The sequence below is a fragment of the Budorcas taxicolor genome, chromosome 9 (genome assembly GCF_023091745.1).
Source record: "Budorcas taxicolor isolate Tak-1 chromosome 9, Takin1.1, whole genome shotgun sequence".
Taxonomy (NCBI): Eukaryota; Metazoa; Chordata; class Mammalia; order Artiodactyla; family Bovidae; genus Budorcas; species Budorcas taxicolor.
Window position 1 is genome coordinate 12,127,373 of NC_068918.1, and position 72,089 is coordinate 12,199,461.

Genomic DNA, 72,089 nt, shown 5'->3' on the forward strand with positions numbered 1-72,089 from the left:
TAATATCCTCACCTCTGTGAATTTTCCAGTTTATCTTCTATTACTAATTTCTAATTTCATACCACTGTGGCGAGAAAATATATTTGATATGATTTAAATTTTCTTAAATTTAAGACTTATTTGTTAAGACTTGTTTTGTAACCCAAGATGTGATTTATCATGGATATTTTTGGGTGTGTGCACTTGAAAACAATGTGCATTCTGCTACTGTTGAATGGAATGTCTCTATATGTCTTTTAGGGTTTTTCAGTTTATAGTGTTATTAAAGTCCATTGTTGCCTTATTGATTTTCTCTGTGGATGATCTATCTATTGTTGAAAGTGGGGTATTGAAGTACCCTACCATTATAGTATTGTTGTCAATTCCTCCCTTCAGTTCTGTGAATGTTTGTTTTAAATATTTAGATTTTCCAGTGTTGGGTATGTATATATTTATAATGGTTATATTCTGTTGTTATATTGATATTTTATAATTATACAGTAACATTCTCTCTTTACTGATTTTGAGAGAAAGTGTTTTATCTGATATAAGTTTAGCCATCCTCACTGTCTTTCATTTGCTAATTACATGGAATATCATTTTATATCCCTTCACTTTCAACCCACGTATGTCCTTAAATCTAAAGTGAGTCTTTTGGAGATAGCATAGCATCGGATTTTGTTTTTTTAATCTATTCATTCATTCTATGCTTTTTGATTGGAAAATTTAATTCATTTACATTTAAACTAATTTTATGTTAGTGAAGGACCTTTCTCATTTTGCTAATTTTTTCTTTCTGTTTTGTAGTTCTTTTGTCTCTTTTTTCTATCTTGTTTACTTACTTTGTGATTTGTTATTTTTTGTAGTAATCTATTTTGATTCCTTACTCTTTTATCTTTTTGTACCTAGTAGGTATTTCATTTTTTTATGGTTGTCATGCTGCTGCTAAGTCGCTTCAGTTGTGTCCGACTCTGTGCGACCCCGTAGACAGCAGCCCACCAGGCTCCCCCATCCCTGGGATTCTCTAGGCAAGAATAGTAGAGTGGGTTGCCATTTCCTTCTCCATGGTTGCCATAAGTTTACCTAAAACAATTCATAGGTCTATAGTGAGTTGATAGCAACTTAACTTCAATTGCTTGCAAAAACTCTACAGTTTTACTCCTTTCCCCACATTTTATGCCGTTGATGTCCTATTCTACATCTTCGTATATTGTTTATCCATTAGCATATCACTTTAGCTATAGTAATTCTAAAAGCTTTTATCTTTTAATTTTTATACTAGTGTTAAAAGTGATTTGTATACCACAATTATAGTATTAGAATATTCTGTGTTTGACTATATATTTATCTTTACTAGGAGTTTTATACTTTCATATTTTTATGTTATTACTGTCTTTCCATTTCAATTTGAAAAACTTTTAAAAATTTTTATAAGGCATGTCTAGTGATGATAGACACCCTGTTTTTGTTTCTTGAGAGTATAGCTCTACTGGATATAATATTATTTTCTTCCTTTGAGCATTTTGGCTATATCATGTCACTCCCTCCTGGACTGCAAGCTTTATTCTGAGAAGTACACTGATAACTTTCTATGTGATAAAGCTCTTTCCTCTTCCTGCTTTCAAAATTTTCTATTGGAATTTTAAGAATTAAGTTATAATGTTTCTAAGGGTAAACTTCTTTGCATTGATCTTGTGTTGGGTCTTTTGAGCTTCATGTATCTTAATGCCTATATCCTTCCCATGATTGGGGAAGTTTTCAGTCACTATTTTTTCTCTCTCTTCTTGGACTCCCATAATGCTTGATGGAGTCCCATAGGTCCCATTTTTTTTTTTCTTCACTCTTTCTTATTTTGTTTTCTTTTTGTTCTCCCAGCTGACTAATTTCAAATGACTTGTTTTTGAATGGAAACAGTGAGTAATTTATTTTCTGGGGTTTCAAAATCACTGCAGATGGTGATTGCAGCCATGAAATCAAAAGACACTTGCTCCTTGGAAGAAAAGCTATAATCAACCTAGACAGCATATTAAAAAGCAGAGACATTACTTTGCCAATAAAGGTCCAGCTAGTGAAAGCTATGGTTTTTTCAGTAGTCATGTATGGATGTGAGAGCTGGACAATAAAGAAATCTGACTGCAGAAGAATTGATTCTTTTGACCTGTGGTTTTGGAGAAGATTCTTGAGAGTCCCTTGGACTGCAAGGAGATCAAACCAGTCAATCCTAAAGGAAATCAGTCCTGAATATTCATTGGAAGGACTGATGCTGAAGCTGAAACTACAATACTTTGGCCACCTGATGTGAAAAACTGATTCATTGGAAAAGACCCTGATACTGGGAAAGATTGAAGGCAGGAGGAGAAGGGGATGATGGAGGATGAGATGGTTGGATGGCATCACCAACTCCATGGACATGAGTTGGAGTAAGCTCTGGGAGTAGATGATGGACAGGGAAGCCTGGCGTGTTGCAGTCCACGGGGTCACAAAGAGTTGGACATGACTGAATGACTGAACTGAACTGTCTTTGAATCAGCTAATCATTTCTTCTACTTGATTGAGGCTGCTGTTGAACTCTCTATATAAATTTTTCAGTCTTGTATTACATTCTTCACCTCCAGGATTCATGCTTGGTTCTTTGTTACGTTTTTTATTTTTATTTTTTTATTAAACTTCTTCTTCTGTCCTTGAAGTTTTCCTGGGTTCATTTAGCTCTCTATCTCTGTTCTCTTTCATTTTGTTGAGATTCTTTAAGCTTATCATTTTGGATTCTTTTTTAGGTAATGCATTAGTCTCCATTTGTTTGGGGTTGGTTACTGGAGCTTTATCAGTTTCTTTCATTGGTGCCATGTTTACCTGATTCTTTGTGTTCCATGTAGCTTTGTGCTGATGTCTGTGCTTTTAAAGAAGCAAACACCTATTCAAGTTTTTACAGATTGATTTCAGCATGTACATATCTTCTGTTGGATATCTGGGATTATGATATTCTCTTCAGGATCACAGTTGGAGCTGGGTCACATGGCTGCTACTGGGCCCAAAGTGAGGTCAGTGGATGGGTCTGTTACCAGGCGTGCAGATGAGTATGGCTCTTTCGGGGTCCCTAGGATGGCTCTTGATAGATCACTGGCAGGTCTCAGAGTAGGCAGGATTGACCTTTGACTACAGTTGAGAGGGGTGAGAACCAAGTCACAGGGCTGCTTCATGGTCTATGGCTTGGGTAAATGTTTGCATTCTGTCTCTAGGGGCATAAAGAGGTGTGCCTTCGACTAGGTTTTTGGTTGGGAATGTCTTGCCCAGGAATATGGCCAAGTGAGGCTGGGACTGGGTCACAGGGCTGCTTCAGGATCTACAGTTGGGGTGATGTTGGCAGCTCTACCTCCATAGGCATAGTCAGGCATGACTCCCAGCAGGTCCCTGTGTGGTTAAGACTGGCCCTAAATTTAGCTGTGAGGGGTTGGAGTTTGTTTACAGGACCACTTGAAGATCCACAGTTGGACCATGGTCTGTGGGCTTGGTGAGTCCTGGAAGGGAATGAGTGTTTATGGTGCATGGCTGAGAGAGGCTGGAACTGAGTTAGATAGACATTTCAGAATCTACAGAATTGAAGTTGAAGTGCTTACCTTGGGACATGGATGGAAAGGACTGGTGGCTAAGAGGACTTGGAGCAGGTTTATAGGACCCTTACGGTCCACAGCCAGAACCAAGACCAATGGACCTGTTGCCCAAAGCAGGCATGACTTCTGATTTTCTTGGCAGATGGTGCTGGTGGCAGTTTGGTGGCCAAAAGAGGCTGTAGTCAATTCCACATGGGGACAGGGTTGTTCTAGGACTGTATCTGTGATCAGCGTCAGCAAGCTTGCTACCTGGGCATAGGCCTACCTTTTGAAACAGCCCTTTTTGTCTTGGGTCCCATCAGTGCTTCAGACTCTCCTACCTGAATTCCAGAACTCCCCCAAAGGCACTTTTGTCCATGGGTGGTTGTCAAATTATTGTTTCTGAGGGGGAGTATGAGCAGAGGACCTCATATTTTACCATCTTGCTGATGTCCTCTCCCATTTAAACTGTATTTGAGTATATAGTTCAGTAATTATCTATATTCACATTATTGTGTAACAGATGATCGGAACTTTTTGCAAAACTGAAATAGCATAACCATTGAAGAAAAACTTCCCATTTCCATCATCCTGAGATTCCTTTAACTATTAAGTACCCCAGTAGACTTAAAATACAATTCTAATTTAATATGAAACAGCAAAGAATATATATTAAAAGCCAATAATGTTCCAGGCATTTTCTCAGCTATTTTCAGATATGTTTTCTTCTTTAGTTCTTATAAAAGTAGAGTGGAGCTGTACTTACTGTCCCTGTTTTTCAAATTTGGGAAACTTGGCTGTGTTGAGTAAACTGTTAAAGGTTTTCCATAGCAACTGATGAAGCCAATATTGATACTAAACTACACCTGTGGGAATGCAAAGTCTATGCTCTTTCTTGCCTAATATTTTACCTGCAGCCTCCTAAGATTCTGCTTATTATCATAACGTGACAAATGGGTAAATATCTCCTTAGAGGAAAGTTTTATATATACACACACAAACATATAAATGAAGTTATATCTCTAAATGAATGGAAGGATGAAAATCTTTTAGGAATTGAAGAGAGGATCTGCATATTTAAATACACATTTTACTAATTTGGTAAACACTATAGAGGTTGTATTTTAAGTGTTCAGCATTTTGGAGCTGGAAAACCCTCTGCCTCGGGGTCTGCGGCACTCTGGACCATTTCACATTCCGTTCCTGTGACTGACTGATGTGCATGACTATGACAAATGCTTGGCAGCCTTGCTGGGCGGGGCCTGTGAGTGTGAGGACTCAGACTGTCATTAAACTGGGGCCTGGTGCCAAGGACTGAGTGCATGCTGGAGACACAACTCCAAGCTCCACCACCCTATTGGCCAAGGCACAAGTGCAAACTGTACTTGTGAATTTATTATAAATTATTTTTTAATGGAACATTTTAAATCAGACAAAGAAAATGTTTTCCCTCTGGAATGGAATCCCACCCTATTGCAATCTGTGTCTGACTTGATAAATAAAGGGACAGGCTACTGAGGGAGATTACAAATGCTATCTCTCAAAGTGTTTTCAAAAGAGAATAATCATCTGTCCATGATAAACACAAGGTAGAGTTGTGTCTATGAATCTGTAAAGGCCACTGTGCTGTAAAAGAAAGATTTCACTAATAGGAAGGAGACCTAGGCTTTGGTTCTCAGATTTCCAGTAACCCTCCTTGTGACCTTAGGCAACTATCTTGAATTCTGTCACCATGTCACAACATCCAGAGAGTGGGTCCTCACCTTTAGATCTTCTGGCACCTAGGTATACTATCCTGGGTATCCAAAAGTCAACTCTAACTAATTATGATGTCTTTTAACAGTGCTGTGAAAGTCACTCAGTCATGTCTGACTCTTTGTGACCCCCAAGGACTATTCAGTCCATGGAATTTTCCAGGCCAGAATACTGGAGTGGGTAGCCATTCCCTTCTCCAGAGTATCTTCCCAACCCAGGGATCGAACCCAGGTCTCTCACGTTGCAGTTGGATTCTTTACCAGCTGAGCCACAAGGGAAGCCCAAGAATACTGGAGTGGGTAGCCTATCCCTTCTCCAGCAGGTCTTCCTGACCCAGGAATTGAACCGGGGTCTCCTGCATTGCAGGCAGATTCTTTACTGATGAGGTTGGAGTGAAATGTGTTCAGCAGAAAGCTAGAGCCATGGGAATCAACTACCTCTCTGACAGTGTTATGTAATAAGTTGAGTAAGTAAGTAGAAAAAAATTAAGCTTTTTCTGTCCATATCCACAAATCTGTTCTCTATGTCTACATCGCCATTGCTCCCCTGAGGATAGGTTCATCAGTACCATTTTATGACCCCAGGGTTGGCGGGGAAAGGACAAAGTGGGACAAATTGAGAGAGAAGCATTGAAACATATATGTTACCATATGTAAAATTAGACAGCCAGTGGGAATTTGCTGTATGATGCAGGGAGTTCAAATCTGATGCTCTGTGACAACCTAGAGGGGTGGGTTGGGCTGGGAGTTGAAAAGAAGGTCCAAGAAGAAGGGGGCATACATTTGCCTATGGCTGACTCATGTTGATATATGGCAAAAACCAGTACAATATTGTAAAGTAATTACCCTCCAATTAACAATAAACTTAAAACTTTTTTAAATGAAGCTTTTTTTTTTTTAATGATGAGATTTCTGATACTTTAATGTGCTAAAGAGCAGAGTGATTTTTCAGGAGTTAACTAGCGTTAAGTGTTTCCCAAGCATACTTGACCATGCAATCCATTTATTCAATATATCATAGTGTATCATGAAAGATTTTATGATAATCGCAGATTGCAAGCACAGTATTATAGCAGCCAACTTTGAAAATTCACTATATCTGTGCTTTATAAATGATCCTGCTTATTTTAATCTATCTAGGGAAGTATGAACATTTATTTGTTTGTTAAATCATTCAATAAGGATTATAGCACTTTTTATGTGCTAGGATGGTGCTAAGTGTTGTGAATGTGTCAATGAATAAATATATTAACAATAAAAAAATTTGTTCCCTCATGAAACTTTATATATTAGTGCCAGGGATAGATAATAAGCAAATAATAACATATAAATATGTGCTATGGAGAAAAGTAAAGATACAATTCTGGATTAAATTTAGAGATTTGTTATAAATAAGTTTCTAATATTAGAATTTAGTGGCAGTGAAACTGATTTCTGAGGCTAGATAATAAAAGACCACACTGCTTTATTTGATTCTCTTTGAACGGTCACTCTCTGGTTGCTTTCTTACAGGATGTTTCCTCTGGAAACCCCTACTCTGGATATTCCAAGTCACAAGAAGTCACATGTACGTGCTCTGATTAACAGTTACAGTTGTCTCAGTCTTTGAATCATTTCAGCCCAAGTATCCAACATGTCAGTGAAAATGCCCCCATATAACTTCAGGGCTCAGGTATGCAAGTTACTCCCTGCTATTTGGAACTTCCTAATGGATGCTCCAGAAAAAGTAAATAAGCCATCCCTACTGTGCTCTGCCAATTCCTGACGTACAGAATCCTCGAGCATGACATGGTTTTTGTTCTGTGCCATGTTGCTGTTCTTTAGTTGCTCAGTCGTGTCCGACTCTTTGTGACCCCATGGACCGCAGCACGCCAGGCTTCCCTGTCCTTCACCATTTCCTGGAACTTGCTCAAACTCATATCCATGGAGTTAGTGATGCTATCCAAACATCTCGTCCTCTATTGTCCCCTTTTCCCCCTGACTTCAGTCTTTCCCCAGATCAGGGTCTTTTCTAACGAGTCACTTCTTTGCATCAGTTGGCCAAAGTATTGGAGCTTCAGCTTCAGCATCAGTCCTTCCAATAGATATTCAGGATTTATTTCCTTTAGGATTGACTGGTTTGATCTCCTTGCAGTCCAAGGGACTCTCAAGAGTCTTCTCCAACACTGCAGTTCAAAAACATCATTCCTTTGGCGCTCAGTCTTCTTTATGGTCCAACTCTCACATCCATACATGACTATTGAAAAAAACCATGTCTTTGACTAGATGGACGTTTGTGGGCAAAGCAATGTCTCTGCTTTTGAATATGCTGTCTAGGTTTGTCATAGCTTTTCTTCCAGTGAGCAAGGATCTCTTAATTTCATGTCTGCAGTCACCATCTGCAGTGATTTTGGAGCCTAAGAAAATAAAGTCCCTCACTGTTTCCATTGTTTCTATGCCATGAAGAGTGGTTTATTTAAGAGCAGTAAAATTTGTAACAAGGGTCATATCTCTATTCCTTAAGGTCACATCTGGGAAAATGGCCATGATTTACTTTAAAAGGCACTTATATGTCACTTGTTGCCCAGTTTAAGTGGCAATTATGAGGTTAGATGTCATCTAAGAAAAGCTTAGTTGTTTTATGCCATGGCAAGGGTAACTGAAAAGTTATGCCTTGCTTTTGTGTCAACTATCAATGACTTGGGGACCCAAAACTTAAAAGTGAATCTACCTTTAAGGGCTTCTTAATAACAAGCACCAAGAGAGACTGATATAGGTTGGTGCAAAGGTAATTGTGGTTTTGCACTGTTGAACTTTGCCATTTACTATTGGAATACATTCTTAAATAAATGTGGTTATGTTATACATAATTTTAATGTACATTCATGGTTTTTGCTAATGACCTTATTACTTGCTATTTATTTTAAGCTAGGGAAATAATGTTAAACAAAAGGCAATTCTAGTGATTTTCTTATTTGAGTTCAAAATGGGTCATAAAGCAATGGAGACAAGTCAGAATCAACAGCACACTTGGCCCAGGAACCGCTAATAAATGTACAGTGCAGTGGTGGTTCAAGAAGTTTTGTAAAGGAGATGAGAGCCTTGAAGATGAAAAGTGTAGTGGGCAGCCATTGGAAGTTGACAGTGACCAATTGAGAGGATCATCAAATCAGATCCTCTTATAACTCCATGGGAAGTTGCCAAAGAACTCAACTCTAACTGTTCTATAGTCATTAGGTATTTGAAGCAGATTGGAAAGGTGAAAAAGCTTGATAAGTGGGTGCTTCATGGAGCTGACCAAAAATAAAAAATTTTGTCATTTTGAAGTGTCGTCTTCTCTTACTCTATGCAATACCAATAAACAATTTCTCTGTTAGATTGTGACTTTGACAAAAAGTGGATTTTATGCAACTGGTGATGACCAGTTTAGTGGCTGCACCAAGAAGAAGCTCCAAGGCACTTCCCAAAGCCAAACTTGTACTAAAAAAAGGTTATGGTCACTGTTTGGTGGTGGTGCTGGTCTGATCCACTACAGCTTTCTGAATCCTGACAAAACCATTACATTTGAGAAGTATGCACAGCAGATCAATGAGATGCCCCCAAAACTACAATGCTTACAGCTAGCATTGGTTAACAGAAAAAGTCCAATTCTCCAGGAAAGTGCTGACCTCATATCTCACAACCAATGCTTCAAAGGTTGAATGAATTGGGCTATGAATTTTTGCTTCATCCACCATATTCATCTGACCTCAAGCCAACTGGCTACCACTTCTTCAAGCATCTTAATAACTTTTTGCAGGGAAAATGCTTCCACAGTCAGCAGGAGGCAGAAAATGCTTTCCAAGAACTTGTTGGATGCTGAAGCATGGAGTTTATGCTACAGGAATAAACAAACATTTCTTGTTGGCAAAAATATGTTGATTGTAATGGTTTCTATTTTGATTAATAAAGCTGTATTTGAGTCTAGATTATAATGATTTAAAATTCACAGTCCAGAGCTGCAATTACTTTTGCACCAATCTTAGGTTGCCTACTTTTTAACTCACAGTGATTTAAAACATAGTATGAACTTAGATACTCACATAGGGTTCTGCCTATCATCTCTGTTCAGAAATCTCTATTCAGGAAGTTGTATTTTTCAGACACCATGAAAGTGGAATGAGAGTTGTCTGATTTAAATAGCTAATGAAATTGGACTGTGATAAACTATTCATTCCCATAAGAGGTATGGTCATCTGTACAGTACAAAATATTGAATTTAATTAACTGGCTGCTACTTCTTTACATACCAAGGAGAATCACTAAAAATTTTGTTTCACTGTTGATATTTTTTTCTGTTTTATGCTGATCCTTAAATTTTGAGAGATGCATACATTCTTAAAAATATCCTACTCACATTAGTTCTATTATCATAAGATCTTTCTTTATACCTGAAAACCCTTCTATCTCTTTAAGATGATTTTGAATATATCTTATCTCCTAGTTCATACCATTGATTCAATATTCAAATTCCCAATACTCTGGAAGCCAATTAAATCTTTTTTGAGAAGGGTGGTATATTTGTAATTACATGGAGTCTCATGAAGGTACTTTTACTAAAAGTCCAATGAAGGCAATAAGTAGGACAGAGTTTTCCAAATAAACCTGTAAAGCATTAATTTATATTTCACTTTAAAAGGGCATTAAAAAGCAGAGGCAACTCACAGAACATGAATATGATTTTTCATAATGGTGATCTTTATAATATGACTCATTCTAGTTTGAATGAAGACTTTGGAAATTATCCTTAATGGCTTTAATGGCACCTTACAGCACCCACACTTCCCTTTTTACTGACCCCTACAACCAATCCAATCAACTTTCAAAAGCTTAAGTTAAAAACTTAAATTCTTTCTCTAGCAGTGGAAATTTCCCTGCTACTAAAGTGAAAATCAATATACTTATGCAACAATTTCATGTATGAAGAGAATTCTGTAGCCTCCTATGCAGATTTTATAGTCATTATTAAGAAAGAATATGGTCTCTGAAGGATTTCAGAGTCAACAACCTGCAATTATGAGTGTGTATATATTTATTTTCAAGCAGAATCTTCACCTTTGATTATCATAAATGAACTATTGCCTCTTTTGGCTGACATCCTCAAAGAAGAACAAATAAAAATTAAAGAGAAAAAAATAGACATGTATGCACCCTGTACATCTCTCATAATCATAAAAAACCTGTTAAGAGTCAAATCCAGCAGATCATCCTGTCCATCATTTCAAATATATTGGATTATTCTTTATTCAATGTGTTTAACTGTTCAGTAATTATCCTTTTGTTGCTTCACTTAGGGGTTCATTCTACAGAATAAGAACCATTTTAATTAGGAAAAAGTAGACCTAGATTTTCAATATGAGTTTTATTGTTCTTAAAATATAGTATTTTGAACACAATGAGATTGATATAATTACACAAAATCCATGTAGCTTTTAGGAAATACAGAAAAATAGGTTTTAAGAATTTCATTCACATCAAACTTTCTTTGTTGTTTTGGTGTTTGATGAGGATGGAATGATCATAAGTCAAATTATCTATACACTGAACTTCTTTCAGGCACTCATTTTCCAGAGTTCTATTGGTTTCATTTTGAATGAGAGTTGGAGAGTTAACTTGTTTTTGGCTCCAGAGTTGAGGTCTTTTCCAGGGAGGACTGGCTATTTGTCATGGTTATCCAGATATGGGAAATATCAGGAGGAAAAAAAAAAATAAAATTGTAGTCTTAAAAAGAAAATAGTGAGGTTTCCCTGGTAATGATAGTTTCCCTGGCTCAGTGACAGAGTCTGCCTGCCAATGCAGGCGATGTGAGTTCCATCCCTGATCCAGGAGGATCCTACTTGCCGCAGAGCAGCAAAGCCCTGTGCACCACAACTGCTGAGCCTGGGCTCTAGAGCCGGAGAACTGCAGCGACGGAACCCTGTGCTGCAGCTTCTGAGGGACGGAAGCCCCTGCCCCAGAGCCCGTGCTCCGCAACAAGGGAAGCCAGCACAGTGAGAAGGCCGCGCACCACATCTGGAGAGTAGCCCCTGCTCGCCGCAACTACGGAAAAGCCCGCGGAGCAATGACAATCCAGCACAGCCAAAAATAAACAAATAAACAAAATTACTTCAAAAAGAAGAAATAGATATTAGAGCTGGAGAAGCATGATGGATGTGTCCTGAGTATGAGGAAGCACAATCTATTGGGAGATGGTTTTTGCAGTCTGAATACAAGAAAATCCAGAAAGAGATTTGGATTCCAAATTTAAAATAGGTTACAGTTGGAGGTTAGGATGAAAACTATCAACATCAGGAGGGTGTACGTGGCTTGTTTTTATACTGTGCTGCCTTTGTGGTGCTGGGGTGCGTCCATAAACTTAGAGAAAATTGTAGGATTAGATGGCTGTAAGACAAAGCTGAAAAATACCTTAGTTCCCAAAACATTTTCCTGTGAAAATTGTCTCAGTTATTTATAGTATTTCTTTAAACTTCAAGGATGCCTAATAAGGGCTTCTAATAGGTAGAAACCAATGCAGGGCCATTTTGGGGGTAAAGCTGGCCTACTGTGTTCATTTCCTCCTTTTTCAAATGGCTTTAGTGATGCAGCCCGCTCTCTTTCCTTCGTGGCTACTGCACTGTTTTCTCACTTCACTTATTAATTTTCAGCGCATATGTACTGAGAGCCTATTTTGGACAGGTACTGTGCAAGAAATGGATAAAAACAATCATGCTTTCTGTCTCTATGGAGTATAAAATTCTAGTAAGAGAGATAGACATTAAATCTGGGGATCATGTAAAAAATGCAATATTTGGTATTTCTAGGAGTTGGTTCAATGTAAACTTGTTACATTTTGGATGAATAATAGTGAGTTAGCATTTATAAAGTGCCTATTCTGTGCTAGATACTGTGTTGTTCATTACTTTACATTTGTTATGCAATTAAATTCTTACAATATTTTATGGTATTATGAGATAGGTGGTTATCATACTCATTTCCAGGTGCAGAAATCCAGACTTAAAAGAAGTTAAATAATTTTCCCAGGTGCACATGACTTGGAACAATAGCAGGCTTTAAGTTTATAGTAAGGAGAATAACAGCTCTCCCTTCTCTCTCCTCCCTTTCCCCGACCTTGCTTTCCAAGGACAAAGCTATCAGAATTGGAACAACGCTTAAGCTATAGCTGGTTAGTACCTTGGATAGCTCCCAGGGTACAGTTCCCAGATGAAGTTCAAGGCCTCCTTAGGTCTTTTATTCTCAGAGCTTTCCAACTACCTGCTAGAGTTTGCCTTCTACCTTTCACCCTTCCATATTAAATATCTCTGGATATTAAAGAGGCTCAGTCAACTTCATTTAGTAATTTACTCATCAACATTTATTTCAGAAAATGCTATAATGAAAGGGCAGAAGGTGTATATATGGAGGCAAATATGCCAGTATAGTACCTGTGATGAGGATGCTTTCTCTTCAGTTTTCTCCAGTACCCCTCTGCAACCCAACATACATATCATCCATTTGAAGAGGAAAACAGAAGTCTTTAGCTAGTAAGGTATTATACAGATATCTAATGACCCCAGAAGCTCTGACAGAGTTATAGTACCACAATTTGAACAGTTAATTGGGAGTTTAACCAACAAGGATTAAAAGCAGAAATTTAAAGTAATTTAACAACATGGGGTATAATTGGTTTCTTTTGTGCTTTGCTTAGTTCAGCCAAAGATATGATGCAATCATACATTTGCTCTAAAATACAGGTTACTTTTCTTCACAGAACTACAATGAGCAATCTAGCCATATTATATATACATATATACATATATATGTACATTTTGTTTATAAATGCTGATTCTGACCTTCTGATTACTTTTGTAGATAAAAAGGTCATTTTGTTGGTTCATCTGTGAGTAGGACTAATAAGAGAAAAATGCCAGATTCATCTTTTCTATTTTTCTGGGGAAAAAATGCTGCCACTTTTTCTTTTCATATACACATAGTAGCTGTTTTGCCTCAAAAATTTCCCCCTAATTGATTAAGTTTCTGTACATATGTTTTTCCAAACCCCCAAACAAGAAAGGATTACCAAAGAATAAAGCAAGAATAATGTGTGGACTTCAAACTCTCTCTTCTTTGAGGTCCCTGCTAAACCAGATGTGTGCTATCCATCTTTTATTCTGTTCTATAATCATATTGACAGACTCTTGTATCTGTTCCTTATCACATTCAGGAGAGAATCCAGTGAAGCAACTTTGAAATAGTGGGAAAAAATAACAAAACCAGATCAAGAATCTCATGGAACGACATTTTAAGGAAAAATTAAAATCCCACATATTTTGAGTAGTCTAAAATATCTTGATTTTAGTTTGGAACCTTTACTACAATTGGGCAATAGTACTAATAAAACCAATCTGCTTTACTTCATTTAATCCTTGCAAGAGAGAAGAAATTTTTGGTCTAATTTATAGATATGTTAACTGATGCTTATAGAATATAAATTCACTCGAAGCAGGTGAAGTTAAGTATTCTGACTTCCTTCCTGAGCTATTTCTACTTCACTAATATGTTTCATCTATAATAAAACTACATTATCTTTTTAAACATGAAATAGAATATCATAAATTAAATTATGAGGCAAAAGCAATAACCAAACCCCAAATCAGCATTAAATACTCAAGTGTTTATAGTTGATTGAATTATATGATTCTAAAAGTGCTCAGGTCTTAATATAATGTGCCACTTATTATAAAGCTAAATTTTAAAATGTAGACTTATGTGGAGAAATTCTTAATTGAATTACAGAAAAACATGTTGCCTTTATGTTAACATGAGCTACATTAAAAACATATTATTGATTAAAATATGCAGTTCTATCATAAATACAGATAATTTATAGTCAATTGTTATTAAATAAATGGAAATTTCTAACATTCTTTTAATCTTCTTTTAAAACGGTTAAAGCGAGTCTTTAGAGTGTTTTACACCATTAATTTGTTTTAGTATATCTATTCACATAAATAGTGCAAAAGCATTTGTATCTGTGAGCAGATTATAAAGCACAGCTTAGGATATGAAAGTCGGAGAAGTTCCCAAGATCACAGAATAGAAAGACCTTGAGTTCACTTGCTGTCATGGGCACACCAAAATTGCAACTATTTACAGAACAGTTACCGAAGAAAAAGACCAGAACCTACCATAACAGGTGTTTTGCAAGTAAAGATGGGCTTTCCAAGTGGCGCTAGTGGTAAAGAACCCACCTGTCAATGCAGGAGACATAAGAGATGCAGGTTCATTCCCTGGGTTGGGATGATCCCCTGGAGGAGGACGTGGCAACCCTCTCCAGTATTCATGCCTAGAGAATCCCATGGACAGAGGAGCCTGGTGGGCTACAGTCCATAGGGTCACAAAGAGTCAAACATGCCTGAAACGACTTGGCATGCACAAGTAAAGCTATAAAGAAGGAAACAAAAGGTAGGATGGGTGGAGTCACAGTATAGTCAAGACCCATAGCTCTAGGTAGAATTCCCAAATAGGAGAATAATTATAAAGGCACAGTTCTCCTAAGAGGCAAAGGGGTTTGAGCTGACATTTGGCTCCCCAGTCTGGGAGTCCTGTACTGATAAGATGAGCCCCTCAGAACATTTGGCTTTGAAAGCCAGTACAGTTTATTTTTAGGGGAGCCAGAGGGCTGTGGCTAGCAGAGACTCCTCTTGAAGAACTCACATAAAATCCTACAAGATCCAAGACCTAGGGCAAAAGCCTTAATTTGAAGGGAGCTGGGGTCAGCCATACTTCCTGATCTTAGAGGGTTTCCTAGAGAGGCAAGAGGCAACTGGAGCTCATGCTAGGGACATAGGCACTGGCAGAAGGTACTTCAGGGGGCTTGATCTACCATGAGGACACTGGTACTAGTGAGAGCTTCTTTGGAGTCCTACCTCTAGCTTATTAACCTTGGGACCCAGCCCTGCCCCCACCCACCAGCCTGCAGACACCACTGCTTGGACACCTCAGGCCAAGGAAATAATTGCATGGACACAGAGCTTTCCTCACCAGCAGACAGGCTGCATTAAAACCACTGAGCTCACAGTTGCCCCTGGACATGGCCTTACCAACCAGAGGGCTCAGGAACTGACACCACATGACAGTGTGTGGGAACTAGATCTGGGAAGCCTAGAGGCCTGTAGCCAGAGACTCAGGGACCCAGGTCTACCCACCAATGGGCAGGCACCAGCCCCAGGGCAACTACAGACCCACAACCTGTTATGGCAGGATACAGCCCACTGACCAGAAGGCCAGAACCAGCTCTGGAACTGGCAGGGCCCCAACCCATCAGTTGGCCGACACAGCCTTTGGACACTTAAGTCCATCACACAGCTCTGCCCACCAGTGGGCCAGCCATTAACCCTAGGACCTGTCTTCACCCGTTCCTGGGCAGACACCAGCCCTGAGACGTCCTGGGCTCCAATTCCACCCATCAGTGAGACAGCACAAGCCCTGGGGCTCCCCAAAGACCTGAAACTAGTTACCCCACCAATCAGTGACAGGCAGCTTCTGTGCAAGGCAGGGCCTGGCAACCAAACAGAGCAAGAGCCAGCCATGCCTACCATACTGCACACAATAGTCAACCTGCCATGGTTGAAAAGTCCATGCAGTCCAAAAAGGGGGCACCCCTGGAGCATATCACTCTGATGACCAGAGAGGATGGTGCCACTGTGACACATAAGGGGAATCCTACAAAAAAAAACCATTTCCCCAAGGTCAAGAAACAAAAGCAACTTACTAGAGACACAGAAATTAAAACAGCTTGATTGAAAAAATGAAGGGACAGAGGAACATGTTCATAATGAAGGGACAAGATAAAACCCCATAAAAGTTAGTGAAGTGAAAATAGGCAATCTACCTGAGAAAGAGTTCAAGGCAATCATGATAAAAATGATCGTAAGACTCAGAGAAAGGATGGGGAAACAGAATGAGAAGTCAGGATTACCCTTCCCACTCCACCTGGGCAGCTTGGCTGATTGGTCACGGTCATGGCTATAGTCACCAGCCAGAGTGGCTGGCTCTGCAACTTCTCAAAGGCTGGTCACAGCTCCTTTCTCTGTATCTGGCACTGGTATCTCCAGCCTACCCCAGAAGTTAAAAGTTTTTAACAGAAAGAAAACATTAACCAAATAGAGATGAAGAAAGCAGCAAGTGAAATGAAATATATACTAGATCGAGTTAAAAGTAGATTCATTGGCACAGATGGATCACTGAGCTGAAAGACAGAGTAACAGGAATCATGAAAACTCAGCAGAAAAAAGAATAAAAAGAAAGGGCAGTTTGACAGACCTCTGAGACAACATCAAGCATACTGACATTTTCATTACAGGGGTCCCAGACGGAGAAGAAAGAGCAAAAGAGACAGAGAACATATTTGAAGACTCATAGCTGAAAACTTTCCTAAGCTGGGAAAGGAAACACATATATAAGCATAGGAAGCACAACGTCTCAAACAAGGTCAACCCGTGGAGGACCACACCAAGACAAATTGTAGTTAAAATGCCAAATATTAAAGAGAATATTAAAAATAGCAACAAGTTACATATAAGGGAACTCCCAAAAGCCTATCAGCTGACTTTTCAGCAGAAACTCTGCTGGCCAAAAAGGCATGATATATTCAGACTGATGAAAAGAAAAAACCTGAAACCAAAAATATTTGGCAAGGTTCTCATTCAACTTCGATGGGGAGACCAAACATTTTGCAGATGAGCAAAAAGCTAAAAGAGGTAAGTACCACCAAAACAGTTTTATAAGAAATGTTAAAGGGACTTTAAGAGAAAAAGAAAAGGCCACAATTAGAAATGTGTAAATTATGAAAGAAAAAAGCTCATTGGTAAAGGCAAACATATAGTAAAGGCAAGAAATTAACCACATAAAAAGCTAGTAGAAAGGTTAAAAGACAAAAGTAGAGAAATTATCTGTTAAGCAGTTGAGGGATACACACAAAAATCAATATTAATAAATCATGATGTCAAATATAGTAACTGTGAGGAAAATGAAAGTGAAAGTCATTCAGTCTTGTCTGACTGTTTGTGACTCCATGGACTACAGTACATGGAAATCTCCAGGCCAGAATACTGGAGCGGGTAGCCTTTCCCTTCTCCAGAGGATCTTTCCAACCCAGGGATCAAACCCAGATCTCCTGCATTGCAGGTGGATTCTTTACCAGCTGAGCCACAAGGGAAGCCCAAGAATCCTGGAGTGGGTAGCCTATCCCTTCTCCAGGGGATCTTCCTGACACAGGAATTGAACTGGGGTCTCCTGTGTTGCTGGCAGATTCTTTGCCAGCTGAGCTACCAGGGAAGCCCAATCATGAGGCGAGGAAATTAAGAATGCAGAGCGGTTAAACTGTGTTTGAAATTGACAGCTCAGCAACTGGGACTTCCTTGGCAGTCCGTGGTTAGGACACTGTGCTTCCACTTCAGGAAACACAGGTTTGATCCTTTGTTGGAGCTAAGATCTTGCATGCTGTGCCATACATGCACAGAGAAAAAGAAAGAAAAAACAAGTTAGCAACTTAAAATAATAATAATCATATATTTATATGACTTGATTAAATTCAAAAGGTTTTGCACAGCCAAGGATACCATTGACAAAATGAAAAGAATGCTTAATGAATGGGGAAAAAATACTTGTAAATTTCATGATGTGTAAGGGATTTTCAAAATATATGAAAACCTCATATAACTCAATATAAAAAATCCAATTAAAAATGGACAAATGCACAGAAGACCTGAGTAGACAGTTTTGCAAAGATAGCAGACACAAACCTGAAACGATGCTCAACATCACTAATTATTAGAGAAATGCAAATCAAAAGAACAATAAAATATCCCCTAACACCTGTCAGAATGGCTATCACCAAAATGACCACAATAATAAATGTTGATGATAACGTGGAGAAAAGAGAACTTTGTACACTGGTGGTGGGAATGCAAATTGGTGTAGCCTCTGTGGAAAACCGTATAGAGGTTTCTCAAAAAACTAAAAATAGCACAATCATATGAACCAGCAATTCCATGGCTGGACGTATATGGGAAGAAAACGCTGATGAAAAAATACATGCACACCAATGCCATAGCAGCATTATTTACAATAGCCAATGCACGGAAGCAATCTAAGTGTCTATCAATAGATGAATGGACACATGAGATGTAATAAATACACACACAATGAAAGAATGAAATTTTGCCATTTGCAACAAAATGGATGGACCTGGAAAATATTATGTTTATATCAGAGAAAGTTTATATATACTTATATGTTATATTATATATATAAATATATATATATATATGTTTTAAGTCAGAGAAAGCCAGATGCTGTATGTTGTCACTCATATGCAGGATCTAAAAAATCAAATTAGTGAATAACACAGAAATGTAATAGATTCACAGATACAGAGAACAAATTAGTGGTTACCAGTGAGGAGAGGGTATAGGGGAGGGGCAAGAAAAGGGTAGGCAATATAGGAGTACAAACTATTATGTATAAATACATAATACAAAGATATATTGTACAGTATAAGGAGTATTGCTATTATTTTATAATAAATACAAATGGAGTATAATCTATAAACATTTGAGTCAGTATGTTTTACACCTGAAGCTAACATAATATTTCAGTGCAACAATACTAATAATTTTAATTTTAAAAGTTATAAAGTCAATGAAACATATTTCTGTGTTACCAGTTTAAGGTTGTTGCTGAAAATGATCATTGTTACTGAGCAACAGTGATTAAATAAAAGAAAGTTAGCATTGTGCATGTCAAATTTAGAACTAACACAATCTTGGTTTTGCTCACTTAATTAAATTAATCATGAGGAATATTTTTTTTTTTTGTCAATCTGAACTTATCCAAGGGTTTTCTCCACTATAAAATAGCTGTTTGAAAATATTGTATCCTAAATCATTTTTCCTAAAATATTAAGAAATATATACAATATTGTATATGTTCTGCATTAATAACCTTGTCAAATCGCAAAAGCATTCAAACACTAGAAGAGTGATTATTTTTAAAAATTGATATAGTCTCATTTTGAAAAAAGGCCAAGCAATTCATCAAAGTACAAAAAGGGAAAAGTACATTCAGAATTTCATTACCCAGATAGGATATATAATTAGTGGTGCACCATACTACATTTTTCCCTATGTGTGCATGCGTATTTTTTGTATGTATGGATAGGGTTTTGATTAAGATTGTTTTCAACTGCAAGTTACTGAAAGCTAAATCAATAGTGGTTTAAGTAAATACACCCCACATAACAAGTTAGAGGCGGTACAGTGCTTCAGTGATGAAGTAAAAGCTGTATCTTTTTGCTGTGTTATTATTAGTATGTGCTTTTTTTGCCTTGTGGTGGTAAAACGGCTATTTTACATCCCGGCATCTATTCAAGGCATGAACAAAAGGGAATGCGGCCAGAGGTGTGAATCTCCTTTAGTATCAAAGAAGCAAACACTTTTCCAGGCAAATCTCATCTCCAGCAGGTTTCTATTTGTGACCCATGAACCAGAACTATGCAACAATTCCATTCCTAAATGGAAATGAAGCTGAAAAAGTGAGGAATTAGCTGTAGCCTTTATAAGAAAAGATTTTAAGGTAGAAATATTTTTAATAAAAAATCCTTAAAAATGAAATCATATTTAATCTTGCTATTTTAAAGTAAAATATTTTAAATTTAGTTTTACAGAAGGAAAAACCCAGAGAGTAAAAGTCAAGGAAATATTGAACTTTTTCATAAATATATTTTCACTAAAATTCTTATTATTTTTTAAAATGTACTTGTAGGGTTAGAAAAAGTCAATGAAAGCTATTGACAGGTTTATATCATTATATTTTTTAAACACCATATTTAATTTTTTTACTGAACTGATTAACTTATGATGTAAAATAAATTACCATAAGTTTATGTCACTCATAGCTTGATTTGTAAATTTATATTAATTGGCAGCTTTACATTGTTAAGATATTGAAAATTTACATTCTTTTTATAATTGTAACTCCCACAGTTCCATGTTCAAATTGATCAATGGTTTATCCAGACATTGTATGATGACTTTTCCCTCACATTTATTTACCTTTGACTCTTAATTACCTTGATTACTTCATGGAACTTTAAAAAAAAAATTTACACATTCTTAGGTGTTGAATTCTCCAAGTTACTTAGCCTTTGATATTTTAAGAAATTGCCGCAGTCATCCTCACCCTGATCAGTCAGCAGCCATCAACACTGAGGCAAGACCCTCCACCAGCAAAAAGATTATGACTTCCTAAAGGCTCAGAGGATAGTTAGTATTTTACATCAATAAATTAGATGGTAAAGAATCCACTTGCAACGTAGGAGACCTGGGATTGATACTTGGGTCAGGAAGATCCCCTGGAGAAGGGCATGGCAACCCACTCCAGTATTCTTGCCTGGGAAATCACATGGACAGAGGAGCCTGGTGAGTTACCGTCCACAGGGTCGCACACAGTCAGACACAACTGACTAACACACTAGAACACCATATATTTTTTAGACATAATTCTATTGCACACATGAAGCGCTTCAGTACAGTGTAAACATAACTTTTACATGCCTTAGGGAAACATTATTTGTCTGACTCATTTTTACTGCAGTATTCATCATTTTTGGTGGTCTGGGGCCAAATGCACAATATCTTCAAGGTATGTATGCCTGTATCTATTCATTGCTTTTATGACTAACAGCCAGAGTGGCTACTTGTAATATTTTCACTCATAGCATAAGCATTCCTACTTGTCTTTGGGCATTGTATGTTGCTACGCAGAAATTTGGGTTAGCCTCATTATTATTATTTTCTTTATTTAGATGAATTGCCCTTTTGCTTATATTCTTGGAAATAGGTAACTACTTTTAAGTAATCAATGGAATATAAGACTCAAATTATGTTGTTTTGTGGTATTTGTTCTCAAACTGCTTTAATTTCATTTAATGCTCACAGCAAGCCCATAAAAGAAATATTATCTCTGTCTTTTATAAGACTAAAATTCAAACAATATAACTGACTTTTCTAGTTCTTGGAGGTAATTTTAAAGTAAAATTACCCCTCCCCCCACTGCACCAAAAAAAACTAACTCCAGATTCAGTGCTCTTTCTATTATATGGCTTTGTATCATGATTATGAAAAGACCATTTCTGGTTGACATCTCTTCTACCTTTCATGATTTAGTCTTGGTTTTTGGAGAAGGCAATGGCAACCCACTCCAGTGCTCTCACCTGGAAAATCCCATGGACGGAGGAGCCTGGTGGGCTGCAGTCCATGGGGTCTCGAAGAGTCAGACACGACTGAGCGACTTCACTTTCTCTTTTCACTTTCATGCATTGAAGAAGGAAATGGCAACCCACTCCAGTGTTCTTGCCTGGAGAATCTCAGGGACAGGAGCCCTGGTGGGCTGCCGTCTCTGAGGTCGCACAGAGTCGGACACGACTGAAGCGACATAGCAGCAGCGGCAGCAGGATGTATATTTCTAGGAATAGGTTTATTTCTTCTAGATGTACAATTTGTTGGTGTACAAATGTTCATAGTATTCACGTGATTCTTTGTATTGTGTGATATTATTTTTAATTTCTACTTTTTCAATTTGTAATATTATTGATTTTTTTCACTTTTTTTCTTGATTCTTCTAGGTAAAGTTTCATCATTTTTTTTAAAGCTTTTCAAAGAACCAACTCTTGGCTTTATTAATATGTTCCATTATTTTTCTAATCTCTGTTTATACCTGTTCATGTTTAGTTCCTTCCTTCAGCTAACCTCACCTCTTTTGTTCTTTTTCTAGTCAAATAGTGCCTCCATCTGTACCCCAACTCCCTTCTCTGTATCTGATTCCCATAAGCTGAATTCTGAAGATTCTCCTAGTGATCCCTCTGAGATGAGATCCAGAGTAGGACTCCCACAAAACATCTCACTATGCTGAGGAAGCTAGATGTCCACCTTGTGTGGGGGTGGCGGGGGGTGAGGGGAGGCTCATTTCTCCATATATACACTGGAGAAACTCTAAGCCTGAAAAAGCCCTCCTTGGTGCAGCAGCTGTGCCATTTTGAAGAAGCGGTGACACCATCAAAGTGTAGCCACTTCTGTTACTCTTCCTATGGGGTCCTCCTTGGTCCCTGATATCCAGACATGTGCTTTAGCATTACCTTCAAGTTCTGGGATTTTCACACTGGCATCTTATCTATGGATAGTTGCTACTTCATCTTTGACTACAGACAACTAACACTGAAAAGGACATCGCTCCTATGTTGACTATTTTAAAGAAAGAAGCAGCGGTACTTAATGAGAAATAAGGAAAATCTGCCCTTGGGTTAAAACGCATGGTGTTAAAATGCATGGTGGATAACAGTTTGTAAATCAATAAAAATAATTTAAACACATTTCTAGAAAAACTTTTCTTATATTTGTATATAAAAATAAAATACTGAGTTAGTAACTTTTATATTTTAATGTGAGTGCTAAGTTGCTTCAATCATATCTGACTCTGTGTGACTCTATGTACTGTAGCCTGCCAGGCTCCTCTGTCCATGAGATTCTCCAGGCAAGAATAATTGCCATGCTCCTCCAGGGGAATCTTCCCAACCCAGAGATCAAACCCACGTTTCTTACATCTAACCTGCATTGACAGATGGGTTGTTTACCACTAACGCCATATATCTTAATGGAAGGAAATAAATCAAGAAACACCTGTAGGCTGTATGGTGGCCAGGTAAAATATATGTTATTATAACAGCAATGGTTCAGATAGTTTCACAATTTTTAATGATTATTCTTTTTATCAATATATCATATATCATTGATATATCACATCAATATATTTATATATATATATGCTTTATGGAAAGTTCATTAAGTTTTCAGTTATTATGAGACTTTACTCTGGGAATTCACATCTTATTCAGAGGGTATATTTTGCAGAACTTACATGTTGCCTATTCTTTTTTTGAAGTTGGAAAAAATAATAATCAGGGATTAAGAAAATAAAGAACATTATAGTTAAAAATAGAGGCTAGATAATTTTAATTCAGTTGCATTATTTTCCTGTGCATTGGTGGAGCTTCAACTTTATGTAACTTTTCCTAAATGGCATGGTAGAGTCAATAATTTCCATTTTTATTAGAAACTAAAATAAGAGGGTGAGAGAAAATTCAGCTAATCTGCAGAATGATAACAATGTTGTGTCTTTTTTCCCATCCCTTTTCTGAAACAGACAGTCACAGAAAGTTGGAACTGGAAGGAAACCGAGAGGGCAGTTAATAACCCCCTCCTCCCATCCTTTATCTAAAAAGAAACAAAGATTAATTGCTTAGTGGAGCTAAGAAAATGACTTCGGTTTCTTCAGTTCTACTCAAATGCCAGTTAGGACTGAAACACCATAAGCTGGTTGAAAAAGATCAATTACTACTGCTGGTTCAGGCCGCAGTCAACTTCTAGAAGTCCTGGGAGGTTATTGTTGTTGTTCAGACTCTCAGTCCTGTCTGACTGTTTGCAACCCCATGGACTGCAGCACGCCAGGCTTCCTGGTCCTTCACCATCTCCCGGAGCTTGCTCAAACTCATGTCCATCGAGTCAGTGATGCCATCCAACCATTTCATCCTCTGTCGTCCCCTTCTCCTCCTGCCTTCTCTTTCCCAGCATTAGGGATTTTTCCAAAGAGTCAGCTCTTTGCATCAGGTGGCCAAAGTATTGGAGCTTCAGCTTCAGCATCAGTCCTTCCAGTGAATATTCAGGGTTGATTTCCTTTAGGATTGACTGGGATGTTGATCTCCTTGCAGTCCAAGGGACTCTCAAGAGTCTTCTCAATACCACAATTCAAAAGCACCAATTCTTTGGCACTCAGCCTTCTTTATGGTCCAACTCTCACATCCATACATGACTACTGGAAAAATCATCACTTTGACTATATAGACCTTTGTCAGCAAATAATGTCTCTGCTTTTTAATACTCTAAGTTTGTTATAGCTTTTCTTCTGAGGAGCAAGCATCTTTTAATTTCATGGCTGCAGTTACCATCCTCAGTGATTTTGGAGGGTAAGAAAATAAAGTCTGTCACTGTTTCCATTGTTTCCCCATCTATTTGTCATGAAGTGATGGGACCAGATACCATGATCTTCTCAACTGAAAGGCTGAGCAGCCTATATTCCTGCATGAAAAGTTAATTGGAAAACGAGATAGAAAAGAGATACAAGTGCAAGGAAGTAAAAGATTGTGCTGGCTTATTCTCTGTCACTCTGCCCTTTCATTTCCATCAGATAGATGGTGGCTACCTTAACTTTTGTCCATCTTTTCTGTTGTTGTGGATGAATGCATATCTCACTGCTGCTGTTGCTGCTGCTAAGTCGCTTCAGTCATGTCTGACTCTGTGCGACCCCATAGATGGCAGCCCACCAGGCTCCCCCATCCCTGGGATTCTCCAGGCAAGAACACTGGAGTGGGTTGCCATTTCCTTCTCCAATGTAGAAAGTGAAAAGCTAAACTGAAGTTGTTCAGTCGTGTCCGACTCTTTGCAACCCCATGGACTGCAGCCTACCAAGGCTCCTCCATCCATGGGATTTTCCAGGCAAGAGTACTGGAGTGGGGTGCCATCACCTTCTCCCGTATACCTCACTACTTTAGGCCAGAAGACACATTAGTGACAAGAAGGACTTAATCCTTAATTGAGAGAACTCTGCTCAATACTTTTAATAACCTATAAGAGGCATCTATGGGGTCGCACAGAGTTGGACACGACTGAAGTGACTTAGCAGCAGTAGCAGTAGCAGCAAGAGGCACAGTGGTAAAGAATCCATAATGTAGGAGAATCAAGAGACTCAGATTTGATCCCTGGGTCAGAAATATCCCCTGGAGTAGAAAATGACAACCCACTCCAGTATTCTTGCCTGGAAAATCCCATAGACAGAGGAGTCTAGTGGGCTGTAGTCCATGGAGTTGCAAAGAGTCAGACATGACTGAGTGACTGAGCATGCATGTATAACTGAATCACTGAGTTGTACACCTCAAATTAACACAACATGGTAAACCAATTATACTTCAATTAAAAAAAGAAAAAAATGGTGTCTTATTTTTGCTATTTTAATACAATGGGATTATAATAATGGGGTGTCTTCATGTACAAAATCCTATTCATCTTCCAGAGCTATCTCACATATGCATTCTGCAACTACAGATTCAACAAACCTCAGATCGTATACTATTATGCTTGGTTGAATCTGTGGATGCAGAATTTGCAGGTTCAGATTATGGGACTTGAGTATACATGGATTTTGGTATTATGGCAGTTTCTGAAACAGACCTCCCACTGAAAGATGGCTGCACTACAATAAGTTAGTGTAAATTCAGGAGAGATAAAATATATGTATATAAAATTTATATCATTGATAATTCTAAGTATACATTATATTGGGCTTCCTTGATGGCTCACACAGATGACTCAGTAAAAAGTCTGCCTGCAATGCAGGAGACCTGGGTTTGATCCTTGGGTTGGGAAGAACCCCTGGAGAAGGAAATAGCAACCCACTCCAATATTCTTGCCTGGAGAATCCCATGAACTGGGGAGCCTGGCAGGCTACAGTCCGCTGGGTCACAAAGAGTAAGACATTATATTATATATTATATTACATTATATATATATGTTATAATATAATACATTATATTATAATAGCTCTGTCAACCTTCATAGCTTGTCTTTCATGAAGCTTCTCTTGAAACTAAATAACAGAGGAAGGAAAAAGAAGTTGAGATAAAAGATAACATAGTCTAAATTTAAATTTAGAAGGGCATGTAGTTATTGAAGCCCAGTGCCGTCACTGCTTTAAATTGATGGGCAATGGGTAAACACAGGTAAATAAAGAAAATTCAATTTACCCACTCTTAGTTCTTCTCTAAAGATAATATTCATTTATGTTATTTTCCAGTGCCAGGTAAAAATTAATATGACTTCCACCCCCACCCAATAAAGTAGGTCATATTCTCCCTTGGGGTCTACTTGTTGTTGTTTTTGATTTATTAGACCCAATGAACTTTGGCACCAACTAAGGAATTGATCAATTTGGCATTACTTTAGTCGCTCCTTGCTTTCCAGTTATTTGCTATCATTTTCTAGCTATGAAATGTAAAGCTAGCCAAGTAATCTGCCTCTTAACCCAGTCACTTTAGTTCCCGGGTTGAATCCAGTCCCACACATGGACGAAAACAAATTGCATTTGAATTCTCAACCAAGGGAAATGTCTTTCTGGTGTGATCCAGAAGAGTTCTGAATAGCAAAATTGTGTTATGAGTAAGGTTTGTTAATATCCAACGAGTTTGGCAAGATGTCACTTCTTAGTGCCCCATGAGGGGGCTTGTGAGTGTGAAGTAGGATTTTTGCAAGACACTAAAGCTTATTAGTCATATTTACTTACCTTATAAAACCAAAATTCTTATCTCTCAATTGTTTTGAAGACAGCTGCAGCTAACATGTCTGTCCCTCTGGGTACTCTGAGACTTGAGTTATATTTTCTCAACTCTTTGGAACAGTTTAGACCCTGGCTACCACACTGCTATATTGCAGCAAACAGATTATTCAGAGCATATTATTATTATGATTCACCACACAGAGGGAACTTCAGATTTAAGAAATTTCCAACATCTTATAAAATGGAAAACCGTAAAACAGTGGTGTAGCCATCTCTGCTTTTACCGGGAAGGGACTATGTTGAATGGAGACTTGGATTTGACATACTAATTATTTTTTTGATCGGGAAAGTTGATTCTTAGAAGAAAACAGAATAGTCTGAATCTAAGAATATAAAAAGGGAGTACCCAACCTGTACATGGATTGAGAGACTCCAGTTTCCTTTTCCCATTAGGATGCAAATATCATGTTGGTAGTTAACACGTGTGTCACGAATGTCCTATACTTATAGTACAATGATGACTAATTCTAAAGTAACATATTCCACTTCATTTTTTATGTCCTTGTAGTATATATTCCTTTTTTCAAAAGTTGAATTTATTAGTATAGGTCAAGGGTTAACAAACTTTTCCCATAGAGGGCCAGGTAAGTAAATATTTTAGATTTTTTGGCTGCACAATCTGTTACAAAAACTCAGAATTTGCTGCAGTAGCTTAAAAGCAGCCAGAAACGTTGTGTAAGTGGATGTATGTGCTTGTGTTTCCCTATTTTTTATGTCCCAGACAAGGAAGTGAATGAAGGTGGCCTGCTTTACACCTCTGGTTTACGGTTATTTCCAATTTTGACAAAAGGCCAGAGATCAATTCCGTAAGATTCTTAATCTTTGTTATATTTTTTAAAATATACTAGAACCTTAGAATCATATGGAATTATGTTTTTGTATGACTTGACTCACCTGTGTAAAACCTGCAGCAGATTAATTATAAAGATTGTCCACTTGTGAAACATTTTGAGGTGTCTTAAGACTCAACTCTGGTTTTGGTTAACATATAAGTAATTTGACATTTCATTTATTAATATAAAATATTCTAATATTATTTTATAATTTTATATAATTTTAATATATTCTATATCCTGCAAATACTCTCCTATGAGGTATCTAAACACCGTCACATTTTCTCTGTTACTACATCAAACCTGAGTTTCATATAGGAAGTTGTTTGTTAAGGTCTCTACCGAACATGTTCATACAATGTCTGAATTATTCCGGAATCACAGTGAGGAAACTTCCTAAACAATAGATAATTAGGAATTTTCATAGGCTAACTTGGAGGAGAAACTCGGCAAAGGTGGTTTCCTGGGCCATTCATCCTCTACTCATAGCTCTTTCAATATTAGATGTTAATATACAAAATAAATCAATTCATATACTTTGCCCTAAAGTGCATGTTTGCCATCTTTGCTTTTTTATATATTCAAAAGGCAAGTAGACCAATAAGTTTCCTTGGTTTCACCTGTCAGACTTCTGTTATTTAATCTACTTTTAATTTCCTCTCGTTACAATATAAATGGCTCATAATCAAATACTTTTTTAAAATTTGCCAATTGACATTATTTGACAATATCCTAGAATGTCAGAGGAGAAAAGACTTAAAAGACATGTGTTTTCTCTCATCATTCACTGCAGGTTGTAAATATTATCCATAGATTTTTTTCAAAAGGTTTTTTTGACGTGGATCTTTTTTTAAAGCCTTTTATTGAATTAATTACAATATTGCTTCTGTGTTTTTTTGTTTGTTTGTTTTTTTGTTTTTGGCCAATGGGATCTTAGCTTTCTGACCAGGGACGGAACCTGCACCCCTGCACTGGAAGGCAGAGTCTTAGCCACTGGACTGCTAGGGAAGTCCCCTATACATAGTTTTTTTTTTGTTTTTTTTTTAGTTTTTTATTTTTTTAATTTTAAAATCTTTAATTCTTACATGTGTTCCCAAACATGAACCCCCCTCCCACCTCCCTTCCCATAACATCTCTGTGGGTCATCCCCATGCACCAGCCCCAAGCATGCTATACATAGTTTTATACATTTTTTTTTTTTTCTATTGGAGACTCATGGGCATTTTACACTCATATTATTGCCAGCAAACAATAGGCAGAGAACTGTTACTTGGCTAACAGATTTAGCACATAGTAAGTCCTATATTAAAACAATTTAAAGAGATTACTTCTGAAAGTAGGCTCTCTATAACCACTGAATATTCGACTTCCATTCTTTTTGTATAGTGATATGGAATATTCAGAGTGACATGCATCCACATTCTGAGTTTATTGAATTTAAGCACAGCATAAGGATTTTTTTTTTCAGAGAATGTTAATAAGAGGCAGAAAAATCCATGAAACTTATCACTTGCTAAGCTGTGGTTTTTCTGACTTTTTCAGTGTGCTTTGCATCTTTTGTTAGTAGTCTACTATATACTCTGTTAATTAAAACAAAACAAGGACCTACCAAGGGACAGAAAGAAAGAGAGGATAAGAAATCATACTATATGGTTTAAATGCTTTAAAAAGAGTCAATTTTCATTGTCCTTTTACTGATATCCAGTGGTAGCCCAATAGGAGTAATTTAACTGCACACAATACAGGGATTGCATTTTCTGTGTGTGCTAAGTAGCTTCAGTCATGTCCAGCTTTTTGAAATACTATGAACTGTAACCCACCAGTCTCTGTCTGTGGGATTCTCCAAGCAAGAACACTGGAGTGCTTGCCATGGACTTCTCCATGGAATCTTCCCGACCCAGGGATTGAACTTGCGTCTCTTTTATCTCCTGCATTGGCAGGTAAGTTCTTTACCAGTAGTACCACCTAGGAAGCATTTTCTATAGATAAATTAAAACAAAATAATGAAACTGACTCTATATTTTTAAACACTACATTGTCCTGCCATCCTAAATAATGTCAATGATTAAAGTATTCATTACTCCCAATTTTTTGTTTGCCTAAGCTCTAAATAGGGAGGAATTACCAAACTATGCCCTATGGGCCATATCCAGAATATAACATATATATAACATATATACAAATATATATATATATATATATATATATATATATATATATATATAAAATGATATTGTGTTATGTTGGTTAACCAACAATTGTGAATTTTTTTTCTCCTTTTATATAACTACCCAGGCTTTCCAGGTGGCTCAGTGGTAAAGAATCAGCCAGCCAGTGCAGGAGATGCTGAAGACCTGGGTTTGATCCCCGGGTTGAGAAGATCCCCAGAAGAAGGAAATGACAACCCATTCCAACATTCTTGCCTGGAAAATTCCATGGACAGAGGAGCCTGGTGGGCTACAGTCCATGGGTTTACAAAGACCAACCCTGCAAATTACCTACAAACTATTCTCAGTTTTGCTTTTGGCCTGCAAAAAAGCCTAAAAGTTTTACTGTTTGGCTCTTAAAAGAAACAGTTTGTTAACCCTTAGTTTAAACAATTGTTGTGCTTAATGTTTCATTTCTATATATGTAATATATAATAAACTTCAGATTTAGAAGGTTGAAATCAGCGCATTTTGATTATTTATCTTTTAATAGCATATCTACTTTGGGAAGAAATTGTAAAGAAGGCTCCCAACACTCAAGCTTAAAGTAGTTTTGAGTAAGTTCATAATGATTTGGAACCATCTGAACTACCTTTGGGTCCTGTCAGTACCTCTAATCCTGTGGTACTACACATTCTTACATTTAAGCATTTTAAGTAAACAGTGATAGCACACTGATTGTAAATACAAACAGAACTACAGTTATTTCAATTGTGCCATTCTCTGTAACCACAAAAATATTTGCAAGCAACAATTAACTTTCAAGAGTGAAATACAAAAATCTAAGATTATTCCCCAATGATTGATGATGGACAAAATCTTTGAAGAATATTAGCCATACAACAATAAAATGTAAGGAAATTGGTATTTGCAGAGTAAAAGGACACAAATATTAAAGAAAACTCTTATAAATGATGAAAGATGATCTTACACTGCCAGAAGAAATAAAGACATCTAAGTTGAATGTAGTCATTGTTTTTACCAAAAGTAGAATGTTTTTTCCTAAAAACGTGGACCAAATAATGTCAGTGTTTGTCATCATTGAATCTTTTCCTCTGATTTTTACAGGAGGAGAAGAAAATTTGAAAGTTTTTACAAGATGTAATCAAGATTTATGATGAGTTTTTCTGGTGAAGACATTTTAGCGAAACTTGTTCAAGTACAAGGCATTTGAAAGCTGCTAGAACCAATCCTGATGAAATAAGGCCTTCAATAACATTGTAGATTCTGAAATTCAGTGTAAAATGGGGTTTTCAGTAATTTCTACCCAGCTTGTTTTTAACACTTTTCTAACCTATTTATGTGTCAGGTCATTCATCAGTTAATTAAATAAACATTAATAAAAAGTTTTTTCCATCATCTGTGAATGAATATAGATGGACAAAAATCTCCTTATATATTGCCTATTGAACGTGTAAAGAAAATCCATATTCATGACATCACTGATTATCACAATATTGTTACTATTCATTACTATGACAGCTCAATATATAGGTATAAGTTTTTTCCTACTCTGTCAAAAATGTATGAATTAAAAAGTCCTTTGCTACTTTAATTTTTAATTTAATTTAAATTTTTAAAATTTTAATTTTAATTTATATTTTTAAAATTTTAATTTAAAAAATCCCTTTCTACTATAATTTTAAATTTTACTTTTATTACTGGAATGGTTTATGTATATATAAAAGATGTATACATATATATGATATAGATAAATATAGATATACAAAGTTAAATAAAAATAAAGTTTTGAAGTCTGCATTTATTTTCTTCCCATTGATATTATTTAGTTCATATTATCATTTATTTATTACTGAAAATAATTTTGTTGTATAGAAGAGGGAGCTCTTTAAAAATGAGATGTTTTACTTATCAAATATGCCAGACTTGTCCCTGTCTTTTTATGTTTAGAGACTATAAAAAGTCAACTTTTCTTAGCTTATACTTCTATTTACTGTTCCACCACAATTAGTAGCACTTTGAACTGCCTTATCATCTTGAACTTTTCCAAATATTTCCTCATGTTTTTTGTGGCCTACCAGATATAGGTTAGTGGTTTGTTTACTTCTTTGACTGCTCATAATTTCAATTTTCATATTTAAAAATACATTGCACAAGGAAAGCTGAAATAGTAATTTCTTTTTTTTTTTACTGTCCATGTTTTCTCCTAAGAGTTTTTGTTGTTGTTGTTCTTTAAAAAAATTTTTTTATTAAAAGATAATTGCTTTACAGAATTTTGTTGTTTTCTGTCAAACCTCAGCCTGAATCAGCCATAGATATACATATATCCCCTCCCTTTTGCACCTCCCTCCCATCTCCCTCCCCATCCCACCCCTCTAGTTGATACAGAGCCCCTGTTTGAGTTTCCTAAGCCACACAGCAAATTCCATTGGCTATCTAGTCTGCATATGGTAGTGGAAGCTCCCACGTTACTCTTTCCATACATCTCACCCTCTCCTCCCCTCTCCCCATGTCCATAAGCCTATTCTCTATGTCTGTTTCTCCAAGCAGTGATTTCTTTTCTCCTGATGTTTCCTTTCACTGGATGCAGAGCTATTAGCAAGAGAATTCTGTCTTCAGACTCCCTTTCCCTGGGATGGGGGAGTTGAAGGACAAAGAGATGCGGTGGAAGGACAAGCTGATTGCTGAGTTTGGTAATATTAACTGGGCATATGTAATTCAGCCCTTTCCTTTCCCCTTTTTTTCTGGAACCCAGACATTGTCCCCCAGGGCAACCCTCTCTGTACCATTACTACTACAATTCTGCCAGTGCAGCTATAATTCAGAGAGTAAATTCGGTTAATTCCGGTGCTCCAGATTAGGAAATCCATTTGTCCTTGGAAATAAGTCTCATTCTCCAATATGATTTTAATGATTGGTGAAGTTCTTGCCCCCAGGCATTTTACTTGATTTTCTTATTTCCCCGTTGGTTTAGAACTTGAGTGGAAACAAGTGGAGACAGAAATGCTGTTTGCTGAGACTCCCCAGAGACCCATCAATGGCAAACAACAGTGTTAATTTTCTGTAATGCATCCCAAATGATATAATTTCAGCTTACAATTTTATACTGAGGGAATAGCACTAATGATAATAACACTGGGAAAATTCAAACATAGATGAGGAAATTTTGATTGATAATGTCAATGCAAATGAAATGGAACTTTATGAAAAACTTATCTGAAAAGTGAGGGATTAGGTTAAATTGCTTCAAATTGACTGCTCAATGTCATTTTTAACCTATCACTATTTAATTAGGAGAAAACGGAAGATAAAGCTATCTTAAGGTTGGTTCTACTGTAACTTAGGAGCAGTATGTTTAAAGATAAAATTTATTATTAAAATTTATTTTTTAAATATGGAGCTATTTGCCTTATATTTGAAACATAATTAGGAAAATTTAAAAGAAAAAACATAAGGACAATAGAATTTTAGTTATATACCTTTGATATATTAATATATTTTTTCTCTACATAAGTAACTTCTAGCTATGTAATGTAATATGATTAAAATGCTAAGTCAAGTCATTATAACACTGAAATTAGAAAGTAATTTAATGGATTTTACATGAAAATAATGTATATATCAAACTACTTTTAGATGAAGATGCCCTATATAATTTTAAACTCTCAAAAAAAGAATATGTTGCTTTTAATAATTTTTGTAGTACCCTGTGTAATTAATCTATATATACATATATAGATTAATACATATAATAACAATAGTGTTATTTTTAGATCACAAAACATTGAAACATATGACATGAGAGTTTTCTTTTAAATATGATCAAGAAACTATTTCTTTGAACTTCTTGTCCCCATGGCTTATATACATGGCAAAATTTCAGGATAGTGGCAAATCCAAGGCAAGAATCTTGCTAAAAAAGGAAGGAAATCCCCAAATCAGGAGTTTAGAAGCATATCAGTTGAAATATATTTAGCAGATGTTATAAAATGCTTCACTGAGTTTGCATTACAATCACAAAGAAAGATGACTTTGTGTATGAATAGATGTATATAGAGAAAGTAAGATTTACAGTAAAGCTGTATCATTGTTAGTCAATAACTTCCACAATGTGTACTTCATCCCTTCTCTTGTACTTCTTGGCCAAAAAAGAACATTTTCAAACAACCTTTTCTACTATCAGTGTTCTCTTTATTAGGTATTTAGACTAGGAAAAAGGAATCCAAAACTGCGGTGGCTAAAAGACAAAGGAAAAAGCCAGCGAAAATGGAACAAAAGAAAATCTGAGGACCAGAGTGAGAACCTCAGGTGAAACAAACAGCCCTCCTGGCTAGACCAGTTTGCATAGGGCGGGCTCAAGAGGGGGAGGCGACAAATGTGTAAAAGAGGAAGCCAAGACGGACTGAGGGCTCTCCTTTGGGGTCGGTTCACCCTCATGCCTCAAAGGTGTGCTTTCCTTTAGCTCGCCAAATAAAACTCTTGAGCTGTAACTGAACTGTAACACTGGTCCACCGTTTCAAATCTTTGCTGTGGAAAGACAGAACCGAGGAAATGACACACTCCCCTGACATATCTGGTGCCGTGACTTGGATGTAACTGGCTGAAGCAACCTCGGCTAGGCCCCCACAAGGCAGAGGCCAAGCACAACAGAAGCCCAAAATGCTGAAAGCACACACTGTGGAAGCTAAACGTGAAGGAAACCGAGCACAGTGGAAGTGACAAGAGGCCCAGCATGCTGGAAACTGGGACAGCAATAAAAACTTGGCAAAAAGCTCATGCGGCTCAGTCTCAGATTCCAGAAGACCTCTGGTTAAGGTAAGAGGTTCTCACCCCTATCGCTGGAAAGACAAAACGGCTAACAAAATCTTAATTCCTTTACAATATCTCATATCTTGTTTCCTTGAAACCCCTGTTAAGAGGCAAGCAGCAGTCAGTGGGTGCAACTGAGGGACTCTGACAGGGGCCACTCTCCAGTGTGTCCCAAAGGCTCCACTATCCTCTGTGCCTATTAGCTGTTGCCCAAGCAGGTGAGAGTTCTTCGGTCCTTAACTTCCTCTGTGCCAAGGATCAGGCCAACGAAAATTGTGGGCACAGGTCAGGCATTTAGCAATCTTTCCAGAAAGTTATGAAAGGGGTTCCTTGACACATTTTTCCCACTGCTTTTTCCTCCTGTCCTTCAGGTCCTCTCTCCATTTATGCTGCTGTTTACAAAGTATTGGGGAGGTCATCATCTTTCCATTTCTGAAAGTTGTGTTTGAAACCATTTACCTAAGATTGAGATTTGAATCCTCATGTCCTGGGGACTTGAGCCTGGCCAAAATCCATGGTGCCTGATTTCAGGACCTAATGAAGCTCAGGTTCTTGATGTTTCATTGAAGAAATAATTCACTGAAAGACACAGCAATGAATAGGAAGTAGATTGATTCAGATTAAGAGAGAAGCACACTCTACAGAGTATGGGCCATCACAGAGGGTCAGTGCGGCAACCATGGAATGTGGTGTGGTTAGTTTTTATGAGGTGGATGATTTCATACACTAACGAGTGTGAGGATTATTCCAACAATTGGGGAACCACTCACTCCTTGGTCTTTTGATAGTGCCTTGGGCTTGATAAAGGACAGAAATGGTATGGACCTAACAGAAGCAGAAGATATTAAGAAAAGGTGGCAAGAATACACAGAACTATACAAAAAAGATCTCCAAGACCAGGATAATCACAGTGGTGTGATCATTCACCTAGAGCCAGACATCCTGGAATGTGAAGTCACGTGGGCCTTAGAAAGCATCACCACGAACAAAGCTAGTGGAGGTGATGGAATTCCAGTGGAGCTGTTTCAAATCCTGAAAGATGATGCTGTGAAAGTGCTGCATGCAAAATGCCAGGAAATTTGGAAAACTCAGCAGTGGCCACAGGACTGGAAAAGGTCAGTTTTCATTCCAATCCCAAAGAAAGGCAATGCCAAAGAATGCTCAAACTACTGCACAATTGCACTCATCTCACACGCTAGTAAAGTAATGCTCACAATTCTCCAAGACAGGCTTCAGCAACACGTGAACCGTGAACTTCCAGATATTCAAGCTGGTTTTAGAAAAGGCAGAAGAATCAGAGATCAAATTGCCAACATCTGCTGGATCATGGAAAAAGCAAAAGAGTTCCAGAAAAACATCTATTTCTGCTTTATTGACTATGCCAAAGCCTTTGACTGTGTGGATCACAAGAAACTGTGGAAAATTCTGAAAGAGATGGGAATACCAGACCACCTGACCTGGCTCTTGAGAAACCTGTATGCAGGTCAGGAAGCAACAGTTAGAACTGGACATGGAACAACAGACTGGTTCCAAATAGGAAAAGGAGTACATCAAGGCTGTATATTGTCACCCTGCTTATTTCACTTCTATGCAGAGTACATCATGAGAAACGCTGGGCTGGAAGAAGCACAAGCTGGAATCAAGATTGCCGGGAGAAATATTAATCACCTCAGATATGCAGATGACACCACCCTTATGGCAGAAAGTGAAGAGGAACTAAAAAGCCTCTTGATGAAAGTAAAAGAGGAGAGTGAAAAAGTGGCTTAAAGCTCAACATTCGGAAAATGAAGATCATGGCATCCAAGTCCCATCACTTCATGGGAAATAGATGGAGAAACAGTAGAAACAGTGTCAGATTTTATTTTTTTTGGCTCCAAAATCACTGCAGATGATGATTACAGCCATGAAATTAAAAGACGCTTACTCCTTGGAAGAAAAGTTATGACCAACCTAGATAGCATATTCAAAAGCAGAGACATTACTTTGCAACAAAGGTCCGTTTAGTCTGTGGTGATATATAGATGTGAGAGTTGGACTGTGAAGAAAGCTGAACGCCGAAAAATTGATTCTTTGGAACTGTGGTGTTGGAGAAGACTCTTGAGAGTCCCTTGACTGCAAGGAGATCCCACCAGTCCATTCTGAAGGAGATCAACCCTGGGATTTCTTTGGAGAGAATGATGCTAAAGCTGAAACTCCAGTACTTTGGCCACCTCATGCAAAGAGTTGTCTCATTGGAAAAGACTCTGATTCTGGGAGGGATTGGGGGCAGGAGGAAAAGGGGTCGACCGAGGATGAGATGGCTGGATGGCATCACTGACTCAATGGACTTGAGTCTGAGTGAACTCCAGGAGATGGTGATTAACAGGGAGGCCTGGTGTGCTGCGATTCATGGGGTCGCAAAGAGTCAGACATGACTGAGCGACTGAACTGAACTGAACTGAACTGGAACTGTCATGGCGCCTCTGGGTGTATCATTTAGCTTGCAGGTTGAGCATAAAAGTTTAGTTGAATTTGACTTGTCTATCTTCTTGGACCCATTTGATTTTTGGTTAATGTAATGCCCTTGGGCTATGTCATTCTTTCAAAAGTTGTGTCCTGCCCCCTTCCAAACTATTTCATGCTCTTTTTGTGAGCCCTGTCTGGTTCCACAATGCTGCTCTACATTCTTCTTTCAGGACAACCAGAAAATAGCTGGCCCTTGGGAGGGAAATACTGTATAATATCCAATCCCTCTAGAGATTCAGGCCTTCACCTTCCATGTTTCCCATAACATGTGTGTCAACAGCACCTCTCAGTGAACCCGCTAGGGTGGGTGACAGGCCCACAACGCCTGCCAGAAGTCCATCTGCTGGTGGCATCCCTTCAAGGGCAATTGGGCTTCCAGGGACAATGGTTGCCACTTTGGGAGTTAGGCCTGCAGACTGTTTAGGCCCAAACCCTACCACCCTTCTTCTAAAGCTACAAACTTACCCTTGGATCAAATCTCCACTCCACTTTTACTAGTCTGTTGCATCTTATCATCTTGTTCTTAAGCCACTTACTAACTCCTACAATGTAGGCAATATCACTCCACCCAGCTTATTATTAAAATACTCTCAATGCTTTTAACAGGACCAGACAACCCACTCCTTTGTCATTACTTCTGGTATTACTTAGAGTGGGTCTATGACAATGAAATTTTTACCGCTGGAGACATCCTAAGCTGCTGTTATGGAGGACTAGGGGAGGAAATCAGTAACTTACATACCCTCAGAGCAATAAAGGACAAGGCCTATGGTTATTTCCCTAGGTTCCCAGTCTCAGGACACAGGCTTGGATTACTTTACATCATGGTATCTATTCCCATCAGCAAAGAGTTAAGATTACAACCCATTAATCCTACCTAGCATTAGTCACACTGGAAACCTTGGAGACACCCAGCTCCAGTCTGGGAATCCCAGGAGGTTGACCTGTCTAGAGATCTGGTCCTCAGAAGGTTGTCATGGCTCAACTTGCTTGGGGATACATCAGTCCAGGGGTCCCAGGAGATTGACATGCCTCAACCTGCCCAGGGACCCAATTCTCAGGAGGCTGACCTGCCTTAACCTGCCCAGGGATTCAATCTCCAGGATGTTTGCATGCCTCAACCTGTCTGGGGATCTGCACCCTGACCTGGGGATGCCAGGCTCTCAGGTTGCAACAGTACTGGTTAGGATAAGCTTCAGAAACACCCACCCTTAAGGAAGCATGTCCATGGAAATAAAAGGAAGCCTATTAGTTGTTGGACTGTGCCTGGCTTCAGCAATAATTCAGGAGTCCCATGAGAACCCCATTGCCTTTCTGGAAAGTCTAAAAGAGGCCCTCCAAAAGCTTACGAATCTGGACTTAGACTCTTACGAGAGCTAGGTGATATTAAAGGACAAATTGCTGTCCCAATGTGTATCGGACATCAGGATAAAGATACAAGAGCTACAGCAGCAGGACCCTGATCCCTTTTAGATGAGATGCTCCAGACAGTCACCAATACCTTTTATAACAGAGAACAGGAGAGGAAGGCCAAAGCCCAGGAAAGGGAGAGAAGGAAAGAGACAAGGCATGCCCAGATGCTGGCCACCCTCCAGGGAAGCCCTATAGCAAACCCCAAGTCCTTGAAGAACAAGGCACCAGGCAAATGCCTAGTCTGTAGACAGGCAGGACAATGGGCCAAAGAGTGTCCAAACCATGGCATGTCTCCTAAAATGGCTTGCTGCACGTGCCATCAATTGGGACATTAGGTGACACTCTGCCCTAGGGACTCAAGAGATTCAAGGTCAAGTGCCAAGACTCCCCTTGTGATGGTTCAGCAGGACTGAAGTGGCCTGTTCTGGCCAGCCTGCCTGTCACAGATAACCATCACAGGGCTGGAGCCAAGGGTGCAACTGGATGTGGCAGGCAGGTCCGAGAATTTCTTGGTTGACACAGGGGCTACCTACTCTGTCCCAATCTCCTCTGCCAGAGCCTTCTCCTCCCAAACCTGTACCATTTTGGGTGCTAAAGGAAGACAATTACAAAAAGATTCACCTGAGCACTTCTTTGTTGCTGGGATGGACAAATATTTTCCCACCAGGTCCCTGAGCATCCTACTCCCTAATTAGGAAGAGATCTTTCCCTGCCTCTGAAATCTTGCAGCTGCTGCAGTCCTAATAGATGTTTTAAAACTCTCTTTGGGGGGGGGGGGGGCGGGGACTAACTATTTTTACCAGCCACCAAATGAAACAACTCCTGAATGGGAAAGACCGTTATGGATGTCTGATCAAAGGATCCTCAGACATCAAGTCATGGTGATGGAAAATCCAGGCCTGACTATATCCCCTTGTGAGGTTCTTAAGCCAGCTACCATCCTGACTACCCCCGAAGGCTCTCTCCCCTTTCACTCTTGCCTAGAAACTTTGTACCACCAGAGAAAACCCCGAGAGGGATTGTCAGAAGATCCTCTGACCAATCCTGAGGAAATCTTGTACATTGATGGAAGCCGCTTTGTCCTGGTTGGAAAAAGAAGAGCCGGATATGGAGTAGTCTCCAGTTTTGAGACCATAGAGGCTAAACGTTTGTCACCAGTTTCTTCAGCTCAGTTGGCTGAGTTCATAGCCTTGACTCCACCTTTAGAGCTGGGAAAAGGAAAAAGAGCAGACATTTACACTGACTCCAAGTATATCTTTTTGGTGTTACGTGCATGTGCTGCTATTTGGAAAGAAAGAGGCCACTTGACCACCCGAGGGTTGTCAATCAGGTATGGTGATCAAATCCTTAGGCCCTTGGAGGCGGTAATCTGCCCGCTGAGGTTTCAGTCTCCCATTGTAAAGGACACCAAAAAGGAAGCACAGAAGTGGCACGAGGGAACCAAGCAGCCGATCAGGCAGCTAAGAGAGCAGCATTACAGAGCCATGAACTAACGGGGGCCATCACCTTAGCTCCACAGACTAATTTGCCAGAAACTCCTTCATATACTGAAGGTGAGACTCCTAAAGCTAAGAGTGAGAGCTTTCAAGATGATCATATAGGGTGATTCCAAAAGGAGGGACTCCTTTTATCTACCTGGGAACTTTCAATGGTAAGGTTAGCTCCTTACATGCACCACTTCCCTGGTGGCTCAGATGGTAAAAAGTCTGTCTACAATGCGGGAGGCCCGGATTTAATCACTGGGTTGGGAAGATCTCCTGGAGAAGGAAATGGCAATCCACTTCATTATTCTTGCCTGGAAAGTCCCATGGATGGAGGAGCCCGGTAGGCTACAGTCCGTGGGGTCACAAAAAGACAGAACGACTTCACTTTCACTTTGCTTTACATGCACCACTCAGTTAGGGGAGAGGGCCTTCCAAAGATTACTGGAAAGGTCCTTCAGAGGATCAGGCCTCCAAACGACTATAAGGCAAGTGGTCTCCTCGTGTCCCACTTGCCAATTAAACAACTCCCAAGGTGCTCAAAGACGCCAAATGTCCCAGCCCATCCAATGGCGCTGGACCTACCCAGGAGAGAGTTGGCAGATGAACTTCACCCAGATGCCAGTTTCTCCAGGGTATAAATACCTACTTGTCATGACAGATACATTTACAGAATAGACTGAAGGTTTTCCCACCTGGACTGAGAAGCAGAGGATAAAGGCAGTAATAAAAAGAAAGAAAACGACTCCAAGAAATCATTCCAAGATTTGGCCTGCCCAGGTCATTACAAAGTGACAATGGGACATCATTTACTTCTAAGGTCACCCAAGGGGTCTCTAAAGCATTGGGCATTACTTATTACCTCAACTGCACCTGGAGGCCTCATTCTTCAGGAAAAGTAGAAAAGTGAAAGTGAAAGTTGCTCAATTGTGTCTGACTCTTTGCAACCCCATGGACTATACTGTCCATGGAATTCTCCAGGCCAAAATACTGGAGTGGATAGCCTTTCCCTTCTCCAGGGAATCTTCCCAACCCAGGGATCAAACCCAGGTCTCCCTCATTGCAGGAGGATTCTTTACCAGCTGAGCCACAAGGGAAGCCCAAGAATACTAGAGTGGGCAGCCTATCCCTTCTCCAGGGGATCTTCCCAACCCAGGAATAGAACCAGGGTCTCCTGTATTGCAGGATTCTTTACCAACTGAGCTATGAGGGAAGCCCAATTCTTAAAATTAGCAATAAAAAGATAACCCAGGAGACCTCCCTTGGATGGAAGGAGGCTTTACCAATAGCTCTCCTTTGCACCTGTATTGCTCCTAAGGAATATATTCATTTTAGCCTTTATGAGATTCTATATGGGAGAAATTTTGTTTGTTATTGACCTCTTCCTGGATCCAGAGGCTCAGACCCTCCAGTCTTATACTATGGCCATTGGGCAATTGCAACAAGAAATAGCTTGTGGGGTATCAACCAGGACCCAGAATATTCTAAGGAGTCATTAACTATATGCTCCAGGGATTCAAGTCCTAGTTAAAGTCTGGAAAAATGGGTCCCCAAAGGCTCAACTCCAGCCGACGTGGAAGGGCTCCTACCCTGTAATACTTTTTACCACCACAGCAGTCAAGGAACCAGGGCATGATTCCTGGATTCACTAATCACAAGTCAAACCATGGAAGAAAAAAGAAGAGCACACTCAACACACCTGTGAGCCCCTGGGACATCTCAGATACATATTCAGGACTACAAATGAGTGCTGTTCTAATGAACACCCCAAAACTAAATTTCTGGAAATAAGATTTCTCAGGATAGATATAAAGAGCCAGCACATCTTGGTGGAGGTTGTACTCCAAAATAGGCGGGAGATAGATCTCCTGATCCCTGAACAAGGAGGGACTTGAGCCATTTTGAACAGCATGCTGCTTCTGGGTAAATACCTCCAACTAAGTTGAAGAAAGTTTCACAGCCCTCAAGAAAAACATTCAGATCCTACAAGATCTTGAAGAATAAGCTGGAGAGTCCTCAGGGTGGCTACAGTCTCTCTTTGGGGGATCCTTCTCTGGGCGAAAGGGAATTTGGAGTTGGACTGTGAAGAAAGCTGAGCGCCAAAGAATTGATGCTTTTGAACTGTGGTGTTGGAGAAGACTCTTGAGAGTCCCTTGGACTGCAAGGAGATCCAACCAGTCCATTCTAAAGGAGATCAGCCCTGGGTGTTCTTTGGAAGGAATGATGCTAAAGCTGAAACTCCAGTACTTTGGCCATCTCATGTGAAGAGTTGACTCATTGGAAAAGACTCTGATGCTGGGAGGGATTAGGGGTAGGAAGAGAAGGGGATGACAGAGGATGAGGTGGCTGGATGGCATCACTGACTCAATGGACGTGAGTTTGAGCAAACTCTGGGAGATGGTGATGGACAGGGAGGCCTGGCATGCTGCAATTCATGGGCTCGCAAAGAATCGGACACGACTGAGTGACTGAACTGAACTGAACTGAGTGTCAAAGCTAGTGGAAGTGATGGAATTCCAGTAGAGCTATTTCAAATCCTGAAAGATGATGCTCTGAAAGTGCTGCACTCAATATGCCAGCAAATTTGGAAAACTCAGCAGTGGCCACAGGACTGGAAAAGGTCAGTTTTCATTCCAATCCCAAAGAAAGGCAATGCCAAAGAATGCTCAAACTACTGCACAATTGCACTCATCTCACACGCTAGTAAAGTAATGCTTAAAATTCTCCAAGCTAGGCTTCAGCAATACATGAACCGTGAACTTCCTGATGTTCAAGCTGGTTTAAGAAAAGGCAGAAGAACCGGAGATCAAATTGCCAACATCTGCTGGATCATCAAAAAAGCAAGAGAGTTCCAGAAAAACACCTATTTCTGCTTTATTGACTATGTCAAAGCCTTTGACTGTGTGGATCACAAGAAAATGTGGAAAATTCTTCAAGAGATGGGAATACCAGACCACCTAACCTGCCTCTTGAGAAATCTGTATGCAGGTCAGGAAACAACAGTTAGAAGTGGACATGGAACAACAGACTGGTTCCAAATAGGAAAAGGAGTACATCAAGGCTGTATATTGTCACCCTGCTTATTTCACTTCTATGCAGAGTACATCATGAGAAACGCTGGGCTGGAAGAAGCACAAGCTGGAATCAAGATTGCCGGGAGAAATATCAATCACCTCAGATATGCAGATGACACCACCCTTATGGCAGAAAGTAAAGAGGAACTAAAAAGCCTCTTGATGAAAGTAAAAGAGGAGAGTGGAAAAGTTGGCTTAAAGCTCAACATTCAGAAAATGAAGATCATGGCATCCAAGTCCCATCACTTCATGGGAAATAGATGGAGAAACAGTGGAAACAGTGTCAGACTTTATTTATTTGGGCTCCAAAATCACTAGAGATGGTGACTGCAGCCATGAAATTAAAAGACGCTTACTCCTTGGAAGAAAAGTTATGACCAACCTAGATAGTATATTCAAAAGCAGAGACATTACTTTGCCAACTAAAGTCCGTCTAGTCAAGGCTATGGTTTTTCCTGTGGTCATGTATGGATGTGAGAGTTGGACTGTGAAGAAGGCTGAGCGCCAAAGAATTGATGCTTTTGAACTGTGGTGTTGGGGAAGACTCTTGAGAGTCCCTTGGACTGCAAGGAGATCCAACCAGTCCATTCTGAAGGAGATCAGCCCTGGGATTTCTTTGGAGGGAATGATGCTAAAGCTGAAACTCCAGTACTTTGGGAACCTCATGCGAAGAGTTGACTCATTGGAAAAGACTCTGATGCTGGGAGGGATTGGGGGCAGGAAAAGAAGGGGACGATTGAGGATGAGATGGCTGGATGGCATCACTGACTCGATGGATGTGAGTCTGGGTGAACTCCGGGAGTTGGTGATGGACAGGGAGGCCTGGCATGCTGCGATTCATGGGGTCGCAAAGAGTCGAACATGACTGAGCGACTGAACTGAACTGAAGTAACCCCTGTTATCACCATATTGATATTTCTTATGATTGCTCCATGTATTATTAATTGTTTAACCCATTTTTTCTCTGCCCAGGTCAACAAGCTACAAAATGCAGTGCTAGTTCAACAAGGATATATAACTACACCTGACGACAGAAAATATCACTCACCCTTAGATAGTCACTGCTATAAGGACTCTGAGGTTTGAGACTAGCAAGAGGGGGAGGCCCAATGCCCCTTGCCATCCCAGCTCAGCAGGAAATAGCCAGAGAGACCTCAACACCCCTGTTCCCAAAGCATTGGGCCTCTGATCTCTAGGGGTGGGGGGAAGTTGATGTTAGGTAGTTAGAAAAAGAAAAAGGGGTCTAAAATGGTGGTGGTTAAAAGCCAGAGGAACAAAAGAAAATCTGAGAACTGAAGTGAAAACCTCAGGTGAAACAATCAACCCTCCTGGCTAGCTCAGTTTGAATAGGGCAGGCTCAAGAAGGGGAGACTAATGTATAAAAGGAGGAAGCCAAGATGGATTGAGTCCTCTCCTTTGGGCTCAGTCTGCCCTCATGCCTCAAGGGAGTACTTTCCTTTGCTTGTCAAATAAACCTCTGAGCTGTAATCAAGCTGTACCAGTGGTCTGCCATTTTAAATCTTTCCTGTGGTGAGACAGAACTGAGGAAATTGCACAATCTTGGACACCATGAAGCTTAAAGAAGACAATTTAAAATATCTTGTTTTATAGGCAGCAGATAATTGATAATATAATTTGTAATGAATACTACTGATATGTTTAAGATCCATTGTGAAACTTATAATGAGAGGCATTAAAGGAGAGGTAAGATTTTTCAATATATGAGATAAGTATTGAGGGAAATGCTATCATGACCTCTCATAAAATATAAAGTAACCTGATTTCATTAGCAGAAATGAAAGGACCATTCTATAATCCAGAGTGGCATTTCTTAAGGTTTGAAGTGGTGGGTAAGGAATTTTGAGTACCACAGGGTTTTGACTTTTTTGTTAGTTTGGTTTCCAAGTTAATTTCAATGCATGCTTTCCCCTCGATGACACCATCTTGTATTCATCAGAGCAAAGCCTAATTAACCTTTATCCTCATCAGGGTGCCACACCCTTGTTTTTATATCTCTTTCATCACACAAATAATCCTATAATCTAAAATTTTAGTTACCTATGACTTTATTTGTCTCTATTGCTAGATCTATGAAAGATAGTGACAATGTCATATTAATCTGTACAGGCTCTGCATTGTTTAACAACTGTACTCAGTCCAAAATCAGTGAGGTGATTATGCTGTTTATATAAGGAATCATGTTAAAAAGATGACAGAATAGGAAGTCTCAGCCCTAATTTCCCCATAGCAACACTAGTTTAGTAATGATATAAAGAGCATGGCTTCTCTTTGAGAGGTCCATATTCCAGTTAAAGAAATTGTAATACCCCAGATGAGCACAAAACTGGAAATGGGTGCATTGAAATGAGAAAAGAGGAATTTCACTTTTTTCACAGCACCACTACTTCTCTGAAGTCAGAACAGCCCAATGAATAGAGCAATCACCTTTGCCTGAAACTTCTCTGTGGGAGGGAACCAAGACCTGAGTGAAAGTACAGCACTCCCAGTCTCTTAGTGTATTGCCTGGGGTACCAGTTTCTATCTTGCCATACAGAGTGCTAAGGAAGCATCCATAGGCTGGAAGCGTGGGAAAACTAGGAACAAAGAAAGAGCTTGGACAGTTTAGCTGGCATGGCCGTGTAAGATTGGAAAAAAGCGTAGAACTGAAGTTTCCCCCCGCAGGAGGAAGTGAGGAGAAGACCACGGCTCCAACCTCCTGAGCCTTTCAATGCTGTCCTGGAGAGTCGGTGTCTTTCTATCTGCATATGGAGACCTGAAGGAAACAGCATCCTTTGGGAACCTGGGAAAGTTAGTAACAGAGAAAAGAGAGTGCGATTATAGAAAAAAAAATCAACAAATCATAACAAAATATTCTACTATAGAAAAAAATCAACAAAACACAAATAAAAAAAAAAACACCAGGAAGATTCACTATTGATTACAGCATTGTTTATAATTGCAAGAATATTTCAATAAGTTATGATATATCTACAGAATGAGATATTATGCTCTGTCAAAAAAATGGTTTATGTCTTATGAACTGGTTTAGATTACTTCTCAAAATACCCTGATTAAGTGAAATATTAAAGTAGAAATGTTACCTAAAATATACTGTAGTATTGGTCTCTCAGTTGTGTCTGACTCTTTGTAACCCCATGAATGGTCACCTGCCAGGCTCCTCTGTCCATACAATTCTTCAGGCATGAATACTGGAGTGGGTTGTCATTCCCTTTTCCAGGGGATCTTCCTGACCCAGGAACCAAACACTGGTCTCCTATATTGCAGGCAGATTCGTTAAAATTTGAGCCACCATGGAAGCCCTGCAATAGCTATACTGTATGTATGTAATAAAGAAGTGAGTTTAAAGGAATACACATGAATTAGTTCATTTTTGCAAAACAAGTAGTTGCAGATACTGGTGGAAAAGAAATAGAAACAGCAGAAAATGAAACCAGGTGAGTAGGGATGAGGATGGAGTAATGCTACTCAGAGTATATCATTTTATATTGACTATTAAAATGGAAGTAATGTTTATTTGTCCTCACTCCCCAAATAAATAATTAAAAAATCAACCTATCATTTAATGCCATAACAAACGACGTGTGGAAACTTTGTTCCTGACCAGAGATCAAGCCCTGAGAATTTGGAGTGGAAGCATTGACTCCAAGACCCTAGACTACCAGAGAACTAACCCTGCTGCTGCTACTGCTGCTAAGTCACTTCAGTTGTGTCCCTAGAGAGTATCAAACAGTGAGAACTTCCACAAAGGAAACCACTTGAATACAAGACCTGGAATCACCCAACCACCAGCAGCACCTTGTGCAGGATGCTTCATCCAAACAACAAACAAAACAAAAACACAAAACCAGTCATCAACAGACAGGATTACCACTTCACTCAGCCTTGACTATCAGAAGACAACAAACAAACAAACAAAAAAACAAACAAAAACCTCTGCATAAATCACACTCTACATGAAGCTTACACAAACCACTGGACCAAACTTAGGTGGGCAGAAACCAAAAGGAAGAAAGAATTCAGCCTGGGAAAAGGAAGCCTCAAACACCATAAATTAAAAAAAAAAAAAAAAGTAATGAAAAGGCAGAGAAATATGCCACAAATGAAGGAACTAACTAGAAACACAGAAGTCCAAATAAATGAAGAGGAAATAGGCAAACTACCTAAAAAAGAATTCAAAATAATGATAGTAAAGATGATCAAAACCCTTGAAAACAAAATGGAGAAAATGCAAGAATCAATTAGCAAAGACCTGAAGAATTAAAGAATAAACATATAGAGAAAACAATACAACCATTGAAATTAAAAATAATCTAGAAGGAATCAATAGTAGAATATCTGAAGCAGACAAATAATCAAAACTGGAAGATAAAAGGGCAGAAATAACTTCCGAAGAGTAGAATAAAGTAAAAAGAATGAAAAAAAAAAACTGAGGATAGTCTTAGAAACCTCTGGGACAATATCAAACACACCAACATTCGAATTTTCAAATTATAGGGGTCCCAGGAGAAGAACAGAAAAAATAAAGGGTATGAGAAAATTTTTGAAGAGATTATAGTTGAAAATTTCCCCAACATGGAAAAGGAAATAGTCCATCAATTCCAAGAGGTGCAACGAGTCCCTGACAAGACAAATCCAAGGAGAAACATACCAAGACACATACTAAGAATATTAAAAGCAGAAAGGGGAAGGCAACAAATAATGTACAAGGGAAACACCATAGGTTTAACAGCTGATCTTTCAGCAGAAATTCTGCCAGCCAGAAGGGAATGGCAGGATGTATTTAAAGTACTGAAAGGTGAAAATCTACAACCAAGATTAGTGTACCTGGCAAGGATCTCATTCAAAATTGATGGAGAAATAAAAAGCTTTTCAGACAAGCAAAATTAAGAGAATTCAGTGCCACCAAACCAATGACAAATGTTAAAGAGACTTATATAGTCAAAAAAATACAAAAGGAGAAAAAGATCTACAAAATCAAACCCCAAGAAATTAAGAAAATGGCAATAGAATAATATATATCAGAAATTAAATGTGGACTGATTAAATGCCTCAACCAAAAGACACAGATTAGCTGAATGGATACAAAAGCCAGACCCATATATATGCTCTCTACAAGAAATACCCTTCATACCTAAAGACACATGTAGACTGAAAATGAGAGGATGGAAAAATATATTCCATGCAAATGGAAAGCAAAAGAAAGGTGGAGTAGCAATCCTCATATCAGACAAATTAGACTTTAAAATAAAGAATATTACAAGAGATAAGGAAGGATGTTACATAATGATCAAGGGATCAAACCAAGAGGAAGACACAAAAATTGTAAATATCTATGCACCCAACATAGGAGCAACTCAATACATAAGACAAAAAGGAGACATAACAGACATAAAAGGAAACATTACAGGAGAAATTGACAGTGGCACAATAATAGGAGGAGACATTAACACCCCTTTCACACCAACGGACAGATCATCAAGACAGAAAATTAATAAGGAAACACATGTCTTAAATGATACCTTGATGAGATGAATCTCACTGATATCTTCAGGACATTCCATCCAAATGCAGAAGAATATACCTTCTCAAGTGCACATGGAACATTCTCCAGGATAGACAACATCTTGGATCACAAATCAAACCTCAGTAAATTTAAGAAAATTGAAATTGTTTCAAGCATCTTTTCCTATCACAGCACTATGAGACTAGATATCAATTACAAGATAAAAACTTAAAAAAACACAAACACGTGGAGATTAAACAATAAGTTTCTAAATAACCAACAGGGAATAAATCAAAAGGGAAATCAAACAATTTCTAGAAACAAATGACAATGAAAACATGACAACTCAAAACCTATGGGATGCAGCAAAAGTAGTTCTAAGACAGAAGTTTATAGCAATACAACCCTACCTCAAGAAACAATAAAAACGTTGAATAGACAACCTAACTTTACATCTAAAACAACTGGAAAAAGAACAACCTCCCCCCTGCCCCAAATTAGCAGAAGGAAAGAAATCATGAAGATCAGAGTGGAAATAACTGAAAAAAGAAATGAAAGTAACAATAGTAAAGGTTAATAAAATGAAAAGCAGGTTTTTTGAGAAGATAACAAAATTGATAAACATTTAGCCAGACTCATCAAGAAAAAAAGAGGGAAGAATCAAATCGACAAAATTAGAACTGAAAAAGGAGAGGTTACAACAGACAATGAAGAAATACAAAGATTATAGGAGACTATTATGAACAACCATATGATAACAAAATGGATAACCTAGAAGAAATGGACAGATTCTTAGAAAAGTTCTACCTTCCAAGACTGATCCAAGAAGAAATAGAAATTATGAACAATGCAATTACTAGCTGAAGAAGAAACTGTCAACCCACTCCAGAATTCTTGCCTGGAGAATTCCATGGACAGAGGAGCCTGGTGGGCTACAGTCCATGGGGTCACAAAGAGTGAGACACGACTGAGTGACTAACTTTCACTTTTCAATTACAAGCACTGAAATTGAAGTCGTAATCAAAAATCTCCCAAAAAACAAAGGCCCAGGACCAGACAGCCTCACAGAATTCTATCAAACATTTAGAGAAGAGCTAATGCCTATGCTTCTAAAACTTTCAAAAAATTGCAGAGGAAGAAACACTTCCAAACTCATTCTACAAGGCCACCATCACCCTGATACCAAGACCAGACAAAGACAACACAAAAAAAATAAAACTGCAGGCCAGTATCACTGATGAATATAGATGCAAAAATCCACAACAAAATTTTAGCAAACAGAATTCAACAACACATTAAGAAGCTCATACACCATGATCAAGTTGGGTTTATTCCAGGCATGTAAGGATTCTTCAGTATACACAAATCAATCAATGTGATATACCATATTAACAAATTGAAAGATAAAAACCATATGATAATCTCAATAGATTCATTAAAAGCCTTTGACAAAATTCAGCACCCATTTAGGATTAAAACTCATCAAAAAATGGCCATAGAAGAAACCTACTTCAACATAGTAAAGACCATATATGATAAGCCTATAGCAAACATTATTCTCAATGATGAAAAGCTGAAAGCATTCCCCCTAAGATCAGGAACAAGATAAGGGTGTCCACTTTCACCACTATTGTTCAACATAGGTTTGGTAGTCCTAGCTACCACAATCAGAGAAGAAAAAGAAATAAAGAGAATCCAGATTGGAAAAGAAGTAAAGCTGTCACTGTTTGCAGATGACATGATACTGTACATAGAAAACCTTAAAGATACTGTCAGTATATTACTAAAGCTAATCAGTGAATTTAGCAAAGTTGCAGGATACAAAATCAATACATAGAAATCACTTGCATTTCTATATATTAACAGTGAAAAATCAGAAAGAGAAATTAAGGAATCAATCCCATTCACCATTGCAGCACAAAGAATTAAATACGTAGGAATAAACTTACCTAAAGAGACAAAAGAAACTGTACACAGAAAATTATAAGACACTGATGAAAGAAATCAAAGATGACATAAACAGATGGAGAGGTATTCCATGTTCCTGGGTAGGAAGAATCAATATTGTAAAAATGACTATACTCCCAAACACAATCTACAGATTCAATGTGATTCCTATCAAATTACCAATGTCATTTTTCACAGAACTAGAAGAAAACATTTCATAATTCATATGAAAATGCAAAAGATTCCAAATAGCCAAAGCAATCTTGAGCAAGAAAAATGGAGCTGGAGGAATCAGCCTTCTTGACTTCAGGTTATACTACAAAGCTACAGTAATCAAGACAGTATGATACTGGCACAAAAGCAGAAATATAGACCAGTGGAACAAGATACAAAGCCCAGAAACACTTATGTGGACCTTATTTTAGACAAAGGAGGCAAGAATATACAATGAAGCAAAGACAGCCTCTTCAATAAATGATGCTGATAAAACTGGACAGCTACATGCAAAAAAATGAAATTAGAACACTTCTTAACACCACACACGAAGATAAACTCAAATGGATTAAAGACCTAAATTTAAGACCAGAAAATATAAAACTCTTAGAGGAAAACATAGGCAGAATAGTTGATGACATAAATCAAAGCAAGATCCTCTATCACCCACCTCCCAGAGTAATGGAAATAAAAAAAAGTGGAACCTGACTAAACTTAAAATCTTTTGCACAGCAAAGGAAAACTATAAGCAAGATGTAAAGACAACCCTCAGAATGGGATAAAATAACAGCAAATGAAACAACTGACAAAGGATTAATTTCCAAAATATACAGGCAACTCATACAACTCAAAACCAGAAAAACAAACAACCTGATCAAAAAGTGGGGAAAAGACCTAAACAGACATTTCTCCAAAGACATACAGATGGGTAATAAACACAGGAAAAGATGCTCAACATTGCATTATTAGAGAAATACTTATCAAAACCACAATGAGATATCACCTCACACTGGACATAATGGCCATTATGAAAACATCTACAAACAATAAATGCTGCAGAGAGTGTGGACAAAAGGAAACACTCTTGCATTGTTGGTGGGAATGTAAATTGATACAGCCACTATGGAAGATGAGATGGAGATTCCTTAAAAAACTAGGAATAAAACCACCATATGACTCAGAAATCCCACTCCTAGGCATATACCCTGAGGACACCAAAATTTAAAAAGACACATGTATCCCATTGTTCATCGCAGCACTGTTTACAATAACCAGAACATGGAAGTAACCTAGATGTCCATCGACAGATGAATGGATAAAGAAGTAGTGGTATATATACAGAGTGGAATATTAGTCAGCTATTAAAACGAAAGCATTTTACTCATTTCTCATGTGTGGATCACAATAAACTGTGGAAAGTTCTGAAAGAGATGGGAATACCAGACCGCCTGACCTCCCTCTTGAGAAATCTGTATGCAGGTCAGGAAGCAACAGTTAGAACTGGACATGGAACAACAGCCTGGCTCCAAATAGGAAAAGGAGTACATCAAGGCTGTATCTTGTCACCCTGCTTATTTAACTTCTATGCAGAGTACATCATGAGAAACGCTGGACTGGAAGAAACACAAGCTGGAATCAAGATTGCCGGGAGAAATATCAATCACCTCAGATATGCAGATGGCACCACCCTTATGGCAGAGAGTGAAGAGGAACTAAAAAGCCTCTTGATGAAAGTGAAAGAGGAGAGTGAAAAAGTTGGCTTAAAGCTCAACATTCAGAAAACGAAGATCATGGCATCTGGTCCCATCACTTCATGGGAAATAGATGGGGAAACAGTAGAAACAGTGTCAGACTTTATTTTTTGGGGCTCCAAAATCACTGCAGATGGTGATTGCAGCCATGAAATTAAAAGACGCTTACTCCTTGGAAGAAAAGTTATGGCCAATCTAGATAGCATATTCAAAAGCAGAGATATTACTTTGCCGACTAAGGTCCGTCTAGTCAAGGCTATGGTTTTTCCTGTGGTCATGTATGGATGTGAGAGTTGGAGTGTGAAGAAGGCTGAGCGCTGAAGAATTGATGCTTTTGAACTGTGGTGTTGGAGAAGACTCTTGAGAGTCCCTTGGACTGCAAGGAGATCCAACCAGTCCCTTCTGAAGGAGATCAGTCCTGGGATTTCTTTGGAAGGAATGACGCTAAAGCTGAAACTCCAGTACTTTGGCCACCTCATGCAAAGTGTTGACTCATTGGAAAAGACACTGATGCTGGAAGGGATTGGGGGCAGGAGGAGAAGGGGACGACCGAGGATGAGATGGCTGGATGGCATCACAGACTCAATGGATGTGAGTCTGGGTGAACTCCGGGAGTTGGTGATGGACAGGGAGGCCTGGCGTGCTGCAATTCATGGGGTCACAAAGAGTTGGACACGACTGAGTGACTGAACTGAACTGAATGAGTTGGATAAACCTAGAGCCTAGTATGTAATGTATGGCAAAACCAATACAGTATAGTAAAGTAAAATAAAGTAAAAATTAAAATTAAAAAAGAAAGAGAAAGATAAATATTGTATTCTAACACATATATGCAGAATGTAGAAAAATGTTACTGAAGAATTTATTTGCAGGGTAACAATGGAGAAACAAATTCTCCAAGCCATGCTTCAACAGTACGTGAAGGTGAACTTCCAGATGTTCAAGCTGGATTTAAAAAAGGCAGAAGAATCAGAGATCAAATTGCCAATATCTGTTGGATCATCCAAAAAGCAAGAGAGTTCCAGAAAAACATCTATTTCTGCTTTATTGACTATGCCAAAGCCTTTGGCTGTGTGGATCACAACAAACTGTGGAAAATTCTGAAAGATATGGGAATACCAGACCACCTGACCTGCTTCTCGAGAAACCTATATGCAGGTCAGGAAGCAACAGTTAGAACTGGACATGGAACAACAGACTGGTTCCAAATAGGAAAAGGAGTATGTCAAGGCTGTATATTGTCACCCTGCTTATTTAACTTCTATGCAGAGTACATCATGAGAAACGCTGGGCTGGAAGAAGCACAAGCTGGAATCAAGATTGCCAGGAATAATATCAATAACCTAAGATACACAGATGACACCACACTTACAGAAGAAAGTGAAGAAGAACTAAAGAGCTTCTTGATGAAAATGGAAGAGGAGAGTGAAAAAACTGGCTTAAAACTCAACATTCAAAAAATAAAGATCATGGCATCCAAGTCCCATCACTTCATGGCAAATAGATGGAGAAACAATGGAAAGAGTCAGAGACTTTATTTTGGGGGGCTCTAAAATCACTGCAGATGGTGATTGCAGCCGTGAAATTAAAACATGCTTGCTCCTTGGAAGAAAAGCTGTGTCCAACCTAGACAGCATATTAAAACGCATAGACATAACTTTACCAAAAAATGTCCATCTAGCCAAAGCTATGGATTTTCCAGCAGTCATGTATGGGTGTGAAAGTTGGACTATAAAGAAAGCTGAGTGCCAAAATATTGATGCTTTTGAACTGTGGTGTTGGAGAAGACTCTTGAGAGTCCCTTGGACAGCAAGGAGATCCAACCAGTCCATCCTGGAGGAAATTAGTCCTGAATATTCATTGGCAGGACTGATGCTGAAGCTGAAACTCTGATACTTTGGCCACCTGATGTGAAGAACTGACTCATTTGAAAAGACCCTTATGCTGGGAAAGATTGAAGGAAGGAGGAGAAGGGGACAACAGAGGATGAGATGGTTGGAATGCATCACCCACTCGTTGGACATGAGTTTGAGTAAACTCTGGGAGTTGGTGATGGACATGGAAGCCTGGTGTGCTGCACTCCATGGGGTCTCAAAGAGTCAGACATGACTGAGTGACTGAACTGAACTGAATGGAGAAACAGACATAGAGAATAGACTTATGGATACGGGGAGGAGAGGGTGAGGTGTATGAAGAGAGTAACATGGAAACTTACATTACCATATGTAAAATAGATAGCCAATCGGAATTTTTTGTATGTCTCAGGAAATCCAAAGAGGGGCTCTGCATCAACCTAGAGGGATAGGATGGGGAGGGAGAGTGGAGGGAGGTTCAAAAGTGAGGAATATATGTTTACCTATGGCTGATTCATGAGAAACACTGGGCTGGAGGAAACACAAGCTGGAATCAAGATTTCTGGGAGAAATATCAATAACCTCAGATATGCAGATGAAACCACCCTTATGACAGAAAGTGAAGAAGAACTAAAAAGCCTCTTGATGAAAGTGAAAGAGGAGAGTGAAAAAGTTGGCTTAAAGCTCAACATTCAGAAAACTTAAGATCATGGCATCTGGTCCCATCACTTCATGGGAAATAGATAGGGAAACAGTGGAAACAGTGACTGACTTCATTTTTCTGGGCTCCAAAATCACTGCAGATGGTAATTGCAGCCATGAAATTAAAAGAAGCTTACTCCTTGGAAGGAAAGTTATGACCAACCTAGACAGGATATTGAAAAGCAGAGACATTACTTTCCCAACAAAGGTCTCTCTAGTGAAGGCTATGGTTTTTCCAGAGGTCATGTATAGATGTGAGAGTTGGACTATAAAGAAAGCTGAGCACCAAAGAATTGATGCTTTTGAACCTGGTGTTGGAGAAGACTCTTGAGAGTCCCTTGGACTGCAAGGAGATCCAACCAGTCCATCCTAAAGGAGATCAGTCCTGGGATATCTTTGGAAGGACTGATGTTGAAGCTGAAACTCCAATACTTTGGCCACCTGATGTGAAGAGCTGACTCATTTTAAAAGACCCTGATGCTGGGAAAGATTGAGGGCAGGTGGAGAAGGGCATGACAGAGATTGGATGCCATCACTGAATCAATGGACACGGGTTTGAGTGGACTCCGGGAGTTGGTGATGGACAGGGAGGCCTGGTGTGCTGCGATTCATGGGGTCACAAAGAGTCGGACATGACTGAGTGACTGAGCTGAACTGATTCATGTTGAGGTTTAACAGAAAATAAAAGAATTCTGTAAAGCAATTATCCTTCAATTAAAAAAAAATTAAATTAAAAAAAATTAACCTGTATACAGATGGAGCTTCATACTGAATACAAACAACTGTGTCTGAAATGAATAATATAAACACACCGAGGGGAATAGGAAAGAGTGAAATTAGTAGTAACTTTGCAAAATAAAAATTTGTCTATATATTTTAAGACAAAGACAAAATAAAGCTTAAATACTACACTATAGTTATCATCTTTATGTCTCACATGGTTATAGGTTAACAATATTGAAATAAATTCACATGTTTGCCAGGTTTGGACAAATAATATATTTTACATGAGGTTATCCAGATTTCTCATGGTCAGGTAAAGCAACTTCAGTAAAAATGTAAGACTAGGATAAAACTTGTATTAGATTGTAATCAGAGTTAGTAGTATGTAGTGATATATATATATATATGTATGTATGTATATATATATAATGTATTTATAATGTATATATATATAAAGTATGTATGTATATATAAAATATATATATATATAATGGTAAAGAATCCACTTGCAATGCAGAAGGCACAGGAGACACAGGTTCAATCCTTGGGTCAGGAAGTTTTCTTGGAGGAGGGCATGACCACCCTCCCCACTATTCTTGCCTACAGAATCCCATGGACAGAGGATCCTGGCAGGCTACAGCTCATAGGGTCACAAAGAATCGGACATGACTGAAGCAACTCTGTACACATGCGTGCATTATTGTATATACATATATATATATATCTGTAGATACACAGACACATAGATATAGAAATAATGATAGGTGTGTATTTTCATGAATCAATATAGATATATATTTTGTTGTTTTGTCTCCTGTATGAGCCCTGGAGCAGAACATTCCAGATTTGGATTATGCAGACTTGGAATTCAATTATAGTTCTTTACTTATTTCTGTGAGATTGGGAACCTATTTTTTTTTCTCTAAGCCTTGTTTTCATATTAATAAAATTGAATTATTGAAACAGATTGCCTACTAAAACGAATAATACTAATAAATAGAAATAAATACATACATATTTAATACATATGCTTAGTCGCTCAGTTGTCTGACTCTTTGAGACCCAGTGGACTGTAACCCACCAGGCTCTGCTGTCCATTGGATTTCCTAGGCAAGAATGCTGGAACAGGTTGCCATTTCCTTCTCCAGAGGATCTTCCTGACCTAGGGATTGAACCCACGTCTCCTGTGTCTTCTGCAGTGCAAATGGATTCTTTACCACTGAACCAACCACTGGCGAAGCCCATATATATGTGAATACATAATACTAATTCTGATTCCAATTGAACACGTTTTATCCTAGTCTTCCCTCTTTCTTTGTTGAAATTGCTTTATCTGACCATGAGAAATCTGGACCACATTTAATACATACAATGTACTATAGTCTGATTAAAGAAACACAAACTGCAAGGGTTTCTTGGAGAAGTGGTTGATTCCAAGACTGAGGCATGGAAAATATAAGATGGGTCTGGAATATTTTTGATGACAAGTAAAGCCAAAGAATTGATGGTTTTGAACTGTGGTGTTGGAGAAGATTCTTGAGAGTCCCTTGGACTGCAAGGAGATCCAACCATTCCATTCTGAAGGAGATCAGTCCTGGGTCTTCTTTGGAAGGAAGTGGAACATGGAACTGGACATGGAACAACAGACTGGTTCCAAATAGGAAAAGGAGTACGTCAAGGCTGTATATTGTCACCCTGCTTATTTAACTCCTATGCAGAGTACATCATGAGAAACGCTGGACTGGAAGAAACACAAGCTGGAATCAAGATTGCCGGGAGAAATATCAGTCACCTCAGATATGCAGATGACACCACCCTTATGGCAGAAAGTGAAGAGGAACTCAAAAGCCTCTTGATGAAAGTGAAAGAGGAGAGCGAAAAAGTTGGCTTAAAGCTCAACATTCAGAAAATGAAGATCATGGCATCCGGTCCCATCACTTCATGACAAATAGATGGGGAAACAGTGGAAATAGTGTCAGACTTAATTTTTGGGGGTCCAAAATCACTGCAGATGGTGATTGCAGCCATGAAATTAAAAGACGCTTACTCCTTGGAAGAAAAGTTATGACCAACCTAGATAGTATATTCAAAAGCAGAGATATTACTTTGCCGACTAAGGTCCGTCTAGTCAAGGCTATGGTTTTTCCTGTGGCCATATATGGATGTGAGAGTTGGACTGTGAAGAAGGCAGAGCGCTGAAGAATTGATGCTTTTGAAGTGTGGTGTTGGAGAAGACTCTTGAGAGTCCCTTGGACTGCAAGGAGATCCAACCATTCCATTCTAAAGGAGATCAACCCTGGGATTTCTTTGGAGGGAACGATGCTAAAGCTGAAACTCCAGTACTTTGGCCACCTCATGCGAAGAGTTGACTCATTGGAAAAGACTCTGATGCTGGGAGGGATTGGGGGCAGGAGGAGAAGGGGACGACCGAGGATGAGATGGCTGGATGGCATCACGGACTCGATGGACGTGAGTCTGAGTGAATTCCAGGAGATGGTGATGGACAGGGAGGCCTGGTGTGCTGTGATTCATGGGGTTGCAAAGAGTCAGACACGACTGAGAGACTGAACTGAGCTGAACTCTCTTAATCAAGTGACCAAGGTCAACCTCTTCAGTAATAAGTATGTTACACTGAAAAGAACAATATTTCTGCAACTTTCTCACTGAAAACACAGAATCTCAACCTCATTATGAGAAAACATTGGATGAACCAAAAGGGGAACCCATTCTCCAAAATAGTTGATCAAAAGTTACAATTGTGAAGGTCATGAGAAAATAAAAAAAGAACAATTGAAGAATTGTCACAGATTGGAGGAGACTAGGAGAGACAGCAACTAAATGCGTTATGAGATCCTGGATTGAATCCAGAAACAGAAAATGACATTAAGGGAAAAATAGATGAAATTCAAATAAAGTCTTTAGTCAATAATATTTTACCAACATTTGACATCTTGGTTTGGTAATTGTACTATTGTTACATTAGAAAAAAACTAAAAAATTTGTATATGAAATTTCTCTACTATTTTTCACTCTTCTGTAGGTCCAAATTATCTTAAAACTAAATGGTTAAAGTATCAGTTATAAAGGCTAGAACTAGAAAAAATTAAAGATTACATGTATAATATAGGCATAACTCAAAATAAACTATTGACTTAACACAGAAGTTCTCAAGACAAATATAGTGAAGTTTAAATCAATACAAACAGTACTATGTATTGTCTATGGATGTAGACCTATGCAATAAAAAGAAACTGACAAATACCAACTTCAGAATAGTTGTATTTCTGGGAAGTAAAGGAGAATAGTTGTTGGGGGATTATTCAAAGGATACATACTGTATCTATAATGTTTTGTTTCCTTTAAAAAAGTGAGGAGAATGTGGCAAAGGCTAAGGTTTTATGAATCTAGGTGGTGGGTACACACAGATTAGTGTCTTAAAAGACTGATTGTGCTAAATAAAATACCTTAAAAATATACTGGATTAAACGGGGTCTTTTAGATACGAATTAAAAACTTGGCTAAGATGTATACAGTGATGGAAAGCATTTTTTTAAGTTCTGACCATCATTTCTACTGCTTTGTAGTAAAAATATTAGGCTGGTAATATGGATCTAATTTTGACTTTTTTCTCCAAATTTTATACCCAAAATCACTTTTTTATGATTTCAACTATTTATATCTACATACAAACATGAAATACCTCAATTCTATTATTTAGAGTAGAAGTCACACATTATCACCATTTGGGTTGAACTTGGCCTATAGAGTATTTTGTTTGGCTCTTATGGTATTTTTATTAAATTTCTCCAATATTCAAAAATGAGACATTTCCCTTAGAAAGTCAAATGTCTTGCTTCTTAAGGAAAACTAAAACAAACCTAAACAATAAATGGTCGCACATTCTGAGTGGGCTAAAATGAGCAGTGATTGCATCAATAGGTATGGGTACTCCAGCTGCTAGAGTCCCCAGTGTTCATACCAAGTATATATCTGCTCCTACGTTTGTAATTTCATATTTTGATTTCACCTGCCTTGACCTTGAGGCCTAGGATTTTAAGATTTCTTCCTTTTAATGTGGAACAATTGGCTGTTCTCCTTCCTTTATAAAAATCTGAATGTGTGTGCATGTGTTAAGCCATGAGTTGGGATGATGTAAGGTAAATGTTTTTAATTTAGTTTTTCCAAATATTCTCAGTAAGCAGATAGAAAGTGAAAGGCACTCAGCTGTGTCTGACTCTTTGCGACTATACTGTCCATGGAATTCTCCAGGCCAGAATTCTGCAGTGAGTAGCTATTCCATTCTCCAGGGGATCTTCCCAGTTCAGGGACTGAACCCAGGTCTCGTGCATTGCAGGCAGATTCTTGACCAGCTGAGTCACCAGGGAAGCCCTCAGCAGGTAGATTAGAGTGAATAAATGGAATCTAGGGCTTGGTTTGGGGCTCCCCAGTGGCTCAGTGGTAAGGAATCCACTTGCAATGCAGGGGGCTCAGGTTTGATTCCTGGGTGGGAAAGATCTGGAGGAGGAAATGGCAACACACTCCAGTGTTCTTGCCTGGAAAATCCCTTGGACACAGGAGCCTGATGGGCTACAGTCCATGGGTTTGCAGAGTCGGACATGACTGAGTAACTAAGAACACACACACACACACACAACTTGCTTTTTGTGTTTGTATATGTGTTTACCGCTTAGTTGTGTCCAACTCTCTGTGACCTCATGGACCAGCCCACCAGGCTCCTTTGACCATGGGATTCTTCAGGCAAGAATACTGGAGTAGGTAGCTATTTCTTTCTGCTGGGGATTTTCTTAACCCAGATATTGAAACTGGGTCTTCCGCATTGCAGGCAAATTCTTTACCACCAGGGAAGAATTTGTTTTAGGAAGACAATATTGCAAGACCAGTTACACCAACAGTTACTAAAACCATTTAAACAAGATCTGCTGAGTTTCTGCCTAGTGAATCTAAGAGTTTAGTACAATGTAATTTGTCAAGTGTATTTCTCTCTAGTCCTTATTGCCTCTTTCTCCTCCTTTTTTCTTCTATTAACACTTTAGTGATAACATGATATAAAGAGAACTTGAACTCTATAATGGAAACTGGTTTGTAGTCTATTAATTATGCAAATTAATAAGAAAATTCTACCAATAGAATATATTCTCCATAATTTTAGGTTAAATTCTGACTATCATTGATTTATAGCTGTTTTAAGTACTGGCAAATATATGTTACACTTAGAAACTTTTGTTCATTACAATGTAAAATTTCAGGGGTTCTCAATCTTGACAAACTCCCCCAGAGGTCTCAGAGTTTTCTTTCCTTTCCTTCTTTCCTTCCTTCCTTCTCTCAAAGAAATCTTTGTGGATTTTTTTTTTATGATCTGCTTCCTCAATTCCATCAAATCCTGGATATAATTATCAAGATTATATTATATTTATTTACTTTGCTGAATCCCAATGATGATGAAAAGATGCTCAAGGTGTTGTTTAATCATTAACCAATGAACTGTCTTCGTCATTAAAATTACATTTGACCTAAACTTAAGTGTTAAATCTGGAATGAGATCAATAATACACTATGAAAGAGTTTGTAGAATTTTTAATTTTTTCTATGTGGGTAAATTTCAGAAACACAATTTTCATATTGTGAATGAAAATTATAACTATCTAAACTGGTTTTAGATCAACAAATACCTGCTATTTCTAGCATCTTTATTTATAAGCAATATTATTCACTTCTGTTAATTTATTCCTTTTTTTTTTAGAATTCTTGGGCAATTAATGTAATGTGCATTTATTGGCAAAAATATATTTAGCCACAGAAAGAACATGGCTAAATATGAGTAAAACAAATATGAGTAAAATACTTTCATCTTTGTATCTCTATGAATTACAGATTAAACTCATTATTTATCACTTTTGTTTATTTTGCTTTTTAAAAATCTATCCCTTACTAGCACAAGTATTCTAAGCAAGCACTAAAATGAAGCAAAACAGCAATACAAACGCTGTTAGTCTGGGTTCATTTGTCCTCATGAATACTTATAACAGCTTTGGGTCATTTCTTCACTTTAAAAACAAAAGTCTGTATAATTAAAGCTACAGTTTTTCCATTAGTCATGTATGGATGTGCAAGTTGGTCGATAAAGAAGGCTGAGTGCCAAATACCGGATGTTTTCTAACTACGGCGCTGGAGAAGACTCTTGAGAGTCCATGGACAGAAAGGAGATAAAACCAGTCAATCCTAAAGGAAATCAACCCTGAATATTCATTGAAAGGACTGATGCTGAAGCTCCAATACTTTGGCCACCTGATGCGAAGAGTTGACTCATTGGAAAAGACACAGATGCTGGGAAAGACTGAAGGCAAAAGGAGAAGGGATAGCAGAGTATGAGATGGTTAGAAAGTATCATTTACTCAATGGACATGAATTTGAGCAAACTCTGAGAGGTAGTGAAGGACAGAGGAGCCTGGTATGCTACAGTCCATGGGGTGGCAGAGTTGGACACAACTTCGCAATTGAACAACAACAAAGGTTTATAGAATAATGGAGCTAAAGGCACAGAGAGTTCCCACATATTCCACCCCCCCCAAATAATCTTCCAATTTTTAACATTAACATATTTCTATATTATAATTGATGATCTAATATTAATATATTATTATGAACTAAATTCCATAGTTTATGTTAAGGTTCACTCTTTGCTTTGGATACCTATGAGTTTGACAAATGTATAATGCCAAGTATTCACCATTACAGTATCATACAGAACAGTTTCACTGCCTCCCCAAATTTCCTGTGTGCCATGCATTTATCCTTCCTCTCTCCCTTTTTCTCTGCCTGTAGCCATTAAATTTTTTTTTTTCCTGTCTCCATAGTTTTGCCTTTTCTGGAATGTCACATAGTTGGAATCATAAAACATGTAGCCTTTCCAGATTGCCTTTTTTCACTTAGCAATATGCATTTAAGTTTTGCCCATATCTTTTCATGGCTTGATAGCTCATTTTTAAATACTGAATAATATTCAATTATTTGAGAATACAGCAGTTTGTTTATTCATTCACCTATTCAAGGGCTTGTTGGTTCCTTCCAAATTTTGACAACTATGAATAAAGCTGGGATTCCCTGGTGGCTCAGTGGTAAAGAACTCACCTGACAATTCCTAGGTTGGGAAGATACTCTGGAGAAGAAAATGGCAACCTATTCCAGTATTTTTGCCTCAAAAATCCCATGGAGAGAGTCAGGTAGGCTCCAGTCCATGGGGATGCAAAAGGGTGAGACACCACTTAGCAACTAAACAATGACAATGAATAAAGCTGCTGTAAAAATTTATATACAGACTTTTGTGCAGGAGTTTTCAACGCCTTCAAATGAATACCAGGGAGCACAATGGATAGATCGTATGGTAATACTAGTGTTAGTTTTATAAAAAACTGCCAAAGTGTCTTCAAAGATGGCTGTGCCATTTATATTCCTATAAGCAATGGTAAGAATTCTTATCCCTCCACATTCTTATCAGTATTTACTGCTGTCACTGTTTGAATTTTAGACATTCTAACAAGTGTTATCATATTGTTTTAATTTGCATTCCCCAATAACATATGATGTTGACTGTCTTTTCACATGCTCGTTTGCTTTCTGTACACTTTCTTTGTTGAGCTGCTGGTTCAACTTTTTAGAAAAATCCATATTTAAATGATTGTTTGTTTTCTTATTGTTGAATTTTAAGAGTTCTTTGTTTATTTTGCATCCAAGTTTTTTTTAAAATTAGATATCTTTTGGAAAGATTTTCTCCCTGTTTGTGGCTTTTCATTCTTTTAATAGTTTTTTGCAGAGCAAAAGGGTTTAAACTTAATGAAGTTCAACTTATTTTGTAGATCATGCTTTTGGCATTTCTCTTTTTGAATGTTTACTATCTTTGATGACTTATTTCAAACATTTATTAAGTATTTAAGGTGGTACTGCTATTTCTTCCTTTCCTCATATGTTGTATTCTTCTGAAATTTCACTATTTCTCAATATTTCTCTTGGGTGGAAGGACAGCAGAAAATTTTTCCATTTTGTAACCTGTAAGCTAAATTCTTGACGAAAGTGAAAGAGGAGAGTGAAAAAGTTGGCTTAAAGCTCAACATTCAGAAAACGAAGATCATGGCATCTGGTCCCATCACTTCATGGCAAATAGATGGGGAAACAGTGGAAATAGTGTCAGACTTTATTTTTTGGGGCTCCAAAATCACTGCAGATGGTGACTGCAGTCATGAAATGAAAAGACGCTTACTCCTTGGAAGAAAAGTTATGACCAACCTAGATAGCATATTCAAAAGCAGAGACATTACTTTGCCAACTAAGGTCCATCTAGTCAAGGCTATGGTTTTTCCTGTGGTCATGTATGGATGTGAGAGTTGGACTGTGAAGAAGGCTGATCACCAAAGAATTGATGCTTTTGAACTGTGGTGTTGGAGAAGACTCTTGAGAGTCCCTTGGAATGCAAGGAGGTCCAACCAGTGCATTCTGAAGGAGATCAGCCCTGGGATTTCTGTGGAAGGAATGATGCTAAAGCTGAAACTCCAGTACTTTGGGAACCTCATGCGAAGAGTTGACTCATTGGAAAAGACTCTGATGCTGGGAGGGATTGGGGGCAGGAGGAGAAGGGGATGACAGGGGATGAGATGGCTAGATGACATCACGGACTTGATGGACATGAGTCTGAGTGAACTCCGGGAGATAGTGATGAACAGGGAGGCATGGCGTGCTGCGATTCATGGGGTCGCAAAGAGTCGGACATGACTGAGCGACTAAACTGAACTGAACTGAAGCTAAATCAATAAAAATAAAGAAAGTTGAAGCTGGAAAGAGGTTTTATGAGATTCTGGAGCATCATCTTAGCACTCACCCTTCAATAAAATAGGTAATAATGGGTTCATTGTATAATACACATGTTTTATATTCCTAGGTGATATAAATCTGATTCTTGATTCCAAGCATTTTCCCTATCACCTCTAGACCACCATTTCTTAATATGTGTCCTTAAATTCTAGTCAATTCCTATATATACACATGAAGTGTACTAGTGTGTTAATTCTAGCACTTTGGCCCTGAGCCATTTTGGCATCAGGGACCGGTTTCATGGAAGACAATTTTTTCCATGAATCAGAGTGGGGGATGGTTTCGGGATGATTAAAATATATTACATTCACAGTGCACTTTATTTCTATTATTATTACATTGTCATATATAATGAAATAATTATACAGCTTCACCATAATGCAGAATCAGTGGGAGCCCTGAGCTCATTTTCCTGAGCTCAGGCAGTAATGTGAGCGATGGGGAACTGTGTTAAATACAAATTCATTCAAATACAAATACAAATTCGATCACTAACCTGCCACTCTCCTTCTGCTGTGTGGCCTGATTTCTAACAGGCCACAGAACAGTAGGGGGTCTGTGGCCTGGATCTGGGGACCCATGTTCGAGCAAACGCCATGACAAAGCTCCTGGTTGGGTTTGCCAATCTTAATGCCGCTTGCCTACACCCCCTTCCTTGTGTTCCATCCCAGTTCAAGCCTGCCACAAGCTTTCTGTGCAGCACATGAATCATTTACTCAAATAAGATACTGTTATGGGCAGTGCTATAAATCTTAGAGAGTTTTATGATAGAACAATGGATTGGCAAACAAATGGACTAAACTTCAGAAAACTTTTTTCACATTTTTCAGGGAAAGGGAGTTGTGAGCAGAATATAATGCTAGCTATTCAAAAACTGGACTGGGTGACCCCAGCCTGAAAGAAAGAGTTCACTGAGAATGAAGTTTTCTGAACTGTCCCTGGGATAACCCAGAAGGTCTGGGATCATTCTAGCTTATATCCTTGAATATTGCTTGTTATTTGAGAGGAGGGATTTGCCTACTGTATGAATTTTTAAATTCTTTGTGAATGACTGTTAGTTTTAGATAAATTAAATAATTCTTTTAACAGTATGAAGTTAATAAAAAATGTCTGAGTTGCAGCTACTGAATAAATCCTTAGAGACCCCCAGAACAATTACAGAAACTGGGAAGTTTGCCTCTATAATTTTATTTCTGGGTTAAATTACAAAAGTTCATATTATCCATGGCAAGTGAAGATCTGTTTTTAATAAACTGCACTTAAACATGTGGCTTGATAATAATGAAATGAATAACTGGATAAGTCCAGAATGATGTTTTACACAGAGCTGACCTTCTTTAAATTGTATTTGGTAAGTTTTCACAAACATAATTAGAAACAAAAAAGCAATCTAATTAGATATAATTAAACAGTGGGAACATAGCCTATTAGTTTTTTAACCCCAAATATGAGTTTCTTATTCTGTTCCAGAGGTATTAATGATAGGGAGATGGTGATGATAGTAACGTTCATTTATTGCTATGATAATATTAAAGTATTTGATGCTTTGAGGAGATTATGAAGTTTAAAAATCTTCACTGATGTTTTCCTTATTTAGAAAAAAATGTATATTTTAATAAAGTATTGCAAACACCTATTGGGCTTCCCTGGTGGCTCAGATGGTAAACAATCTACCTGCAATGTGGGAGACCTGGGTTTGATCCCTTGGTTGGGAAGATCCCCTGGAGAAGGGCATGGCAGCCCACTCTAGTATTCTTGCCTAGAGAATCCCCATGGACAGAAGAGCCTGGTGGGCTACAGGCCATGGAGGTGCAGAGGGTCGGACATGACTAAGAGACTAAGCACAGAGAACAGTGCAAACACCTATTATACCCTTTCTATGTTTGTTTAGAAATTATGTATCAGTTTGTACATGGGGTTTCTTATATGCAACCTGATCTTATATGGAACCACGAAGAAACTATCATATAGTCAAATGTTTCATTATGAGGCCCAACAAAAATATTTTATCCATAGCATAACATTTTTCAGTGCTTAAAATGCATAGTCATTTTTTAAGAGAAGATAAAAATTATAGACAGAATTTTAGAGCTAAACTTCTGGTAAAACTTCTCTTCTACAGATTCAGCAAGGTAGATTCCAAGAGATCAGATTACTTGCTAAAGCTCTCATTGGTGATTGCCTTGGGGCAATAGTCTGATCTGGGTTTCTGTATTCAAACCTCAGCATGTTTTGAACAAGGCCACATACATCACCTCTTTAATATGGCATTCAGACTTGTTGGAATAAGAATATGAGCATTTTCTCTTCTCAGCTCAGAGTGTGTGCATGAACATGAAATAACACTGGAAAAGAGCATCCATTGATTAACATGACTTGTAAGTTCTTTTAGTGATTGAAGTGAAGTGAAGTCGCTCAGTCGTGTCCGACTCTTTGTGACCCCATGGACTGTAGCCTACCAGGCTTCTCAGTCCATGGGATTTTCCAGGCAAGAGTACTGGAGTGGGTTGCCTTTTCCTTCTCCAGGGGATCTTCCCGACCCAGTGATCAAACTCGGGTCTCCTGCATGGGAAGCAGATGCTTCACCCACTGAGCACAAGTGTGTAATATTATAAATACTAGTGAAAACATATTGATAGACATGCTTCTGCTATTGCTCTCATTGTCCTGTAAACTTTTTCTCTTGGTTTGATTGCCACTTATAGCAGTGAAGCACTCTGGAGTCAAATGACCTGTGTTCAGATTTTGACATTTCTATTCTTTTTCTCTGTTGACCTTGGAGAAGTCATTTAACAGCTAGGTAGACTATAATAATGCCTCCCTTATAAGGTACTTAGTTCATTTAATTCATGAATAATCAAGATACACAATTAATATTGAATATGATGACAATGATGTTGAAAGAGATGGTAATGATGATGACATCATACTCTCCTGGTTTCCCATCCATCTCCCTGATCACTTTTTTGCAGTTCCTTTGGATGATACCTAGTCAGACTGACCTCTTAACATTATTGCTCTTGAGAGGTCACCTTCTGCACTCTCTTCTCTCACGAAGTGAGGATGAACTCATGGTTTTTGGTACTGTATTTGCCAAGGTCCTCTAGAGAAACAGAACCTCTCTCTGTCTCTCTTTCTATCTCTGTATCTCTAACTGTCTCTCTCATGTTAAAGGAACTGGCTCATCCAATTACGGAGGCCAAACAGTTCGATAACCTGCTGTCTGTAATCCAGAAAGCCAGAAAAGTCTGTCGTATAATTCAATTTAAGTCCAAAGACCTGGAGAATCAGAGGAGCTGACGGTGTAACTACTAGTCCACGGCTGAAGGCTTGAGAACTGGGGAGATGCTGGTGTAAATGACTGAAATGATTTCTTTCTTTCGGTTTACTTTTAGTCCCTACATCCACGTATCCAGCAAATGCTCTCCAAACATATTCCAAATGTTTTGAGAAAATGACCACCCTCACACCATCGACGGCTGCCACCATTTCCCTGTGGATCATGGCAGTGAAGTTTTCACTGGATTTCAGTATCGTTTCCCTTCAGTCATTTCTCAACACAACAATTAGAGAGATCCTTTAAACATTTAAAACATGGGTCAAATCGTGTAATTCTGCTCAAAACTCTTTTGTGTTTCTTTAATTTACCCAAAATAAACCTAGTCTTTCCCCATGGTCAAAAAAACAGCCCCTCTCCAGGTACATCTCTGCCCTACCATTTTCTAGTCCTCCATTGCTGACTTCTGTAAGCCATGCTACTCTCCTTAGCCTCTACAAACACTCCAGGGGAACTTCAGCCCACTGCTTTGCTTTAGTTGTTGTATCTGCTTAGAACCATCTCCCTCAAGGAGGCTTACCATCTCACTTCCTTTAAGAATTTCTTTTCCAGTTAAATTCTTTTTAACAAATGAATGAATGAATGATGTTGACTTTGCTAAGTTACATCTTAAACTTTACAAGTTACATCATAAGAGACAGAGTTTGCAAAGTCAATCTTTCTTACAATGGATAATTATAACGCTCAGATAATTTATGATTCATTAAGTACTTAAAACCTTGCAGAAGTGGAAGGGCATAATAGAGCTAATCTATTGTTCTGTCCTCATTCACCACTCAGTCCTTGTTTGTTGCTATCTGAAATATCACGACTTAAGAAATTCAAATGGAAAAATAAATTGCTCAATTGTTAACTCAGTGTGGGAGTTAGGAAGTCATAAAAACCAAGCATATTGTTTCCCATTTATCGGCTCTATAAAGCATTGGATTCTATGTAATTAATTGAATTCAGGATATATTTTATGTTTTAATCTGTAAGCATTACTCAAGAAGGGCCCTATTATTTAACTCTACCTGCCTTGCCTGATACATAGTGGGATCTGAGTAAAGTTAACAATTTTGGTAAAGTATGAGCATCAAATTAAGAAGGCCATCACCTAATAATATTTGTCTATGTTTTAGGAGAACATGTATTTCAAAATGTAATTGGTAAAATACATGCTCTCTAAATTTAATATAAGCAATCTCTATATGTTGTTTCATTGTATATAGGATAAAACATAGCTCTGCCACTTGGAAAACTAAATAACTTCCAGGATTTAAAAATATGATAGCAATCAAATTTTGGTTTTATATAAAAGCATATTTTTCATGCTTTTAAGCTAAATCCGTTCATTAAGCATTTTTACTGTGAGTGACAATGTTTGATAAAAGCAGTTTGAAAGAACTGTTGTAGCAACCTTTAGCAGTTATTACAAATAAATGGACAATTCAAACACTACCTTTGCACATATACCTATGACTTTGATCTTTCTGATTTTTATCCTTATAAATCAGCCTTGCAATTTAAGGAAAATTGCACAAACATTATTTGGTCAAAATAGAGAGGTATTTCAGGCAAATAGTCTGTTGGAATAAAGAAAATGATAACATAGTCTGACTGCTGCTGCTGCTAAGTCACTTCAGTTGTGTCCGACTCTGTGCGACCTCATAGATGGCAGCCCACAAAGCTCCTCTGTCTCTGGGATTTTCCAGGCAAGAATACTGGAGTGGGTTGCCATTTCCTTCTCCAATGCATGAAAGTGAAAAGTGAAAGTGAAGTCACTCAGTCGTGTCCGAATCTTCACGACCCCATGGACTGCATCCTACTAGGCTCCTCTGTCCATGGGATTTTCCAGGCAAGAGTACTGGAGTGGGGTGCCATTGCCTTCTCCAATAGTCTGACTACTTGTTTTATTTTGGGAATAAAGCACCTGGTGGTACATCCTCCTACTTGGTGATGAGGGGCAAGAGAGCTATAAGAAACAAAATGAGGCAGAATTTCCAATAGGGCATGCAAAGTAGATTATTAATTCTGTCAGTTTCTCACTTCCTCCACTGGCAACACCTGGAATCAAACACTGTCACCTCTCACCTGTGTTTGTGTGTGTTTAGTCACTCAGTCATGTATGACTGTTTATCACCCCATGGATAGTAGCCCACCAGGATCCTCTGTCCATGGAATTCTCCAGGGAAGAATCCTGGAGTGGGTTTCCATTTCCTTCTCCAGAAGATCTTCCCTACCCAGGGATAAAACTTGAGTCTCCAAGTCTCCTGCATTGACAGGTGGATTCTTTACCTCTGTGCTACCTGGGAAGCTTTCATTACAATTGCCTCTTATTTTGATTGTCTGCTTCCATATGAGTTTCTTTTTCAGGGTGCACCTATATCCTCCCATCTCTCTCTTCCATTTTTGACTGTCCATTAAATGTAAATAATTTAGAACCTATCTGTGTTTCTAAATGGTAAGGATCCTGAGGGCAGGAACTCAAGTCTTACTCAGCTATATGTCTCTCTAAAGTTGGCATATAGTAGGTACTTAAAAAGTGTAAGTGGGACTAAACAAAGACACGTGATCAAGAACAATAAATGTGGATGCAGACTTGGGAAAGCTGATGAATTAGCATTTATAAAGAAGGTGAAATTGTGGCATGAAGATGTGAGTGACAGCAGAGGCAAAGATGTTGGCATAAGAGAAAGGGAGACAGAAAAGGATGGGCTGTTCTGAAGAGTGATAACTTCAGGGTTTTCCGATATGGTAACCGGTAGATGTAGAACGAGGAAGGTGCTGATCCTTGATAAGTTTGAGATGGCAGAACAAGATGTCAGAATTCCCATGAAGCCATTCAAGTTAGTGAGGATAACTAACAAGGGGAAAACCAAAAGATTTAGATTATTTTATGACCTTTGAAATCAGTCATGAAGTTAGAAATGCTAAATGTTTATCTGATTAAATTCTCCATCAACTTCGAACACAGGTACAGTTGAGGAAAAGGGGCCCTAGAATGGTAAAATGACTTGCCCAGTGTCCACAGATAATAAAAGATGAAGCTTAAACAAAATGTCTATTTATCTGAATTAAAAACCCATATTGTTTCCACTCTGCTACTGTTAAACTATTATGGGAGAACTATAGCAGGTGATGAGATGTTTTTTCAAATGAGACATTGAGTTAAAGTAGGACTTGGATGGAAAAAAAATCAAGCTACTTAAGTAAAAAGAGCTATTTAAGTTGCAGGAACAGAAAATGATTCAAACAATTAGAAATTAGAGATACCAAGGGAATATGTCATGCAAAGATGGGCTCAATAAAGGACAGAAATGCTAGGGACCTAACAGAAGCAGAAGATATTCAGAGGAGGTGGCAAGAATACACAGAAGAACTGTACAAAAAAGATTTTCACAACCAAGATAATCACAATGGTGTAATCACTCACTTAGAGCCATATATCCTGGAATGTGAAGTCAAGCGGGCCTTAGGAAGCATCACTACAAACAAAGCTAGTGGAGGTGATGGAATTCCAGTTGAGCTATTTCAAATCCTAAAAGATGATGCTGTGGAAGTGCTGCACTCAAAATGCCAGGAAATTTGGAAAACTCAGCAGTGGCCACAGGACTGGAAAAGGTCAGCTTTCATTCCAATCCCAAAGAAAGGCAATGCCAAAGAATGCTCAAACTACTGCACAATTGCACTCATCTCACACTCTAGTAAAGTGGTGCTTAAAATTTTCCAAGCCAGACTTCAGCAATATGTGAACTGTGAACTTCCAGATGTTCAAGCTGGTTTTAGAAAAGGCAGAGGAACCAGAGATCAAATTGCCAACATCTGCTGGATCATTGAAAAAGCAGGAGAGTTCCAAAAAAAAACATCTATTTCTGCTTTATTGACTATGCCAAAACCTTTGACTGTGTGGATCACAATAAACTGTAGAAAATTCTGAAAGAGATGGGAATACCAGACCACCTGACCTGCCCCTTGAGAAACCTGTATGCAGGTCAGGAAGCAACAGTTAGAAGTGGACATGGAACAACAGCCTGGTTCCAAATAGGAAAAGGAGTATGTCAAGGCTGTATATTGTCACCCTGCTTATTTAACTTCTATGCAGAGTACATCATGAGAAACGCTGGGCTGGAAGAAACACAAGCTGGAATCAAGATTTCTGGGAGAAATATCAATAACCTCACATATGCAGAAGATACCACCTTATGGCAGAAAGTGAAGAGGAACTAAAGAGCCTCTTGATGAAAGTGAAAGAGGAGAGTGAAAAAGTTGGCTTAAAGCTCAACATTCAGGAA